The following is a 72,089-nucleotide window of genomic DNA, read 5'->3' as shown; positions in this document are numbered from 1 at the left end:
GATTTCGAGCCCCATGTTGGGCTCTGTGCTGACAGCTCAGATCCTGGAGCCTGCTTTGGATTCTGTGTCTGCCTCTCTCTCTCCGCCCCTCCCCTACTCATGCTCTGTCTTTCTCTGTCTCTCAAAGATGAATAAAAGTTAAAAAACTTTAAAAAAATGTACTCTTATCATGTGATCCAACCATCTCACTGCTAGGTATTTATGAGATCAAATGACATGGAAATGTTAAGACCATACAAAAACTTGTATACAAATGTTCATTCAGATTTATTTATCATAGCTCAAACTGGAAATATCACACAGTGTTTCATGGATAAACAAAATGCAATGAAAATTTTTTTATTCAGCAATAAAAAATAATGAACTCCTGATATGTGAAACAATATGGATGGTTCACAAATAATGTGTTTTCCTATAATACGAAAATCATTCCTTGTGGTTGGTATGCTGCTAATATTTCTCAGATTCAACTTCGTAAGTGAATCAAATCAGAATTCCTCAGTAGGAATCTGTTTTGTGAACCTCTACAGTTTGGAAATACTCTACTTTTAGCCAAGGTCTGTTTTTCTGATACCACTCTGTGCCTTTGAACTAGACTTCCCTTTTTTTTTTAATAAACATTTTTAAGTTTATTTATTTTGAGAGAGAGACAGAGAAAGCTAGCAGGGAAGGTGCAGAGAGAGAGAGGCAAAGAGAGAGAATCCCAAGCAAGCTCCACACTGTCAGTGTGGAGTCAAATGCATGGCTTGAACTCACAAATCATGAGATCATGACCTGAGCCGAAACCAAGAGTCAGACATTTAACTGAGTGAGCCACTCAGGTGGCCCATAGATTCCCCTTTCTGTTGCAAGTCACTCCCCAAATCTATTTTTCTGTCCACAGTAATTCTACATTTTCTTTCTTACTTATTTGTATCTTAGTTTCAGGATCTTTCTTCAAAAAAAGTCCATGTGTAAAATCAAGAAGTTAAGAGCTTTTCCATCTGCAGTAACTTTTTGTATATAAATATAACTGCACTGCTATAAGAAGGTTGCTTGATTGGAGTTGGATTATCTCTATTGCTTCTAGCTGCCTCCACATTATGTTTTATTTGGCAAGCATTCAACCTATTCTTCCTGTGTGCCAGTCATTGTTCTGGGTTGTAGAGATACATTGTGGAGTAAAACATGGTCCTATTTCTGAAGGTAGAATGGTTTACTTGGGTTGAGAAGGAAGAGTAACATCAATGCACAGGGAATGACAAAGAGGATTTACATAGGAGAGCAGGATGTGTTCAGAGTAGGGGTGGAAGGGTTCTTTTCCTACACTATTCTGCTTTCTAACCTTTGAATGGTGTGGGCAGTCAACAGAAGCCATTGGCCAAATACTCAGAAATGATTTCCTAAGTGGATTATAATGTACATGGAAATAAAAACATATATCTGAAGTATATCACCGAATATTGAAATGTATTTCAAAGATAGCACAGAAAGAAGAGAGTATCTTAGTCTTTGAAAAAATCCCTTATTATTTTTTTAAAGTTTATTTATTTATTTTGAGAGAGAGAGAGCCCGAGAAGGGGAGGGGGAGAGAGAGAGAGAGAGAGAGAGAGAGAGAATCCCAAGCAGGATCCTTGCTGTCAGAACAGAGCCAGATGCGAGGCTTGATCTCCCGGACCATGAGATCAAGACTCAAGCCAAAATCAGAGTTGAACAATTAATCAACTGAGGCACCCATTGGTTCCCCTATTATTTCCATTGGTTCCCTTGCAGTAAGGCATATGGCTAAGATCTGATAAGGGAATTCGTAGATTTCAGGTTCTTGTAGATTAGATAACATGAATGCTCTCCTGGTACAAACATGAAAAAACAAAAACAAAAAACCCAGATATAATTTAATGAAGATTCTTTCAATGTAGCTGACCTCTAAAATGGAAACTCCCAAGGTGTCAGAAATGAAGAATAGTATCTTAAGTGGACCAGGAAGAATATAACTAAATTGTCTGCATAGAATGTCAAATAAATAAGCATTTGAGACCAGAGCTACAATTAAGACATTTTCAAAGATTCAGTGAGTGTCACCCACGAGCATCACTGGAGAAGGGGTACATCAAGAATAGAAAAAGTGAACCCTAAAGTAAGCAGAGAAGTGCAAGAGAGAGTTAAAAAAACACACAGATGAAAACAATATATTCATAAAATAATCATTAAAAAAAGAATCCTAACAGAAAGGAGAAAAACTGGTATTAAGCTTTATTATAAAGCAACCAAGACTAAATCACTGCAGTGCTTATGAAATAAATACACTGACACCTAGAACAGAATCAGAACCTCAGGACGAGAGATATATACGTGTGTGAGTGTGCATCTCTGTCTGTGTCTCTTGCTATATCTGTCTCTGTATCAGATCTATGCCTGTATTTATATCATTGATGTCTGTATCTGTTATTGAGCATATGTACATGTATGTGTATGTGCTTGTACATGTGGGTGTGTGTTTATACACACGGGAGCACAGTATAGTCCCCTTCTGTGAAGCTGGAGTGACAAATCATGTAAGAAATAATGAACTTATTAATAAATGGTAGTCTTTTAAATGGAGGAAAGATTTAAAAGATTAGATTCCAGGGATGCCTGGGTGGCTCAGCTGAATAAGCTTCTGACTTTTGGTTTTGGCTCAGGTCATGATCTTGCCGTTCCTGATTTAGAGCCCTACATGGGCAGTGCAGAGCATGCTTGGGATTCTCTCTTTCTCTTCCCCTCTCTGCCCCTCCCCTGCTTGTGCACTCTCTTTTTCTCTCAAAATAAATAAATATACCAAAATACAAATATAAATAAATATATGAATGTAAAAGATTAGATTCCAACTTTACACTATTTTTAAACTATATTACAGATGGGTGAGTGTGAAAAATAAATCTAAAACTTTTAGAAGAAAATACAAGGGAATGCACTATAGACATGAAGGTTATATATTTTCTGAAGTGACAATGGGAAAGGACATGCTACACAATTGATCTGCTCCCCCCAACAGAAAGACACCATAAAATACTAGTTCAAACACCAAATTTAAACAAGCTATATCATCATTAAAAAATTAGCATCCATAATCTATGAAGACTGCCTTCAAGTCCCAAAAATATATGTAAGACTTAAAAATAAGTAGGTATAGAAAGAAAATTTACTGACAAGAGTAAATTGAGAAAAGATGGGTGGTGTGATTTAGTGGAAAGAACAAAGCCATAGATTCAGTCCTTCTTGCAATTAAATGTCATATTAACTGTGTCATTTCTCCGGGACCCAAAATGGGATGTCTGAGCTTGAATTATTACCTTATTGGATTGTGAGTAGAATTATCATCATAATGGTATTTTATTCATTCAACAAACACTTACATGGTGCTTATCATGTAGCAGGACAGAATTCATCTTCTTTCCTTGTATTGCAGAGATGAAGAAATTAAGGTATAAGGCAGCTAAGGAACTTGTCCAAAGTCTTACAGCTAGTAACTGTCAGGGGCTCCTGGATGGCTCAGTCAGTTAAGCGTCTGATTTTGGCGCAGGTCATGACCTCATGGTTAGTGGGCTCAAGCCCAATATTGGGCTGACAGCTTGGAGCCTGGAGCCTGCTTCAGATTCTGTGTCTCCCACTCTCTGTGCCTCTCCCTTGCTTGTGCTCTCTCTCCCTCTCTCAAAAAATAAATTAACATTAAAAAATTTTTTTTTAAAACAGTTAGGAACAGGATTAGGACTCAAACCCCAAAGGCTGACTAGGGCTTTAGAGACAGTATTCCTACATACCCTCTCTCAATTAAAAGAAAGTATGTATATGTATGTTTCTGTGTGTGTGTGTGTGTGTGTGCGCACATATGTACACACACACACATATATATGTACACACACATCTATGTGATAATGGCAAGATTAGTGTGGATTTGTGGAATAATTGGGTTTTTTTTTTTTTAAGTTAGAAGATTTGGGTATTGGCCCTTTGACAGTGCAGTGTATTTTTACCTTGTAAGATGACTTGAAGTCGTTTTGGGGTTTTGCTCTCGTCGCCCAAAATGATTCAATCAAAAATATACTTAAAAATTGTCTAGGAAATATTGTGATTAACTGGGAATCGTTACGAGTTCAGTCCTTAACAGCAGAGTTGTTTGTTTGTTTGTTTGTTTGTTTTAAAGAAAGGAAGTTGCCAATTTACCTCATTAATTAAATTGGAAAAATTTTTGTGCTTGGAACAACCAGAGAGCGTACTTTTGAAGCTTTTTCTTTTCAACTTACAAATGAGCTAGTGTGGATAAAAATGCTCATGTATACTAAGTGGTACATAGAAAGGACAGTTTGGGGGCACGTGGGTGGCTTAGTGACCAGATCTTGATTTCGGCTCAGGTCATGGTTCCGTGGTTTGTGGGATCGATCCCTACTTCCAGCTCCCTGCTCACAGCATGGAGCCTGCTTGGGATTCTCTCTCTCCCTCTTTCTTCGCCCCTCCCCCATTCATAAGCTTGCTCTCTCTCTCCCTCAAAAAAAATTAACTTAAAAAAAAAAAAGGAAATGCCAGTTTGTGGTGGAGAAGAGCCGATTGTCTAGCTCTGCCTCTCTCCATTCAAGAGTGGCTCCATTTCTTTGACCTGCCGCTTTAGACCACAAATGTTTTAGGACACCTAAAATTCCCTTCCTCTACCTTCCTCAACCTAGGAAAAAATTGCATTCTTCATTTACACTTTATTTTTTTTTAATGTTTTTTATTTATTTCTAGGAGAGAGAGAGAGAGACAGCGTGAGCAGGGGAGGGTCAGAGAGAGAGGGAGTCACAGACTGAAACAGGCTCCAGGCTCTGAGCTGGCAGTCAGCACAGAGCCCAACGCGGGACTCGAACCCACCAACCGCGAGATCATGACCTAAGCGAAAGTCGGATGCTTAACCGACTAAGCCACCCAGGCGCCCCTCATTTAGACTTTAAATAGAACATTTATACCAATCGTTAAAGCTCACCGATATTTAAATTTAATGGCATTAACTTTGATCTGGGGGGATCTTTTTTTAAAAGAATTCTCCTTACCAAAGGAATAATAGGCAATACTGAGCTTTTGGAATCTAGCCGTGGGGTGTACTCTTAACTCTGAAATAGCACAGAACAAGGGCTGGTACAGTGTGCGCATGCGTGCGTGCCTGTATCCGCAATGATGTTTTGGAAAATAGAGAGCTTGCCTGGGCCAGCCTCTTCCCCTGATGTAAACCTAATCTCTCTCCTTTTCTCCCAAGATGGCTGGACGCCAAGGATTTGGTGAACACGTTCCTGAGGTCACATGTCTCTTGCATTTCTCCATCCTGTCAGCTCCAAGATTAGGCTCTTGCTTGGGTTCAGGGCACTCTGGGAAGGAGCAGGGGTGAGTTGGAACCACTTCCCGGTCTCCCAGGAGGAATAGGATGGAAAACTGCTGACAGGAAGGCTGGCTGGAGACGTCGGGAGCTTCGATGTGAGAGGACAGACCCGATCTCTATTGACAGCTCTCTCTCTGAGCAGCTTTCATTCCTCCTGTGACCTTGCAGGGCCACAGCGAGTATACAAACTGTGCTTCCACCGGGTTAGCTTAACAGTTTGGGCATCGCTAATTGTCTACACTGGCAAGCAGTAAATGGACAATCATTTTATGTCGTTTCCCCCCTCCCTCTCCCACCTGCACGCAAGTGGAGATAAAGAACGTGATCTAGCACAATTGTTTAGAATATGTGTGCTGAGTCAGAAAGATCCGGGTTTCCATGCCATTCCATCTCTTCTTCTGTGATGTTAGAATAGTGTTTAAGCCAGCCTTGGTTTTCTAGTCTGTGCAGTACAGGTAATAGTTCTTGGGAGAAATAATTGGGACGGTGTATGTTAAGTGCCTGGGTGCCTAGTAAGCACACAATAATAATAGATGCCCTGAGTATATAATCATAAGAATTTCCTTTCCGTGGTAACATAAAGCATTCAGAAAGCCCCTGTTCCTCTAATTATATATTCTGACATTTTAAAATAGAGTGCATTAAACTTTGAACTCATTTGAACCACCATGTGATTGAAAAGGTAACTGGTCATCATCAGGGAATCAAAAGTTGCTAAATATACAGAGTTTGTAAAATTTAAATGTAGTAATTTTGTGAAATCACCAGAGAATCCCAAAGAAGTAGCAAGTGCTCGAGGACAGGATAGGTTTTTTTCCACACAAAGGCAATCAAATTCTTAATTTAAGTCAGTTTTAGCATTAGGATCTATACTAATTCATGTTCTCTGAACTTCCTGCCTTTTTTGTATTTATTGTACTTCCTGCCTTTTTTCCCCCCATCCCACAAAAGGTGAACTTCAAAAATGAAGAAATGTTCATGGGGAAGAAAACAATAGAGAAAAACGAGGCTCTGAATAAATGGCCAATTGGACAGACCAGTTACTTACATTCACAGATACAGAGTCCCGTGGTTAGAGAGAATCCATTATTCATGGGTTATTTATTGGAACAAACTTTTGGCAGTACAATTTTCCCTCCTAACTGCCCAGACTGTTGTGCCATCTTTCCTCCCTAAAAATCACAAGGCGAAAGGAAGGACTAGAAGGGACAGGTAAAGGTGAAGTCGCCGTTCAACTCACATTTTTGTTTTAAAAGTAAAAAGAGCAGAGATTTCTGTAGCTTGTTTGAAAAGCTGGAACTTTCAGCTCTCTGCCAATAACCACAGCTGAAACTGACAAGGTTTGACATCTCCTCTGCTTTTCCTGCTCCCATTTTCTATGAAAATACTGTAGACACTGGGTCAGGAAAGACAGTGGAGCCTTAAAATAATCAGTCTTTCAATTTGCCCCGTGTTAGTTTCCATAGGAAACAAAAGTGGGAACTGTAGCCGGCAGCAAGCAACTGTCTTGTTAGAACCCTCCCTTGTCGATTCAGCTGTGGCTGTTGGCTGAAATCTGAAAGTGGCATTTTTCAAAAGGCCCTTTGGCTTCTGAGTCTATGGAGTTTTCACTTTGGAAAGCAATAAAAACGAATGGAAAGAAGTGAAAATTACTTCCAACACCAAGTTTTCATATACCTTAGGATCCTATTTCTCATGCAAAGAACTTTTCATTTCTCTGCCTTGTAGTTTATGTATGAGAACTGGAACGCATCTTATAAAAGCGAAAAGATACATCAAAAGTGAAACGGTGCCTCTTTGGAAGGTTAAATCCTAGATCTTGGATGTGTGCTACCTTAACCGTAAACCTTATCGTGTGAAACTGCTTACATAAACATTCCATTTAGGGAGGTAGCTCAGTTTCCATTGGAACGCTATCCTCGGTTCCTTCATATTTTGCAAACACATTCCGAGTTACAGATGCTGGACAGACTGCCACAGAAGAAAAGTAGAGAGGATTTATTAGAAAACACAGCCAGCCACAGAATTCAAATTGTTTTTAGAAATATATTCACTTGGGAAAGAATAGGAGTCAAAAACTTTACAACTGAACAGGACCTCAAGTACTAATTTTTATACAAGTTGAAAATAAAGGAGGCTCAAAGCCATCATCATCTTGCGGAGCGATGATTTCATTGGGGAGAAAGCATTTCATAAACATTCATGGCTGTGAATTATGGTTTGGCGGGGTAGTAATTCTTAGATAAAAGTTTTGTGAAAAGTCTGTGAGGTTTGAAAAATATCACACAAAGGTAACTCTAAGTGATGTCATGCCTTCTCTGCTGTGGTCACCAAATTTATACATTCCCTCAAGAGGGGAAAAATCCGACTGTATTGTAAGAAGCAGAAAGAGTGGAAAGATATAAGGAGGGAAAGATTTACTGTACATATTGATACAATGTGAGTGGAGAGTAGTGTATGAGATACACCCTTAAACCAAGAAGTAATCCACTAAAGCCACCTGAATACGTTATGTAATACATCTGTGAAAGCTGTGTGCTTTTACTTTCTCTTTGATTTTTCACCTGCAACATCAACAACAATAAGAACCCCAGCAAAAGGGCAAGGCTCTGATTCTATTTCTAAGATCAACGTCAAAGCGCGCCGTAATTTTCACATTTAACCTTTTTCTTTACCTTTTGAATATTTATACCTAAGAAATAACGTCATTTAAACTTATTTCCCACTCCTATCACCTGGGGGCATTAGTGTTCACATATCTTGCCTTTTTTTTTTTTTAATCAAAGAAGAGAACATGTTTTTATAGATATTTATAGGTTTCTCTATTTGATGTAAGAAATTCCAGGCATTTTTTTTTTTTTAACAGCAAGGCCTGATGTGGAGGAAAACTAAATATCGGGATTGACTTGTGAGAAAGATCCTGCAAATTGGAAGTCAGAGATTTAGAAAGAACAAGATGATTCCGAAGGAAAATTTCTCTGCTTAAATACATCAGGAGTCCGAGGTTCCTTTCAAGTGGTGCTAAACAATTTGTGTGTAAGTAGGATTGTAATAATGGAAACAGTGTTCAGCTTGCCTTCTCTCCCTTCATAACTCATTAATGCCTGTGCTATGGGTTCTTTATGGGGCCTCCATTAATAGTTTAATCCCCCTACACCCAATTATATATATCCCCCTGAACCCATGTCTGCCTCCCTTTCTCTCCCTCCCTGTGAATTATGTCTAATAAAATAGAATATGCTAACAGAGAGGATTAAAAAGACAACAATCCTCTCCCTTCCCAACATTAAAAATTACAAATAGGAACTCTAATGAAACAAAAATAGCCAGAGTGGGCCGAGGCGGATAATGATGTAGAGAGGGGACGCCAGCCCCTCAGCTCATCTCTTATCATTAATAATGCCACACCCGACCAAAGAAAAGATACCGCCCACTGGAACAAAACTCCATAAACACCCAAGATTTTATTAAACAGCCCATTTTAGAACTTAAATCATTAAGCTGCCTCTCCATGGGCTTTTCAGGAGGGCTGTCTGTGAGAAATAACGGATTGTCTGTAAACTTTTATCTCGGCTATCGCCTCTAGAGTTGTGCTATTTAATTATTAAAATGTGGTATTAATGAAACATGCAATCCTGGAAAGGAGACTACTTTTATCATCACACATGAAAGGCAAAAATTTAATATACTGAGTACACTGTATACACATTACAAATATATTTGCATCCACCTTCCAAATAGCATGCACCCCCAGCTTCCCCCCTCCCCTCCTTTACAGCTGCTCAATCTGCAAGAATGTGCAGAAGTAATTTATCTGAAATGGCCACTATTGTTCTTGATTCTGATTTGATTCCAAAAAAGCCAAATAATAGGAACCATTTTGAACATCTATTTTGTGCACCTGTTGTGCGGCATTATGATACTTCGCGATTTTCATTTACGTCACATCTCTTGACATGCCTTTTTGATACACCACACTGCTTTGCTCAACAAAAATCTAGGATGCTGGAAACCAATGCCATCCTACTTTATTAACAAGATGGCAACGGTAATGCCACTGCCTGAGTGCTCTGGAAGGAAACAGGGGCATGTCAACCTCACTACTAGCCACTTAACTAATGTTAAGTAGGTTTAAAATGGCTGAACAGCCTGGAGGAACTCCACATACAAGATATTAATATCGCTAATGATGTTGCTACTTAGGCAAAACAATAGGACCTCGGTAGTTTCATTTTTCCCCTTGTTGCTTTGGTGTTTGAATGCGAGTAGAGTAGAGAATCTGAATAGTTTTTCAGCTCCACTCCATGTGTGGGCTGGTTTCTTTGTTAAAAAATTCAAAGAGGCATGGGATCCTACGTTTGCTGCTTTTCAAGTCCATCATCTTTATTAACATTTCAATATTAAGGAGCCAACCCCTTCAAATACTTCCTTAGTAGCTTCTTACCTTAGCTTCTCTGGGCAATAGCACTGCGAGTGTATAGAGACTTACAGTGGCCAAAAAGGGTTGGTTGTGATACTTTGCAGGTAAGGGGACCAGAAGCTTCACACAGCACTGACAGACATATGGATTTTGAAGTAATGAAATACTCAAGCTGCCTTGGCTGTTTTCTGTGTTAATCAGCATGCGAGATTTGTAATTGTGTAATTGTGCTCATGCTTACTTGCCCACGTATGTAAGTATGACCATCTTTACTTACATCAAATAACCATAATGCCAAGATTTTATTATATCCTGTTAGGGTGAAAGTGTCAGGAAGTTTGGTGTGCTTCTTATGCAGTATTCATAAATCACATAAAGGGGCTCCACTCAAAAACTGAAGAAGACGGAAACCATTGAAATCACAGAATCCTAGCATGAAGAGGGACCTCCAAGGTCAAATCCTGCCCTCTCCTAATGGAGGAGCCAATCCCCCTTTCAACCTCTTTGATAGGTGGTCTTCCAGGTTCTGTGTAACTTTCCCTTGAAGGGCAAATTCCATTTAACAAAGCAGTCCACTTTGTTTGTAAACAGCCCTCATTGTTGGGTAGTTGTCCTTGACCATTGTGTGTTGAGATGGGGGCCTTTCCAAGCAGAACCTTATAATGTGCAGAAGCGTTAATGCCAACCAGGGCCCCTTCCATGCGTGTGGGACCTGTGTGGTCGGTCACATGTGACCCCATGCTTGGTTTAATGCTCTGCTATCATCGTCTTCAAATCCTTAATCATTTCTCTTGAGGGGCCCCGACAGTTTCATGCTGCAGTGGGCCCCATCCTGCCAAGTGTAATTAGAGATGAGTGGCCATTAAGAGTTCTTACAGAGCATGCTTTTGTAGGCTTCCGATGTTCTTTCATTTTGTTACCCCCCACCCCATCATCTATCTATCTATACATCTTGTCAGCAGAGTTACATAATATTCTTTGGACTTCTCAAAAACAGTTTTTAATTCATGGATTCCCCCCCACACACACAATTTCCAAGTGTCCTCATGCCACTTAATTCAGTGGGGTTCAAGGATGGGTAGGAGTATAAACTTGACTAAAGAACAGTCTCTGAACGTCAGCATTATTATTAAGGAGCATTAACTCTCTCCTTTGCCTTCGAAATACTAACTCAAATCCTCCGTCAATCAAAGGAGAAGGACATGTTTTGGCTAAGTTAAGCAGGGTCTAAGCCAAATAGTAGCATCATCAGAACACTTGGTTTGAATGCTGATTCATACTTCTTACTGATGACTTTGGAAATGACACCTACCTTGGCTGCCTTCCTTTCCCGCTTTGGCCTGCCTGCCCCCCAGGGCTGAAGCAAAGTTTGACAAGTAGTACTAAGTGAGCCTGGGGCTTTGCTGAACTTGGGTGCAGGGTTTCCCTGTGGGCCAGCCTAGAGCTATGTCTCTCCCATCCCAGCCTGCAGCAGAGACCCTGGACGAACATCTTGGGACCTCCATCAGACCGTATGCTCACAGTGAATGCAGGCTTTGTTTTTCCTGTTGGTTTTGCCTCCAGTTCTTTAGGAACCCTGTATCATCTTGGCCACATGAAAGAAATCCTGTGAAAAGCTTTCAAGGAAGAACAAAACACCTAGAACCTTTCTAGGTAGTGGGAATTGAGCCCAAGTCCTTATTATAAGGTACTATGGTGAGTCATTTAAAGCATTAAGATTAAAGTTGGGGGGATGATCCAATAGCAAGAGAGAGAGAGAAAGCATAAGCACAATCCTTCCCCAGCCAGCACTGTTTGTCTTGAGTGGCAGTAGGGACCACACGTGAGTAGCTGAGACAAGTCAGAACGCCAACAGATTGAAATATATTATCTCTTGAAAACCAGAATTTAAAAACTCGGCTGGTCAATAAAGCAAAGCATATTGGGGTATCTTTAATCTCTATTCCCAAGGACACATAATTTTTATGAGATCTAAATATCCCACTCTCATTTTAAAGCCTACTTCAGCAAATATGATGGAAAATGCATCAAGTGATCATGATTTGTTAAAATCTACTATTATGGCCAAGTTTATTATTGTCTGTGAATTTTATTACAACTTTACTGTTTTTCTATGAGTTGGTTAAATAAAACTCAGTTATAAGTAAATTTAAAAATTTTGGTAATGAAAACTGAACATTTCTTAAAAGACAAAATGAAATAATGTGCATCAAAGTGCTTCAAAAAGATATTTCTGTATAAAGTATTACTATCCTAAAAGTAGACCACAATGTTTGGATCTTAGATAAAGAAAAATGATCCCCTTAGTTGAACATAAGAAGTGAGTATTTGGAGATTTTAATATTGCATATACTGTTTTGAAGGTACATTTGAGTGGCTATGAAATCTTTTCAGAAGAGTCGCATTTTTTTAAGTGAAACATTTTGGTGTTTATTTCAGATGAATAACACTGCTCAGATTCCATGTTTTGACTTTAAGATAGCCTAACTGGTGACCTGGGAATTTCTCAGAACATGAGCACACTCATTCATTAGGAGGCTAGAACCTCGACCACAAGCAATCACTTTCACGAAGGCCAATCACTTGCCTCCTCATCTACAAAATGTGGCTTGTCAATTCTCAAGGCGTTGGATCAAAAATGGAAGAGAATGTTGGTGAAAAAAATGGACATGGCATTTTTGGACTTGCCCTCCAGTTTGGTATCTTCCCTAGGCTCCTGGTATCAAAACTGTGTTGGCACCACAGAGGGAGGCCATAATCAACAGCATCCAGACTCTGGGTAGTTATGTCACATTTGCCAATTGTTCAAGAACTTTGAGCTCACAACAGAGGACCTAGGTTATTTCCAAATACCGTTCCCCTTAAAACAAAGGTTGTGCAAATCTGTTTCAAGCTGCAAGTTGAAGCAGTAGATTGCACATAAGTGTTTGAATTCTGAAAAATATATTTTGTTGTGTACAATTGCAAGTTTCTGAAGAAATTTTTCCCACAAGGGAAAAAAAAGATAACTTTAGGGGGAAAATGTTCATTTTATGTGTGAGACCAGTTGGTAGGAGTGAGATATTTTTATTGATTTAAATGACTGTGACTTTGTAATCAAATAAAACATTAAACTTAGAAAGAAAGAATTTACCATGAGGAAGAGACAGGAAATTAGCACAGCACATGTAATATGGAAGATACAATTTTAATCTTTGCTCTTAATGGTCTCCCTTCTTGCACAGCAATTATCAGAAGGGAAATTGAACCTTGCATTACACTTAACTTCTCTTGTTCCAAATTACCTTCTCTGAACACCAGGAGTTACCTTTGTAGCCATTGTCTACTAGAAAGGTAAGAGGAACCATGAAGGAAGATTAAGTCTGTTGACATTCTAGTTGGTTCTACAGAGCAGAGGAGGCTGGCTGTATTTAATATGGTGTTTCAGGGTACAGGCTATCTCTGCCCCCACCTTCTGATGGCATTCAGCCTCCTCTGTCACCTCCAGCAAGGAAAGGATGTTCAGTGCTGGATGACTTATTTGTGTCATTCATGTCTCTGACTTCCAATGTCCATTACATCCAGCAAGTTATATAAAGATATACTGTTTTTCATGCCTCACTTCTTTTTGAAGGCTTTTGTAAAAGTCTGGACATGTCTATTTAAGCCAGAACAGAGAGATATTCTGAGCAAAAAAAACTAATCTAATACCACATGGATATATTTTTGAAAAACATTATTATGACTGACAGAACTCCTATCAAAGAGTGTGAAGTAAGATTTCATTAAAATCAGAAGATATGACTGCATCGTCTCTAATATATTCATTTCCAGAAATGTTCCCATTAAGTCAAAGAGCCTCTTCTGAAGTGGACTTCCAGGTACCACAATGGGCTCCAAGGGAACAAGAGGGAATACCCACTGCTCTCTTGTAATTCTCATGTTCTCATGTAATTCCTTACTTTCACCTGGAATATGGTACAATGTTCATTAATTGTTACTCTTATCTGTTTTCTCTTACTCTGAGGTTCTCTTTCTCATTTCCCTTCCCTCAATCACTTTGTCTTTCTACAATGACAGACCCTATATGCCCACAAATGTCATGATGGCCATATTATTAGAATGTCACTGGCTTGCTGGATCCAGTTTTTACTTGATGGAGAAGCAGAGTACCCCACGACACAAGACCCTGGTTCTGGGAATCTCAGAAAGATGTGAACCTCCCAGGTGGGAAACATATATCTTTGGGAAGGTCTTTGTTGAAAATAGAACTGTCTTTTTTTGGATTTCTGTGGAAGCGTAGAAAGACTGTTCTAGATGAAAAGCAGAAGAAATATTTTTAAATGATTACCTTGGTCACTTGGAGTTGGTGGGTCTGTGTGGGACAGACTGGGGTCATTTTTCTTCCCTTCTCTTCCCAGGTCGTGTGGAAACCTGAGCCTGTAAAGGCAACCAAGGTGAACTCGCTCCTTCCACATGACAAGGTAGATCATTCACCACGGGGTGTTCTTGATAGTGCTCTGTCCACTCTAATTGTAAGTATCTAAGCAATGGGAGTCCCACCACCTCCCTTGGAAGATTACCCTACAGTCTAATAGGCTTCGACATTAAGAAGATTTTCAGTTGGTAATTGGTAATCAACCTAAATTTCCCTTTTCTTAATTTCATCCCATTACCCCAAACCCTATCCCCAAACCTCTTGTTCCACCTAGCTCCTCACCCTCATTAGTGTTTACACTCCCCAAATACTAATAGACAGCTGGCAACACACACACACACACACACACACATGCACGTGCATGCACACGCACACACAAAACAAGAACAACAAAGAACAACCCTGCTCTCAGCCATCACTTAGCTAGACCACAGATAGTTCCTTCTTCTTGAAAAATATGTCTGTTCCCTCATATACTGTTCTCCTTAAAGGCATTTTGTAATATTAAAAGATGCAAGTATTTTTTTTTAACAAGCAAAAAAGTCTCTAAGTGTAAACCACAGCAGTCTATAATGGACTAGAGAGGAATAAATGCCTTCTTAATGTGGGCGGGTGATAATGGTATAGCTCCATTCACCTTCTTTTGTCCTTTGCACAGACAGAATTAACCATTAAAACAATTGGTGGGAGGCTTTTCTCCCAAAGTTGTCTGTTTCTATACTACCTTTATATCATCTTTGCATGTTACAGACTAAGTGAGTGTTTTCCTGCTGTACAAAAACATTCATTGATCATATGTTATCTATCAATCATCATTATTTTAATAAAACCATTGACATTAATATGAATAATTTGTGTTATGATAGAGGGTCATAAAATACTACCAGATAGGACTTACGTGAAAACCAAGCCCTAACTCAGGTCTCATTCATAACACTAACTGTTCTTTTTTATTTTTAGACTACTTTACCAATTTGATTTACTGGTGAAGGGGAAAGACTATGTTTTAGCACCAATTTTCAAAATAATTTATGTTTTAGAAATCAAGATTTCTATTCATTTTCCTCCGATGTTTCAAAATGCCATCCCTGGTCTCTGTTTAGGAAATAATTAGATCTCTGTAGTCATGGCTGGATTCTGCCTCTATCCTTGAATGTTGTGATACTGCTTTATTATTTTCACTTCTACCTTGAATTTTCATCTAGTTTTCTGCTTATATTCATGATAACTGATACAAGTCCTACGTGAATAAACAACCCAACAGAACAGAAGGAATATAACTTAACTTTTGGAAAGTTATTCTATGGACTGTACCCTGGAACACTTAATTCTATAAGATAGCATCCTCATGCTACTGGCATTGCTGAAGACATTTATGTGCCTTTCTAGGAAGTTCTTGCTTGATATCGTGAACATTTGTATCTGTTACCAGATTCAGTATGTGGACACAAGTCCAAGACTGAGTGTTCAAGATCTCTATACTTCCTTCCTTTGGCTACGTGGTCCAATGGCTAAGATGTCTCACTGACGTCTAAGAATTTCTTGTTCATGTATTTGTTGGCAGCATGTAAGTTGAAAACCACAAAAAGATACTCCAGAAAAATTAAAGTAGAAGGGAGGAAATTCATTAAGATAACATGGTGACATTTCAAGGTACTGAATATACAGAGTTGACTACTCAGGTCCACAGAAGGAGAAGAAAGGTGGCCAGTTTCTGGGTCTTTGGAAATGTGGTATAAAAATTGATGGGTCTTCTGTCCTGCTGACGTTAATGTCACTCAGTTCCAACAACACCCAGCAAGAGGGCTTCTGTGTTTTAAATTTCAAATTGTGGAGAGAGAGAGTCTGGCTTTATTTGGGCCCCTGTTGAGATGAACCTATGAACTTGGGCAGGTGCTTGAACTCAAGATACTTGTAGTGCAGCTAGGGGCCCAACCTTATGCATCAAAGAACCATCCCAGAGATGGAAAAATTGTTGTGAAAAATCCATACATAAAAGAAGTCTAATCTTCCGGAGTTAAAGTTATATTGCATGGCAGGTACTGAAGATTAATTTGACACATTGCAATCAGTATTTGTTCAACATTACTTCCCCCTCTTTTTCTGAGATTGGCATATGAAGTTTCTAATATTTCCTTGGGTTAGTGGTAGTAGGCATTTATGTGAAAATCTAGGATCGTTTGACTGTAGCAGTTGCAAAATTGTAGTCACAATACAACTTGTATATAAGGCAAAAATATAATTTATTTTCTTTATTTTGGCTGCAGCTCATCTTGGCTTCTCCCCGAGCCCTCAATCAGTAGTGAGTGAGGGTAAGGGGGAGAAATTAATTAAATGTCCAATCAAGTTTGGAGCTGTCAGGCCTGATCATTTAAGCCGTCTTTCTTAATTGGTGTTCATTCTTCCATTTGGATAAAATGCCCATTCTCTTATGTATTTTCCCCCTTCCTGCTTTTTCCCCTAAGAGACATTCTGCTGTGTGGGGAAAGGTGGGAGCAATCGATGACTTCTACTGGCCCTGGGAATAAAGTAGGATTGCTCAGATTCACATGGTAGCTTTGTACTCTCTTCTGGCCCTCTCCTTGCGGATGCCACTGTGTGTCTGCTCTCTAGAGATCTACTTGCATTCCAGGAATCAGTCTGGAGCTGGTGAACTCGTGATCCTTTATTTTGGCTAGGACAGAATGATAGGGGAAGGGCGTGTAACTCTTCCTATCCATATGAACTCAGCTAAGTTCTCTGTGTCTATACAACTGCTTTCCTGACACATGCTCCATCCAGCTCAGGGACCAGTGGTCACTCCCAGTCCCTGCCACTGAGCTGTTTGCCCTGTGACAGCAGATCCACACCTTACATAACCAGGAATAGCCAGAAAAGCTCATAAGATCCCCCTCTGTCTAATCTTGTGACTCAGGTTATGGTCATTTCGATGTAGGCTTTGTAAGAAACCTTATGTCCATTCTACGCTGTTTTTTGAGGACCAACATCATACGGGAAACGTCTAGAGCTGTATCTTTAACACTCAGGTCTTGTTTGTTCTGGACATCCAAATTTTCTATACACTTTCATGAGATAAAAATATCGAGGCCTAAGATTATTTCCATGTGCATGAAAGTTATAGTTTCCAGAGATTTTTCTGACTGTACAACTTTTCATTTCATAGGCCTAATGGAAATCTTCTCTCCAATAGTAATTATAGATTTCAAGTTGTCCACGGACTAACTTACTTGACTCCCTCTCGTAATCTGTTGCATGATGGGGATTTTCTGAGGCTGCCTAAGTCTTAACAGAAAACCCAAACGTTCATAGTTCTTGACGGACTTTTTGGATCTGTAATGGCCTTTATTATTATCACACTCATCCAAATAGCAGAGTCTTTTTTTTTTCATATGAAGATTGATATAATACAAGCCTCTCATTTAAATGTAACTATTTTTATAAAAACAACCTAAACTGTTTTATCCCAAATCCAGTGTGATGTTTTGAGAAATAACTCCAAAGATATATTTTCAGCGGTATCTCCCCAGTGTCCAGTGTCTGGATTCCAACTCGCATTCTCTTTATTGTTTCTGGTTTTCGATTACTACACCCACAGAAATGTAAAATAAACTTTCCGTACTGGGAAAGTTACAGAGGATAAGTAAACTGAATCTCTTTTCTTATTCTCATTAGGACCTTTTCAGAGAATGCCATGATTTTCCTACCCCTGCCCCTTGTGATGTTTCTCTAGCTAGATCTTCTTAGAACTCCTGGATCATCACCATTTGGGGTTTTATTTAGACCTATTTGAGCAGGTCATGTCATTTATTTCTCTGGACAAACATGCATGTGTCTTCAGTGGAGTCACACACCTAGGAGGAAGGTGTAGAGAACCTGTGGCTTTCAAATCTCTTTCTTTCTTTCATGTGTGATGACCAATGGGTGGTGCAGAGGGAGACTTCAACCAGTGAAAGGGCCTCCTGTTCTCCTCCTGGGCTCACCCAGGGTCATTCACTCACTCATTCATCTTCTTCTCAAGAAAGATTCCTTGAGGATCTGCTGATTCCCCAAGAGTTACAAGGGATCAACAGAACACATAAATCTATCTTTGGCCACAGTGTACATTGAGCCTCAGTCAGGATTCTTTTTCTTACTTTTAGAGGGATCCAGATAATGAAATATGAAAGGTCAGATTATGGTCACCACAAACATTAGCAAATAAAATATGTATAAACGAAACTGCCATGCCAAGGACCTCCATTACAGTCATTATCTTCAATATTTTAATCACATTATTATGTTAAGTGCTTGCAGACACACTGAGCTATCATATTTATGGAGCACACGAACTAGAACATGGAGGACAACAACCATGGCAGACACCAAAGACAGAGAGGCATAGACTGATAAAAGGCAAACATTTGTTCTTCACTGAGGTCATTCCCAAACAACATGATATAATCATTTGTCTCCTGCAGATGAAATTGAAGATGAACTCATGAATTACTAAAAATATCATTTGGCTCAATGCAAACTTTTGGTATATATTACAGGTATATGATAAATCCAACCATAGTGTAGAATTATGTCAGCTAGATCTATTTACGCATTTTTATCTTCAAAATCAGCTTTGTGACTCTTCTCTTTTGAAAATGTTGGCTTATGTATTTTGAGTGAGAGAGAGTTCACGCACAAGTAATGGAGAGACAGAAAGAGAGGAAGAGAGAGAGAATCCCAAGCCGGCTCCACACTGTAGCACAGAGCCCAACATGGGGCTCAATCTCACAAATTTTGAGATCACCATCTGAGCCAAAATCAAGAGTCAGATGCTTAACTGACTGAGCCACCCAGCTGCCACGTGACTCTTCTTTTCTTTTCTTTTTAATGTTTATTTATTTTTGAGAGACAGAGAGAGTGTGTGCCGGGAGGGGGGTGCAGGGGAGGGGCAGAGAGAGAGGGAGACACAGAACTCCGGGCTCTGAGCTAGCTGTCAGCACAGAGCCCGACACAGAGCTCGAACTCTGAGATCATGACCTGAGCCAAAGTCAGAGCTCAACCGACTGAGCCACCCAGGGGCCCCCATGTGACTCTTCTTAATAGCATAATTGCTTCAGTCTCTCTCTTTCTTTCTGGATATATGTGTATACATATATATACACACATAAGTTAGATATATATGCCTATGTATTTTTATGGATACTTAGATCATTCATGAGTACCTTGTTTTCTAAAACCAGTGTTCATGTTGTAATGTTTTTTAAAAGGTATTTTATTGTTGCTAAATAATTCCATTTTTTAAAAGAAGCCTATGTAGCAACATAATACATTTACTTTTTAAAACATTACTTAGTTATCAAAAAGTCCCTATAATGCCAATAAGTGTTCCTCCTGTAGAACTTGTACAAATTAGACAAAAAACAAATTGGGGCTTTTTAATATCATCAACTAACAAGTTATAAAATAACCACCTGGCTCTGTTAGTGAGCTTTGAGCAAAAATACTTCCTATTGGATAATACTAGAAAGTATCCATCTATCAATCCAAAACCTTACCAGTGGTGCCCAATGCTACCATTTCCCTCTTCCTAGTGTAAGACTGTGCCGTCTTTATCAAATAACATCTAATGCTGTTTTCAGGCTACTATTGTTGCTGCATCTTTTTTCCACTAACTTTTACTTTATTCTTCAACCTGTTGTACATGGTAAGAAAGGAAGCTTCCAATAAATGACTAAAGCTTCTGATGAGTTTCCTCTCCCAAGGCTCTTAGCTAACAGGTGCACAATGGTGAACTCAAAGATTTTGTAGTAAAAAGAAAATTTATTGTAATGGCAGATTGCTCGCCTGTTGAATTTCAGAAATGGTGTCCTGAACGTCCCACAATCCACTGGGATGGCTGCGGTACAGATTTATGAAAGTTAACCTCTGACCTTCTGCCAAGTCATGTGACTTATTTTGTTTCTACTTCTAGGTGGGTGAGGGGATAGGATCCCTTTGCTAATTAGTATTTTTCTTTATTCCTTTCTATCTTGTGTTGAATTACTTAGGCTGAGCTCAGAGTCAGAGAGCAGTCACTCCCTGCCCTTCTCTTAAGCAATTTATTTTCACTTATTTTCCATCCATCTTTACCAGTTGGCTATAATCTGTTTTAGATTAACGGTATGTCCCTATGTGAAGCGAGGAGAAATGTCTGCCCCTTATGGTATCCTATGAAGTGGATCAGGGCAATGACAGCTCCAAGAAGAAACTAGGCTTGAAAACAGAGTCCCCACTACTCTCCGCCCCCTCCCCCCTCCCCTGACACTTCACCATGTATCCAGAGCGCTGCCTCTGAGAACATCACAGCAGGTGCCCCTGATTGCCAATACACTCTCCAAAAGGTGGGACAAGTGTAAGAAGAGCATTTGCCACAATCCAGTCTCTAGTGAGATGACTCCAGATGAAGGTCGTCACTTTCAAAAGCATCATATTTAGCAGCTCTTCAGGCAGACACCACCATGCATTTTATAAAGCGCACCAAGATGGCAAAAACAGTTCAATCCCATTGGAAGAGAGTCTTTATTTTATATTTCCCCCCTTATCTAAAACGGGCAATTGCTTTTCTGCCAAATAGGCTCAAAAGGGCCATGAAAACTAAAGTCCTTCAAAGCTGTTAAACGCATCCTCAAATTTACAATAAAATTCAGCATGACAAATCTTCCAGTAAAATCTCTGGAGCATCATAGCAGCACTTAAACAATTTTTCTTTAAGTTAGCATTTTAGTATTCAGCACCTTGAGATACAGGGAAAGCAAACGTGGGCAAGGAAAGCAAAACAAAACAAAAACCAAAATAGAAAAAAAAAAGCCACCACCAACAAAGACAGCGGGGGGAGAAAAATGCAAACAGCCACGCACGCTATTAAACATATGCCAAAGTAAACAATCGGTGTGGGCTTGCCCCGGCTCTGCCCTGCAGGTAGACGACAGGCAGCTCGGAGCAAATGGAAGGGGAAGAGAAAGAGGAATGGAAGGGGAAAGAGAAGGCTGAGTGGAGGAGCCGTGGAGCCCGAGCAGAGCAGGACGGCCTGATTGTGAGCCTCAAGACACACCATCAGCCATGCAAAACAGGACATACCTTTCTGGCTTGCTGGTTCTGTCGGCTGAGACAAAGCAGTCCTATTCACAGCGGGAGGCCAAATCAAAATGAAATTTTATTTAGTCTGCACTGTCCCCAGATTGGGTTTCAGAATGACTGCTTTAGGAGATAGCATGGATGTGGCTGATGCATGCTTTGCATATGAAACTGCAGTACGAAAAGAAATCTACATAATCAAAAAAATCTGTGCTCTGTGTATGTGACAAAAACCCTGAACTCCAGTGATTTTACTGCAGTGTATGTTTTCAGGCAGGCCCTTTTGGGGTGAAACACATTTCAAAAAAAAAAAGTCTTATACAATATTAGCAGCAAATAGTAAGAAATTTGTAATACTCTATGAAAAAAAATATAGATTCCTGCTTACCACTCTGCCACATCGAAATCATTGTGATTTTTCAGCACCTTTGTGAATGCATCAGAAATTTGTGTGAGAGAACAAACTGAATTTTCAAACACATGCAGATTGTTTTGAAGAGGTTTGTTCTGACAATTACTGTACCTCTGTACCCTGACAAAATAAATGAAAAGCTTAAGTCTGATGCAATACTGAAATAAATACTGAGAGCCTCTTTGACTTCTCTCTGGGAAGACATTTAATTCATTCGTATTTCAAGGCTATTTTTTTAAAAATTAGGAAAAAAAATCTTTCAAACTACTGCTTGGATGTCGAAAATATTTTTAAAAACAGGAGAAGGGGCTGTAAAATGTCCACCTCAAGGAATCTTTGAAAAAAAATATATATATGCATACAGATACACTGACTGTGTTCTTAATACAGGGTTATCACTGGCCTTGGCCAGGAAAGGGAAGTGCTATACAAGGTACAGTAAAACAAGGGGGCAGAATAGAGCCTGGTGATAAATATATATTATTTCTCAAAGAAATACTTATCCCAGCTTGATTTTGATAGATCAGTTCCTTGAGGTGGGACGCTGCCAATCATTTTCCTTAAAGAGGGAGAAAAATAGAATAAAAAAAAAAAGAGATTGAAAGGAATAAAACCTACCTGTATATAAAATGGTAGCAAAAAGACAAGGCAGGCTCTCCCCACTGCACAGTGCTCTGAAAAACATGGACAGTCATCATTCTGCCTTACGAAGTATTCCTAAGGACAAGAGGAATATGAAATCTGCCCATTTGAGCTCTGAAGAGGTAGTCTCCAAGCCCACAACCCAGAGCAGCATATAAACTTCTGTCAATAATGAGATACAAATAGCTCAAATAATATGCTTGCACACAGCCCCAGCAGCAATCCCCAACTACGGAACTATGGACCGATACCCCTTCGAGAAACAGTCCAGACTCGTTCCGTGATTCAGGTTTGGACGTAATTTCTTAGAAAAGCTTCTTCCTGCTCCAGCCTAGATGGGTGACCTGTCGATAATAATATTTACAAATGTGAAGGTCTCTTTAAATTGATCATTTTGCATTCAGTAAGATGGCATCGTGTTCGCTGAGCACAGCACCAGCATAATTAAAGCCTAAAATCCAAATAGAGCAAGGCATTTGTTTCCTTTACGCTCCAGGACCACCACATCCAGGTCTCCCTATAACAAGGACACTGCAGTGGCTTCTCTGTCGCTTTCAGGCAGGACCCTCTTTTGCTTGGGTTCTCTATTATATCCTAATTATTCCGATAGTTATTAGGCAGGAGTTTTGCCTGTGTATTATTTTCGGTGACAAGACACCCCTCTTCTGAGGAACGAAAGATGTTAATTCTTAACAAATCCTATATCCCCCAAATTCAGTGCACCTGGCATTCACTTTCTACCTAATAAGCATCCGTGAATATGCAAATGTTCAGTGTCTCAGTAACCTCATTAATTTATTCCTCAGGCAATCATAGAATGTGAACCAGTCCTGTGCCACCAGTGCGAGAGACGGTGCCGATCAGGGCGATGTGAATCAAGTGAAAGCTCAGGCTGCATATGAAACACAGTTTCATCTTTTCTTCCATCCTTTGGCACTCTAATTCAAACAAAGACTCTTACCTTCCTCTACTTAGCTGACAGCAAAAAGCAAAAGTAGGGGGGAAAATGCCGAGGGATAATCATTAAGATCTCCCCCTTCACTACCAGATACAAACCAGAGGTGATTCATGGTTTGAACAAAATCTCCCCAGCAAAACAGTTCCCAAACCGCCCAAGTTCTCCGGTTTTGTTATTTATTGGGGGGGCGTGGGGGAGTGGATAGAGGGCGACCTGCTTTCCTTACTGCAATGCACTTGAATCATCTTTCTCTTTGCCCACATTAAAAGCCCTGAATAATGTTTATAAAATGTTAGGGAATCCCGGTAGGTTTCCTATTTAACAAGCCATGTATGACAAATCACAGTGTAATGTACTACGTTCTTAATCTTTAATTAGAATGTGAATATCTGCTAGAGAATGCAGTTAACTTTGACACGTTAAATCTTCTGGTTAAAGTGCCTTACAGGAAGAGCAAAGATGAAACACTGGGAGAATCTCTTGCTTCTCTCCATTCACCCAGACAGTTGGGGAAGGATGATAACATCTTGTAATACCTGCTCTGTAGTAATTAATCGCTGTGGTATTTAGGACCATTCAAGTAGACAAATATGACAGAGACAGGGACAATTAGGAACCTTGTTCAAGCTACATTAACTTTTCCAGCTATTACAACACAGCAGCTCAAGTTTGCTTGTAAAAGCTGCAGAGGGATTGCTATGCATTAGCCGTGCGATTATTAATGAAAGAAAAGGAGAATTGTGTTTATTGTAGTTTGAAAATTGCAAATAAATTTCAATTATCTGCTATGTCATTTTGTTAAACATGCATTCTGGAAATGCCTTTGTACTCTAAATCATGAGCTACTTATAGCAAACTAATACCAGAAACCCTCAGGGAGCTAGGAAGTCAGTATTTTTGTTGAAATGCTTTTCTTTCTTACTTTCCTTCTTTTTCTTTTTTCTTTCTTTCTTTCTTTCTTTCTTTCTTTCTTTCTTTCTTTCTTTTTTTTTGGTAAGTGAAACTGGAGATGGGCAAAACTCAACACTACCTGAATGGGTTTCAGGTAGCAAGCTCTGTGGTATCCTGACATTCATTCGGCCCCACCATTTACCAATAGACCTTGAGTCAGATGTCCTAGGCAGACATCAGGGCAATCAGAACCACAGTGTTAAAAGAAACAAGAGAAGCTCTCCTTCCTTGGGGAGCATCCTCAAAACAATTATAAGAAATCAATTATGATAAATAAACGTCTGCCATCTTGCCATCTCTGTCCCTTCCAATAACAAAGCCAGTTTTTTTTTGGGGGGGAAACACCTACAGAGGGGGTTTCTCAGCTGTGGAGGTGATGAAGAGTCAACGTGTCTAGAGAATGGTTCGTGTCTATTCTCTTTCACGAGGACAGCTGCCATTCACTTTGAATGGCAAACTTGATCTTGAGAGGGAAAAGAAAAGAAAGAAAGGAAGGAAGGAAGAAAGAAAGAAAAAACAACAAACCACACTTGGGAAGCAGGAATAAACACACCCATTTCTCTGCTGCCTTTTGTGAAACTATTTCTCAAAGCATTCAGACATGTGTAGCTAGTACCAAACCTCCCCTCGGCGTCTCCCACCCAAACCATGCCACAGGCGCACTTTCAAGGGGCTGACGAGATGGATGTCTGGTGGCCCAGAAAATGTCTCAAGTCCAAACTTCCCATGTGCCCCACTCTGTTCCTACTACCCAGGATCAGCCCAGTGACACACTTTCCCCCAGCTTCCTCTCCGATTTTACTGGCCATCAGGAACTGAACATGAAAGGATAATTCTGGTGTGTCCAGGAGCTGGGGACCTGGTCCAATTGTCTTCTGTAAATCAAAGAAAGACCAGCTTAGCATGGCACAAATCTGCATCCCCACCCCAGAATCTGTTGTCACACACACACAAAAAAGCCGCTCAGTGCTCAGGAACAATCTCCCCTCTCAGCCGAGCTGCGATGATGTCAGCTTTCTGATTACAAACTGCTTATTTATGCTTCAACAGCTGCCAAGAGGAGCAAATAAGTGGCTAAAAGAGTGTCTAGACCAGGCTTTCAGTCCGCTATTGTCTGGGGGTTGTTACCTGGTTGACAGCGATGGGTCCAGCTGCCTGGTGTGAAAGGGAGCAGGGATGGGGAGGCAGTGATTGACAGAGGGGCCCTCCGGGTCAGCCCGGATGGCCCCACGTCTTTATATTCCGGGCTCCAAAGGGAAAGCCAGGGCCCTGCCTTGAGGTTGGAGGTGAAAGGAAATGTTGGAGGGTAATGAAAAAAATCTTTGGGCCAAATTTGCGATCATGAACACTTCCCCGGGGGGATCGAAGCCAGTCCAAGTGGCCTCTGAGTAGCCAGCAGTGGGCAAAGGGAGCGGGCCATTTCTGATGAAGCTCCAGGCCCCTGGGGGGTGGGGGAGGATGCAGAGGCACACAGACATTCACTTTCTTCTTCTTCTTCTTCTTCTCCTCCTTCTTTTTTTTTTTTTTTTTTTTTTTTTTTTTTTTATCTTCCTGTGTTCGTTTTGTGCTCTGGGACGGGACACTTCATCCCCAGCGAATGCATCTGTGGCCACCTTTTAAATTCACCGTCCCTATGGTTTGGGGAGGGTTTCAGAAACCTCCCCCCAACCTTTTTTTTAGGACTTTCAATTGAAGACTGACAGAGCAAGAAACACTCCAACATTTGGGAAAAAACGAGGGGCTTTGCAAGCTGACGTAAATGTCTAATTAGAATTTTCCACTACCCCTTGCAACCTTTGAAACTTGCTTTCCCATTTGTTTCCAGCCACGCTCTCCATTTTAACACTTTTCAGGGTAGATTTGAATGTACCAAATCGCTCCCTTCATCCCTGTGTCTCACGATTCAGTGCAGTTGATTGGCACCAAACATTTGTGGCTTTCATTCTGCTCCTCCCCTTGCCCCCATTTTATAGTTTGGGGTTCTGGCGAAGAAAAGAATACTGCTCCATATTGATCACCAAGAGGCACTCATTTGAATATAATAATAATAGTAATGAAATACCTTCTTCCAGGATGCCCAGCCCCCTACTTATTGCTACTCAGATACTTTGTGCCTTCTCAGGGACCGCACAGCATTATTATATAGACACCATTGTTCCTATAAGGACAATTAAGAAGCACAGCTCCCAGGGGGTGGCAGCTAGAGCTTATACTTCCACATTTTCATTCTTGTTTACTTTTTCCCAGGAGCAAAAAAAAAAAAAAAAAAAAAAAAAATCCTTCCAAATGTTGGCCGTGATCAATGACGCGAAGAGTACAAATCTGATGGTTCTGTAGCCTTAAAAATTGTTACATTAGAGAAAGAGAAAGATGAAGAGTAAGCTTTTCATTATGTGGGAAAAAAAAAAAAAAAAAAACCACCCATTTAACATCCTGGTAATCCCCAGAAGTGCCAGACTTGAATGAAATGCAAGAGAGCACCTGAGGAGTCAAAGCTTAATTTGTGTATACAGTTGGCTTTCTCCATAATATCTGATTCAGACTCTGTAACGAAAATGAAATCACGTTAAATTAACTGTAAAAAATAAGTTGATTTAATTAAGCACAGAAAGACTTAATAGATATAATAAAATGTTAAAAAGTCAAATGATGTGCAGTTATATTTCAGTTAACACTGCTCAACAAATGTACTAAATTTATTCCTTTCAATAATGATGTGTTTTGAACATTTAATTAGATAAATAATGTCTAATCACTTCAGCAAATCTGAACTGGAAGAATCCTTGTCATCAAAGGTGACTCATGCTCGTTACATCTACCTTTTAAGGGAAGTCAAAGCAGCAAACTTCAGCTCTTTTCAAGGATATGTGCAGAAATGAAGGTAAAGTCTGTCTTTCAAGCCTCATTAAAATTCAGGGTTTGCTAAACAAACTATTATTTACAGTAAGATGAGTGTTATTCGAAATAGACTTCTACTTGTTTGCCTTTTTTTAAGCATCAGAAACTATAAGCAGCTGATAAGAAAAGGTATTCAGTGTTAGATGTCCTATAATTCATCATAATACTGTTTCCTTTAATAACTACTTTGCTTAAGTGATTGGCATGATTACAAGAAAATTACTTCAAATTATTCATCTCTTATCTTTCCTCTAAGATGTCCTAAGTTGGATGATAGTTAGCATAATGGGGCCCTATTAATTGCTAATGTGGAAAGTCCTTCACAATTTGGATAGAGTTTGTAGCCCAAATAAAGAAAATAGTGCCAAATGCAACCTTACATCATCTGCTCCTTAAGATGGTGCCACCCACTGTCTATTAAATGGAATGTCAAGGACATTTATTTCTTCATTTAGAATTTGCTAAGATGAACCCAGCCTGCATATGAAGAGCAGTCTCACAATTAACATCTATAGAGGCACACACACACATATGCACACACACAGGCACAGGCACACACACACACACACAAGAGCACGTTTGTGCATTGCACAAAAGTATCGATGCACTCTGAAATGTGGAAAATGATTAACATAAAATTACCATTTCAAGCTTATGGTGTTAATTCATCCATATATTTCTGGGAAAAAATTCTTGGTACAGAATCTTTCCATTTATGATATTGCTTCAAACGATTTATTTTTCGGAAATTTACCTATAAATCTATTTGGTTCATTCCAAGCCATAGAGTAGTATGAAATTTTGTTAAACCCTGAGACTATTCTGAATTGATAGATAGATCATTGTTAAAAGCATTGTTAAAAACTTCCCTTACTTTGAGGAAGAGTGGCTGCATAAATAGAATCCAAAGTAAACATAAAATCAGAATTTTCATTCATATTCATGCCAGTCACCCTGTTTTAAGTTCTGTGTTTTTCCTTTACAATGCTTTCTGGGATATTTGTCTTTTAAGACCGCTTATTTTCTATTTTAAATACTCTTTTTTTTCTCTCTGATTATATGAGCTTTATAAACTAATGCTGAGAATCCAGGAGTAAGGAAGGTCAAGCCTAAAGACATTGACAAATGGAAATTTAAAGGTTATTTTGTATGTAAATAACAACACTGGCTATTTGGGGGTAATTTTATCTGCTTGTCATAAGTTTGCAACTTAAAGAATCCTTGGAACTTTTCACCTCTCTAATGTGTACTTAAACATTCTAAGTTGCTCTTCTTTGCATTTGTAGTACCTTGAACAAGCATACTCACATGAAGACAGTGTTCAACATAAAAATCAGGAAATCGCGATCAATATCCATGGTGACCTCGAAAGAAAAACTAATATCGCTGGTTATATTTTTTGGACGTCAGGTGCTTTACTAAAGTCCCACTTCTCTAGGTTTGATTTCTCCTGCAACTGTAGTTAGAGTACTCTCTACCCATCTGCAAACTCTGCTCACACCTGCTGGGCCAGGAAATTCCATGCTGGTCACCCAGCCCCTTTCCCTACCACAGTGTACAGGAAGCTACCATGGGGCAATAGCATTTGGCCTGAGGTCAGACTTGTTTTGTGTTGAAAGCCTTCCTCTCTCACCCTGCCTTCCTCCTCACTCACCTTGGCTATGCGTGTGGTTTGAGAGACCTTTGTTACTTCTCACCATGGATGTCATTTTACCTGCTTTGGCCTGCTAACAATCACTCAGATTTTAACCTCTGGTTCCACATCTAGAGGCCTCTCCCAGGTGTCTTGTCTTGCGCAGTATTCCTCAGATTTTGGCCTGGAGGTGGAAAATCTTGGGATGTAAAATGTACTTCAGTGGACCCATCGGGATCAAATATACTGAGGGCAACATGTTTGCAAAATTGTAGTGTGGGACACAAACCCCACTCCCATCGTGATTGGTTTGTTCAGATCTCCTGTCTCCTAGGTAGCGTGTTTCCAAGTCTCCTGGGGGAGCCCAGAAAATGTTAAAAATATTCATAATTAAGCTTAAAACACAGATAAGAGGAATAGTCATATTTAATTATATCCTCATTGTATATTGGTGATGCAGACCATGAAACCTATACACAAGGAAAAACACTTTTATCTCCCAATATGCACAACGCATCCTACAATGTAATTTTAATGCGAAAAGGTTTTTTTGTTTTGTTTTCATTCTAGTCATTTGCCTGCTTATTTGTCCATCTGTGTGCCTATACTATAGGATTTTGCACAGTAAAAACTTGGAATTTTATGCTTACTTGCAAGCAATTTAAGACTTCTATTTAAAATTCAGGAAAGTAGTCTTGTTTGGGTTGCCTTTTCATGTGTAAGTTGCATAGTCTGGAACTTGGCCCTTCTCTGGAATAAATTAAGTTCCAAAGTCCAAGTGGGCTTGTGCTCAGTCATGAATGGCCCTGAGAAAATCACTAAGTCACTCTCTACCTCAGTTTCTTCCTTTGCAAATGATTGGGTCTGACCCATCTTTCCCAGCAAAACTATTTTTAAAACTCACACTTAGGAAAGAGTATTGTGCCTTGGAAAAAAGACAGTATGTATTGCTAAAGCTCGCTATTTTAGAACATAAGAATATGAAAAAAAATATATAGAAGGAAAGAAAAAACTGAATTTTATCTATTCTTTGAATGGCCTGATTTAAACTCCTTAGAGTTTCTGTTCATAGTATCCATGAATTGAAGAAGAAGAAGAAGAAGAAGAAGAAGAAGAAGAAGAAGAAGAAGAAGAAAGAGAAGAAGAAGAAGAAGAAGAAGAAGAAGAAGAAGAAGAAGAAGAAGAAGAGAGAGGGAAAGAACAAAAGAACGAAAGGAAGGAAGGAAGGATGGAAGGAAGGAAGAAAAATGAAAGAATAAGAAAGGAAAGAAATGGAGAAAGAAAGAAATAAAATAATGTGAACTGAAAGTGATTTAGGAGCGAACGACTGTGTTGACAGTCAAAGCCCCAAAATTCTGCTCTGATAACATACTGACACTTGGTGTTGCCCTTGGGAAGTCACTCCACTCAGGGCAACTCATTCCTCCACCTGTAAATTCTGCTCGGGGAGGGAAATACATGGCACCTGAGCTTGAATTAAAAGCAAAGCAGAAGGTCACAAAGAGGTCCAAACTGTAGACTTTTTTTTTTTTCAAGAATGCAGCTGGTTCAAATATTATTATTCTTATTTCTCAAATGGGCAAACTTAAGCAAGGCCACAGGGAAAATATTTGTGCTGCCCAAATCCACAATATGAAAGTAGAATCAACACAGGATAGCTATGATCCTTACAGAATCTACTGAGAGTACTTTGAAATACAAGTTCATGGGATGAAGAAGACTTTGGAAAGCAATGCTAACTAAGACAGTATTTCACATTGGACCCTCTCCAGCCACCTTACCTGGGAAACTTTGGATCACCACTACAACCCATAATTATCAGTCCACTTATATCTGTCTTTGGGTATAGGTATCCAGTGAGATACTGAGCCCTCCTTAAAGAAAGAATTCATAGTACATTCCTCTTGGTAGAGAGGATGCACACTATTTTCATTTGCCAGTGGCACATCTAGTGTGGTAACAGATGCATAAAAGATGCCCCTCTCCCCAATTTTTTTCAATTATAAAAACCCAGAGGGGTTATGAAATTGGTATAAAGTTTTATCTCAGTGTTCCTTCTTGAACTGTGGAAACAAGTTTCCTCAAATCCTCCCTAGGAAATAAAGAACACCTCCCCATAGATTAAAGGGAGTCCATTTGTTTCATTTCTAAGACTAGAAAAATCTTATGCAGATTAAATATTACAATGATTTAGAATTTTTAAGTCTGTACAGTTTATTATTAAACTTATGCCCTCCATTAATTTATTAATTAACACATCTAGATAACCATCTTATAGGTGGTAAGTAAGTAATAGGATGTCCACATACATTTATTCATCAGGATATAGCACAGGCATTTAACATACAGCTATTAAGTTAAATTCAGAATGAGCCTGATGGTTAAGCTTCCACCTAACGTCACTAGCGAGCTGATGTTATAGATTTGTATCTATAGTACACTCACTCATATACCTGATTTTAACAGTATTATCCCAAATTAGCAAAAATAATAGGTCTTATTTAAACAAAATTTTGTCTGTGTGTTTGGCCACATAGATACAGATATGAGAATTTTAAGGGAGCTGGTTGCATGAGGTCCATAAATCAAGATGGCCAGTTTTCATTTATTCATTCAACAAATATATTTTGAATACATATAATTAATGGCTTCTTGTATATTTCTGGGACTAAAAGTGGCACTTCTGATTTTACCCTATTTTCATGTTCTTGCATATGTGAGGTAGACTGTGACATCAAAAATAATCTTTATGATGTAATATAATAAGTTAAAATGGAGGTTCATATGGTGCTATGAAAATTGAGAGGAGGGTCTTAAGTTTTTAAATTTTTTTAAAGTTTATTTATTTGTTTTTGAGACACAGAGAGAGATCAAGTGTGCAGGGAAGGGGCAGAGAGAGGGAGAGAGAGAGAATCTCAAGCAGGCACCAGCGTGGAACAGGATGTGAGACTAAAACTCTGAATTTAGGAACCTTGAGATCATGACCTGAACCGAATTCAGATGCTTAACCAAATGAGCCACCCAGGTCCTCTGGATCCTGAGTTTTGAAGTCAGAAAGGACAGTCTCTCCTGGTGAGCAAGGTTGAAAAAGGACGTTCCAGGCTGAAGTCAAGTTCAGAGAGGTTGGCCACCAAAGGGAGGAACAGCCAGATGTCTTAGGCTTGGGAAAGCCATGCCCAGAGTGTAGGATTTCTGTTTTCCAGGGATGATCCTGGTTAGGAAATGGCATCCAAAAGGTTAGGCCCAGTGAAAGGTCTGGACACCAAAACCGAGAAAAAAAGCACTTGGGGATCAAGGCAACAAGGAACTAAAATCAGGGTAAGAGGTCTAGTTCATGGCTGTGGAGGCATGAACAGGAAGAATACAGCTTGATAATGTGCCAGAGAACTTCATGCACTGTCATATACGCTCAGAACCTTTCCTCACCAAAGTCCTGCCTGAACACATTTGGTGAGATTTGTCTACATAGGGCAACCCCCTTTTCTAGAATGATGCTCTGACCCAGAATAACAATGCTGGCTGATGCTTGCTTCAACACAGATTTAATCTTACAAAGTGATGTTTGCTGGTGTCTCCTCCCCCCACCCCACTGGAGGCAGCATTACCGCAGACTTGGGTTGTGCCACACCTATAGAGCAGGCATTCTAACCTCCCAAATCAGACCTATGTTTTTTAAACCTCTCTGCTAAAATTTGGACACCCACCCATGAATATCCCTACAGATGGGTCTACATCTGTTTGGCCCTATTAAATCTGCCTCCTCTCCTCTTCCTAAATGTTCATAAAGGAAATAGGGAAGAAAGATTCCCTGAAGATCAAGATATTTGGAGATTCTGTAAGAATCATAAAGGCTGATGTGGGAGTCAGGTAGAGGAGACTGTTTGTGGCCAGATAAATGGTAACAGTGATCATTGGCTTTCATCCAGAGACAATTGTGAAGAAACTCTAGCCCCTAAGATACCGTTCTAGGTAAAAATCTGAAAAACAGATAAAAGTTTGAAAAGGCCAAGTGGAGCACATCACTCTGTGTTGAAATTGATCAGAGTCTTTTATGACCCAAGAATAAGCAAGCGTGGTTGGCAGGCTTCGTCTGCATAAGAGAGATGCTTGCTTTCTTCCTACACTGTCTATTGTCTCAAGAGTGTCTAAAGATTGGAGAACGGGACAGAAAAGACATTTTTTTTTTGACAGCATAATGATTTTAAGGTAACAATATAGCACAAAAGAGAAGAGGTAGAGCAGATAATAACATGGGATTTCTTTGAGGATCTATGCCTTCGTTTCTTTTGGGTAATTTGGTAGCATTGCCGCTATTGTTTTTCTCATACAAGTCAGAGAGGCGGGCACCATTCCCATATCCATGTGTATCAAATGCAGAGTAAGTCGCTTGTGCTATTGATAATTATCCTTGGGTGTTAATGTAACCAAGTCATAGTGTTAGAAAGCCATGCTTCAGGTGAAGAATATTTATAAAGTGAGTTTAGTTATTTTGCCAATTCCTTCAAATTATAAGACATTTCAAAATACTATTTTTTTTATGAACGATACTTGCTGTGAGCTTTAAAAAAGCTATTAAAAGGTAGAGGGTCAAAAGGTACAAACTTCTGGTTATAAGATAAATAAGTTCTATCATGTAAAACATGATAATTACAGGCAACAATACTGTTTTTATACTTGAAAGTTGCTAAGAGAGTGGATCTTAAAAGGTATTATCACCAGGAAAAAATTGTAACTATGTGAGATGATGGATGTTAACTAAACTTCTTGTGGTATTCGTTTCAAATATATACATATATCAAATCATTATGGTGTACATCTTCAATTTTACAATGTTATATGCCAATTATACTTCAATAAAACTCAAAAAATGATAGCTCTTAATACAAAAACAAATAGAGAAAAGGAAACTAATGGATCATGGTAGTACATTATGTATTTCAAAATGCTTTGGAATAAAGTATTTTTCTTCCTGTTCAAATTCAATTCTTTCATGTAAAAATGGCCACCACCATGGGTGGGTGGCTGTTTGTGTGTATGTTGGGGAGGAAGAGAACACAAAAAATTCTTGTTTCTTTGTTATCTTGCTCCATGAATCTGTATTACATTAATGAAAATAATTCAATATAGCATGTGACCAGGGAGAAATCAAGGTCATAGTGAATCTTACATTAAGTAGAAAAGGTATACCTACAGACACAGGTAAACTGAATTCTGAAAGACAGAACAGAATCTGACTTTTTTTTCAATTATCTTTCTCAGTTTTTGTTTCTTGGCATTTCCAACTTGTTAACTTTGCTATGAACTTGAAGAAAAAGAATAAACTTAATTTTAACCTTGTTAGAGTATGGTGTCCTTACAGGTCTGTAATAGATAGATTAATTAGTCAGTGAATTGACCAGTGAGAAAGGCCTTCTGAGGAGCCCTGAAATGCTCCCCTTTGGTTGAACAGACCTTGTTGGGTGACAGAAATGGAGGTAGGGTACCTCTAGGAGGAGAAACTTCTGGAAATCTCCCAGCTTATATTCTTTCTTATTAGACCCTGTAATTTATGATGGAGGTGGATGTTTGGGGATGGATCAGGATGGTTTTCAGAATTTACAACAGAGTCTGAAATACAATGTTCCTCTAGACATCATGGTGGGTTTTTTGTTTTGTTTTGTTTTTGCTGGTTTGTTTGGTTGCTTTTTCAGACATGGTTGTTAATTAACAGAATCACATCCTGGATCTGAAGGAAGATTTTTGATAAATCTCATCCCATTCCTTTCTTCCTTGTTTTCTGTGTAGTTCTTTGCCATATTTAAGAATTAACAAAAAACGTGTTATGCTTTACCTCCTGTCCTTTCCAGACTACTCTTGCATTGTGAGGTATATCTGACCTGTGCATGAGCACATTTGAAAGACCCTACACTTCCTGTTACATTAAAATCTATTTCACAGTCTTCTGAACCGTTGGCCAACTACCTTTCCCCAAACCCCAGTACTGACTGGGTTTCAATGTAGGATTGTATGTGCAGGGTGCCCAGCAAAGTCTTCCAGCTGAGGAGACCAGAGGGGATTAAAATCCAGCCCTACTGTACTCTCCACGCTGTTGGCTCTGACCCTAGAAGAAAGGTAGCCTCTTCCCATCTCACGCAGATATTCCATATAGGTCTATGGAGGCTCCCACCTGAAGGAACATGGTGCTCTACACCCATGCTTTTCAAATAGCATGGTCTGAGACCATTTGGAGGTATGAAATTTTCTATTTATAGAATAGAGACTATCAGAATGCCTCACAGATAGTAAAGCTGTGTTGTTTTGTGAAGCTTTTTAATCAACTTTGATTACATAGGTGTGTCCTGTATGCCTTTCTTTAGGTCATGGCCATAAACATGTGAAAGCCGTCTTCCCTATCATCATAGTGAGCAATAGATCAATAATAAATGTTGACAATAATGTATCAGCATGGTACATTCGAGAATATTTAAAAGTATGCACACATTATTGTATTTGAGGTCTGAATCTTGAGAAGTTAACCGGGATTATTACCTTTCCTGGACAGATGAGAAAACAGAGACTTGGGTGGTATGGCCTTTTGCTGATAAGTTCCTTTACTGGATCTAGGATCCAAGTAGATGAGAAAGACAGATGGAGTTGTACATTGTAAAATTCAACACTGTATTTGTGAGCAGCCATGGATTGCTTTAGAAGTTTAACTGGATATGAGCTTAATCTTCCTTGGGTGAGGCACAGATCAGATGGTTTTCTAAGGTGGTGGGGGGTGCTACAAGGCAGCAGAATGCTCTAGATGACAATGTTCAGAGGTACATCCAGAGCCAAAGAAGGTGGTCAGATCCATGTCACTCATACCCCTGAGATAGGAGCCTGGTGTCTTGTGGATCGAGTGGGCCAGGAGACAGTTTGGAAAAGGAAATTTCTACACAAAGAAAAAAGCATGAGGCCAGAAAGAGGAAAAGTGGAAATAAAATACAGCGGAACTTCTTTTCATTATGTTGCTGTTTTCTTACCTTATTTCCAGGAAAAGACTTGGAAGGTATAGCTACTGATACCACATGTGGTTCTTTTCTAGTTTTCTGTGGACTGTGGACCAAAATCTTGAATTTCAGGGTATTCTAAGTCAACAGAATACCCTGTATTCTGTTCCCAGACAGTTTCCTAAATAGTTGGACCTGAAGAGTAAAGTCAGAGCCCCACTTGCAGGGAGCCCAGATCCCGCCTGAATACACCCTGGGGAGACTAATCCCTGAAACACAGAAGAGAAATTGTAGATTAAACCAGTTCTTTCCCGAATTCAATGGCATCCCAACCAGATTATGTAAGACTAGAAAAGATCCTTTGAGACAATATTGCATCTTCTCCTCATTTTAAGGAGGAAGAAACTGAGGCTCAAGACATCACATATGTGAATAGAAATCAGAGCTCTCTCCTTGGGCTTGGCTTCCTCTCCTAATATACCTTCCTGTGCTCCTTGATCTAAGGTAGAATTCTCCAGCCTCTCTCAATATTGAACACCATCTGAAAGGTAGCCTGTGGCCCACCCCTTGAGGCCTCAGATTAGAGCTTGGCCCTGGGATTAGCACTGCCACCAGCCCAGCAGGGGGGTCCCAGCGTCCTTCAAGTTGTCGGGTTGCCCAACCCACGTCAATTCAAGCTCTGTACACCTGCTGGCCTCTCACGTGCCTACAGCCAAGGGCAGTAGCACTATGGCTGACCCTCCAGTAGGAAGGGGTGCCTTGGAGGGGTACCCACCAGCACAGACACACAAACCACAATCAACACTGTGGAATTGAAGAATACCGGGGAGACCATATTTCATCTTTTTGAAAGTGGTAAATGAAATAATAAGATTAAAAAACCTTACCATTCTGAGATGGAATTGTATTTCAATCCAGCTAAAAATAATTTCATTAACGTTTAAAAAAGGGTTTCAGATGATCACTTGCCAAGATCACAATCATTTTTTCCCAGCAACACTTTAAAAGTCTTTTTTTTTTTTAATGGTTTGAACATAGTTCTCTATTCTGTTATCAGAGGATTGATCTCTTTTTCAGATTGGGGGAATGTTTCAGTGACACGATTCAAACATGAGTTCCTCCTGTTGAAAATATTTATTCTTCCTCTTTTCCACATTCCTAAAGAATAACTAATTTAGTGATGATTAAGAGAGGAAGGAATCATTGAAGAGAGTGAAGGGAAGAGCACAGAACACTGGCCATCAAATGCACATTTTACAAAGTACTGGGGATCCTCCTGTGGAAGGAGAGGGGGATTTGTGTCCCTGCTCTTGAACACATATAAGTGTACTTTCTAATATGATTTTACTCAAACTAAGGTCACTTTTTATTTAACGTTCCAGCATCCAATGAACATTGGCCTCAAGAGAGCTAAAAGTCGTTTTTTAAAAATTAATCAATGGTTGGTGAGAGAGATACTGCTTTTATTTTTTTAAAAACATCAGTGTTCTGTTAGGTTTCATACAATGATACCTCGTTCCCCCGGCCCCCCTCCCCCCGGTTAGAAATGAAAGCCTGGGGCCCACCCGTCATGGCGGTGAGCAGGCAGGGGATGCGGAATGCGTGCCTGGAGCCTTCACCAAGGATGATAAGCCTGCATGAATTTTACGAGTCTCAGTATCAAGGTTGCCCTCGCCCAAGGGATTTAAGAATAAGGGGGGAAAAAAAGAGAAGGCAGATGTATGAATAACTGGCATTGTAAATCTTCACCGTGGCAACCTACAGCTAGAAAAAGTCTGTGATGGGTTCATGACTTAAGAAGAAAGCGACATAGCAGAATGTGAATGGATTTTCTTCAGCTACTTAATACACTGCTTAGAGCAGCTTAAGGGGGTGCATGCGAGTGTGTGTGCGTGGGGTGTGTGTGTGTATGTGTGTGTGTGAGTGAGGCGGAGAGAAAGCGTGTGTAAGGGGAGGAGCTCTCGGGAAATTCGTTAGAAGGAATTACTAGTGTTATACAGCTTGCCAGCTTTGGGGGCAAAAAGAATACCATTTAGCCTCGGAATATAAATGACTGGATTTTGCTTGGGGGGAAGCAAAAGGCCGTGGGGGAGGGGCATAGGATTATGAAGCGAGTAACAATGAGCAAATTGGACCCTCCGCAACACAGCACAAGGTCACGGCGAAAGTCACGGTGTTGGTTGGTGGAGGTGGTTGATAGGAGAAAATGGCTCATGATAAATCGCTTCCCATTTTGCAAAATCTGGCAGTTAATGAAAATAAGATGCATTCGAGTAGTCTATAGGAACACCTGATTTTCCCTTCTCTCGCCTTCTCTCTCCCTGCACACAGACACGCGCACGCACACGCAGGGCCTGCTGATGTATGAAAGCAGAGCCCTGCCTCTAATTGTGCAATTATAAAACGGAAATGATGCAGGTTTGGCAACACGGGGAAAGAAGGCAGCTCAATAACATTGTTTAATAACAAGCAAATAAAGCTCAGAGGGGAAAGAGGTGACTATTTCTGCTTTAGACTCATTAAGGAGCCTGAAACATATTGTAAAAGAGTGATATTTAATTATGGGCTGGACTGATAACAGAGAGCAGGGCCTCACTGGGAGAAAGAGACCCTGTGCTCCTAGGAGCTCACAGCTCCAAACATCAATTACCATGATTATCTACCCGGTGCTTACAAAATGCACCGGCTCCATGTTCCATCAGCGACCCGTAAACAGGCATTGCTTAGGCAAATTTATGGGCACCAACAGCCAGGGCCAGGTGGGAAAGCAAGCCTCCCATTGGTGGCTTCCCGGCAAAGGAAGGAAAGAAGCAAAGGAAAGAAAAATCTGTCTTCTGCATCACTGAAAGAACAATTTATTACAGAGCATTTGCAGAAGACAGCATTTGTTGTCCTGCTGCCTTTCTTTTTTTGCTTTTTTCCTCCCCATGCCTCTGTTGCTTGTCTGAATGAGAAATGGGAGTGTATTAACCAAGTCCTGGTTATTACAGGGGACCGTGGGCCACGGTCCCCTCAAACTTTTTGGTGCTCTAGAGGGCCTGGGTCCAAACCAAGAGGAATCAGGTGTGACATGCTTCTCACTGTCTTTACCCTTAGCATCAGGGAATGGAAAGGACAACGTGTTTGCTGGCTTGCTCATGATGAGAATTTGGGAGAATTAAAAGCGACAAAGGAGGGTAGTGTCCTAGCTTGTACACATTGAGGGGTGTCTTTTTATTGTGTAGGTCTGTTTTCAGTATGGGCTGTGGAGTTCCAAGATTAAAGAATGCTTGGAGATTGTCACAGTATCTAGCCTAGTCTTCAAAAAACAGTGGAATACTAAGATGGTGTCTGTCTAGCCATTACCAATTCAACTTAAAAAAATCCAGTCTTTTCATGTGCAAATCACTCCAACCACTGGAGGAAATGTTGACAAAATTGCTCAGATATTTTTCATGCTCTGTGTTTATACTTGTATCTCAAAACAGGAAGTGTCTTCCTACTTCAACCTTGACAGCAAACTTCTGAGGCAGGCAGGCGTGTGCTCAGACACATGCCATCTGAACTTGGTCGAAGCTCTTCTGGAACCACTTTCTTGGATGAGACCATCCATGAACAATTTATGGTGACTGGCGGACCCCAGGCTACTGGACAGGGAAGTCAGGATCCCGAGCCGAGGTCAACAGGGCAGCCCTCTCCTGGCCCCACTCTACTCCCACCATCTGCCTCTGGAGCTAGAGTTTCTCGGCCTCACAAATTGATAAGGGGGGAGGAATACTACTGGCTGCCAATGTTCTTGTCAGCCCCATCCTGAAGAACAAAGGAAATTTGGGCTACTTTTTAATTCTACCCTCTCAGCTCATCAACACTTGGTTTGCATTAAAATGTAAGAACATTACACTCCACACTCTGCTAATAATCAGAAAGTACCGCTTTGAAGTTTCCCTATTTCTCAGCTACTACCCATGACAGATGTTTGCCAGAGAAAAACTCAGGGGGCATTTTCTTGCAAGCATTTTGGCTGAGAACGGTAACCATTGTGCCGCTTAATATTTCAGCAATCTCTGGAGTAATCAGGAAATAGCGGTGACTTATTTATCTCACTTCTTGCTCCTTGCTAGCTCCCCACCAGTACCGCCATGACCTCTGAAGACACACATTAATTTCACCTCAGTATTCCTATAGCATCAATTAATAAAAACTGACTACATTTTCAACAAATGCTCATGTCCTGATAAATGAGGGTCCTGACTTAATTGCTCTGTAAATTAAGAGTTCACAATAGATAGTGTAGGTAGTGACAACAGAGAGAAGTTTTAATATTTAAAACCTCATTAAATTTGTGTACTTTTTGAATAATGAAAGTCACAGGGCCACTTTAAGGAGCTAATTTAAGTTTCATTCTTAAACATATATCACAGATGAGGACAAGCCATCTGCCAAACAACAACAAAAAAAGTTGGGCAATTTTCTGAATTACTAAGTTGGGTTATTTTTTGTTCCGATTGGTAATATGCTCTGGCTTCTTTCTCCTCCTCCCCTTCCTCTTCTCTCTCTCTCTATTATTTTTTTTTTAATGTTCCAGCGATGATGATCTAATTAAAATGCTGTGGATCAAAGGTGTTATCTGTTTACCCAAAGAGAAAGATACAAAGGCAACAGGCACGTGGTTGGTTTTACTTTTTTTTTTTTTTTTAATCTACACTGGACTTTTTTCCATTTGCATTTGATTGGTATCCGTTGAAGTATGTTCTAATTTTTAGATCTAAATATTTTTTCAGGGAGAAAGTTCTGTTGTTTTTGTTTATGACTTACAGCTGTGTAAAGATCTAAACGCTTAAGTATGTGTCATGATGACAAGGCTTGAAAGGGTCTGTGAAAAGCATAAATCCTGATGATTACAAAAGGGAAGCTCTCTCGAAAGAGTTCATGTCTAAACTGAATAACCACTAAGTACATGGAGTGGAGATTTTTTCCCCTTTAAATCAGAAGTTTGACTTTAAAAGTGATGATTTGCTCTAAGAATGATATATGATTTCCCAGCCTGGTGTTAACAGTTGGAAAGGAGTCTAATCCTAAGTCGACGAGGCTTCTGTGTCCTCTTTGCAGATTTCACATTTCTTGCGCTTCATGTCCACGTGGTCAATGTTAGCATTGTCATCGATATTTAGTCAATGATTAAGCTGACGCTGATGGTCTGCTCAGTGTTTGGAGTTTACTGGACTTTCTGTAGAAGGAAAACCCAAGAAACCTTGTCTGGCATCTGTTTCTGGAAACTTCTGAGCTATTTCTGAAAGAATTATTTTCATGCGAACTTGATAATTCTGAAAATAAAAATGAAAAAGGCTGGGAGCGGGAGGAGGTTTTGATGAAAATAGAACATTGATCGGTCTTCCAACAACACTTACCAAGGAAAAGAGTTGTGTCCAGAAAAGGAGACAGTATTCATAACGCATTGTTTTCTCACAGGGTCCAGGAAACGAAACCAATTCTCTAGGATAGGGGATGAGAAGAGGGACACATACATTATTCCTTTAACAGGTCCTATTCCAGTCATTGTCTCTGAAAAGAAATAGATGAGCATGGTCGTGATCCCAAGTCTGTATTCATATGCCCTTCAAATAGAAGAAATTGTAAAAATGCAGTGGAAAGTAAGTAGGTAAGAAAAACACACACAAGACAAAAAAATGTAAGAGATAAACCATTTTTATGCCATCAGCTCATTATATCAACCTTGCTTAATGTCCCTCTGTCTCAGACTAGGGGATATCATTCTGGAGTTTTCAACTCTAAGAAAACTATTATATTAAAATGCTCTCACAATGAATCCCATGGGATTGGGGAAAGCGAGGTTGCAAATGGGATTTTGCACTGTGTGAATTGCCAATCCCAAAAGATCGTGAAATCCTGTGGCTAGGCACAGGTTTCGCAATATGTGCATTTGTGAAAAGGGAATGTCATCACTACATAATATTTTTACCTTTGGCCAGAATTTTATAAAATTTCAGAGCGTATCATACTCAAAAATACTCCTATAAGGGCGACAAAATTAGAATGAAATCTCTCTGGGTGCCATACCATCACACATTCATTAATTGGTTCTAATATTGTTTGTGTTTTATTTGTCCTGGAAAAATAAATAAAAACTTGAAGTTGCTAGTCCTTTAAAGCCACTCATCTCTTGAAAGCAACGGTGGAGTGAATACTACTGCCAGCATCAGAAAGGGAAAGATAAGAAAAAGGAAGAAAATTTAAAAGGATGGATGCCAGAAAAAAATGCAGGGAAGAAAATAATGGGAGATCAAAGTCTCCTTTCCCCTCTTAGCTTCCGTTTTGGATATGAGCAGATGAGAAGGGAAGAGAAATTGATACGGAGAGAGAAACACATGGTGGAGAATAACTCAAGACCACAATACACAGAGCCACTTGTCCCAGTGGAAATGTCATTTCACATATTAAAGGACAGAGGAAGTGCAGAATTGCCCATATTAAATGGTTACTTTGTTACAAAGCATTCACTAAAAAGAAAATTGGTTAAATCTGACCACATGATAGTTTGCTTTTTCGGAAACCTACGTTCAGAAACCCACGTTCGGAAACCCATGGAAATCTCTGTTTTACAAGTTAACATAATGGGCCTGTGGAAATGCGTCTCCATCCACCAGGGGGCAGAAAGGAACCCTTTGATTGGCCAGAGATCTTTGGACTTCAACTTTGATTTTGAATAGTTGTAATTTGCATAACCTTTTCACTGTCAGAGATCACTCACTAGAGATGGATCCGTGTAGACTTCTCTAAGAACCCCCAATGATTCTGGGTTATGCTCTGAACTTCACTTTCCCTATAAACTTACTTGACACTAAGGTGGTGTGATGAAAGTGCTGGGCGTTACGTTGGGTGGTCTTCATATCTCGGTGGATTTGTCTTTTGAGGTATGAGGTGTGCTTTCTCTCGGTGTCTGTAAGACCCACTGGTGTGTTAACTGCCCAAGCCTTAACGAGAACACAGTGATGGACTGTTAATCATTTTAATGCCTACCATTTTATACAGTATTTTTCACCGACACTGTCTTCTCAAAAAAGTCCAACTCTTTGTCCCTCTGAACTCCTCAGAGGGTGTTGTTGCTGTATTTATTGGTGTCTCCCTCATGTTTTGGTTGGATTTGGGCAGCGTCTTAGAATGCACTGGTACAGCGCATGCCCAACGCCCTGGTGGGATACAAGGTCGCCTTGGGCTCTGCTCTTACACTGTCCAGGATGGGCCACTCAGTGCTCATGGCCTTTCTCAGTGACAAAATCCAAGGAGGAGGAGCTATTTCAGGAGAAAAACTAACTGTTGGAAATAATTAAAATAACTACGACTGATAGATGCTCAGGGGAGCCATAAAATGCCGTTTTCTAGGCTGGTGCCAAATGTCTAGCTGAACTGAAATATAATCCTTTAGCATCTGAACAAGTTTAAAAAAACCTAAATCACCAGAAAACAAAAACCTGACTCAGGAATGGTCATTGCAGTTGGTTGTACTCCACGTTTCTAAACAGTTTACATCTGTTGACCAGCTCTAAATCCTACTTAACATAAAATCTGATGAGAGAACACAGTCTTGAATGAGTAGATGTGAAATGGATTGTTTAATTAGCACATCTTTACAGTTCCATGTTGAGGATTTGGCATTTACAGAAAGCTGGAGAAGTATTCAGTAGCACAAACACTACAAGTACATAGAGTTTTAAAAATAAATCGTAATAATAAATGTTAAGCCTATTGAACTCCATGAGAAAGCTAAACCACATGGAGGTAGCCAGTAGAAAAAATACAACCCTTGGAATTTAGTCGAAAAAATCTGCCAATACAGCTATGTCTCTTCCTGATTCACATATGGCATCACCGTGATCTTTGCAGAAGAAATAAAATCATAAAACAAATCCAGGTGATGTCAGAGCAGCCTCTATTTCCTTCAATAACAAGATATAAAACTATATTCTTTATAATGTTGGTGATATTTGCTGGCAGCGATGGCCTCCTCTTGTCTCAAGCTCTGGTGCTCTGGAAATGAACCCCATGTGCATTCATTCACATTCCCTTTGTGGTCCATTATCTGTCCCTTGGAGGCCCTGGTGACAGAGCTGGCTTTCTGGGATATGCATGACATTGATTAGGGACATACTACATGTACTTGAACACCATGGTAAAATCCCCTGGTAAACACCAAGGTGAAATCCCTAATAAATAAATCCTCTGGGAACATATACATAAGCAAGGTGGATGATAGCTTAATCTTTTCTAAAATGTACTTTATAAAATGTTTACTTCAGAGCTTTTCTATTTATCATTTTTTAACATATTTATTTTTGAGAGAGAGAGCGAGAGCACAAGTAGGGCAAGTGGGGGAGGGACAGAGACAGACAGACAGACAGACAGACAGATTCCAAAGCAAGCTCCAGGCTCTGAGCTGTCAGCACAGAGCCCAACACAGTGCTCGACCTCATGAGCTGTGAGATCGTGACCGGAGCTGAAGTCGGACACTCAACCCACTGAGCCACACAGACGCCTCTCTATTTATCATTTTTAATCTCAATTCTATTGCTTCAATATTCTCAATATTTCAATCGCTCTTCTTACTCTTAAAACTATCCAGCTTTAAGATTTTGATAATTAGTAATTTAGGTTTTCTTTTAAAAATAACAAAGCAGAGGTTCCAAGAGCCCCTGCTTTGTATGCAAAAATGATACCATTGATTGGGCACTGGTAGGCCATTTGGTTTGAGTCCTTCTTCTAGATGGATTGCTACTGAATATTTTGTGTGCCTATTACTTGGTCCTGCCTGACCTCCCCTCTACTATCTTTTCCAACAATGATCTGTATTAAGTTCAGCTTTGGAAGAGACTGAAACTTATAAGCCTAGTTTGATAAGAGTGTTAATGACTTGGGCCCCCACAGCCCAGTCGTCTATTCAAGGATCAAGCTATCCACAGGTGCCATATGCATTTGATACTCTCCAAAAAATACCATAATTCCATTTCGATCTCCATTAGACACTGCAGAATCATAAGGCATTGTATTTTTAAAAGTTATCTGTGTGGCCAAAAATTTATCTGTGGCATTTTTAAAGGTAGTTTTTCTGTATGGGAGAACACAATAGGCATGTCAAACCAATTATACGTACAGGCGTCTAATTGCTTGCACATTGAAGCCACTAGGAACTGTTACCGCAAGAGACAGAAATAAATCTGGCTTTCAGTGTCCCGTCACTACCACGAACTCATAGCTCTGCTGGGGACTGACCTCTTCAGTTTTACAGTGCCAGAGGTGTTTGTAGATATTTTTGGGGTGCTGCTGGATTTTTGGTGTTGAAATTTTAAGTGGCTTAATAGTCCCTGAAAGAGACAAAATTAAGGTACCTCAGAAAAGAAAATGGTTCTTTGATCTAAAATACAAGGCAGCTTGAACTCCAGGAATGTAGTTCAACCTTAATAATAGAACCGAAGGTGATGTTCTTCTGATGAATGTCAGAAATTTACAAATCACACTCCAATATGGATTTTAATGACACCTCTTGGACTCTGTGATGTGAGAGTGCAGGCACCATTTTAAGCTCTGTGTAAGTTAAGGATGAAGCACCTCAAACTCTACTTTGAGAAGAAACCCTGGTCATCAAGAGCTCTGAGTACATACACAACAGAACTCTAACGCAGACACTAATACTAATATTAATACTAATAATTCCTTAGAAACAACCAGGTGTTATGAAAAGTTCTTTGCAGATGCTCAGCAGGATAGGGTATTTTTCTAAATCTAGAAGTCAGGTTTTTAATGGAATATTGAAACTTTTTTTTTGGAATATCACATGTCACTGCATTTTGCTTTTTCTGAGGTTGTGGTGCATCCAGCAGCCTCACTCAATTTCCCCCTCCCTCCTGACTACACTCCCTTGACCAAAGGGCTGTGCTTGAAATACCCAACAAGAGAGGCTCAGAAGTGATTATTAACGTGTTAAAATATTATTTATCTCATCTCTGCTTCTTCCCTGTTCATCTCTTGAGTTTCCTGTTTCTTCTTTCAATATGAAGTTTCTGAAGGAAACCCATTCGCAGGTTATCGTCTGTAATTAACTTAAATTCAGTGATTTGAACCCTCTCCTTTAATTTCTTTTGGTGGCATGATCAGTGAGTCCATTAGTAATTAATACATTTAATAAGTGCCTGTGCACATATTTGCTATCACACACAGCATTCTAAACAACATACCATGTAACTCTGGCCGTTTCCAAATCTTGATTATTTAAACAAAAGCAGATTTCACCTCTGCGAAGCTTTACAAAGATTTCCAGCAACCCAAAGAAAACAAAAACAAAAACAAAAACAAATGGTTCTTTGGTTTCAATCTATCACGGGCATCTTTCCGGCCTTAACTGTCTCCCTCTGTTTATTTTCCATTAAAAAAGGAGGTGGTGATACAATCCAACGTGAATATTTCTAAAACTTCAGAACCTTGCTTGATCTAGTGTTCGTCAGTTTATACTATTTTAATCCATTCAAATCTGGGTGTTATTTATGCTACAAATTGCTCTGTAGCATAGTTTAATTCTGAAGCTGGGGTTGTAAACACTACCTGCATTTCTCAGGCTCGCCTTCCTGTCGGGGAATTTCCTCTTAAGATGCCCCGATAAAATGTTGATTGCTTCTAAAACAAAGTTGCAATATTCATCACTTTGTGAGCACCATGAAAAATTACAGAGCATTGTTGTTTAAATTAAATGTTAAAGTAGGTTAGTCCAGACATTTATAATGGCGCACATAATTAGCCCAAACACCGATGAAATATCAACAGATTAACTGTTTTGGAAGAAAAAAAAGGGTAATATTGGAAATACTCCAGTATTAGCACTCAGGCCTTTACACAAATGATGTCACAGAGTCTGGGAGGCTTTGTCATGTTCAGTAAATTAGCATGGCCTAACCACAGCAGAAAATTTCCTTGAGCTGCAATAAAGTCTAAATGCTTTCAGACTCCCATGATCCTTTGTAGTCATCATTTTAAGCACTGCCTTAGTGAGCTGAACCTGTAAAGTTTTCTTTTGAGCGGCTGTGAGTTGATTAGATCTCTTTCAGCCTCATAGTGGTAATAGGCTCCTCTCTGCGAAACTGCTTACCCTCTGCTCCCCTGGCAGCTGGAGAGACTGGAATTAATCAGGTCTGCTAGGGACTTCCTCCGCGTCTCCGCAGGCCAGCGACTCTGGAATCATTTACCACAGAATCTGACTGTCAACTCTTTGTCATTTAGGCTTTTGATTATGCTTTCTTTCTTTCCCTAGTTTTCTCTTTCTTTTTTTTTCCCCCAGAAAAAAAAAAAGGAAATATATGACAGACTGATGCAGGATTTCACTAGTTACTGATACAGGTATCTGTTACCACCTTTGATCTGTCCTTTAAAAAATATGGGCGCATGCCCTGATAGTGAGGACAGAAAAAAGCTATGAAAATTAACTTTTTTATTATTATTAAGATACATACCCAGCCAAAAGAAAGGCAGATACTCCTAGGGACATTGTCTTTTGATCTGAAGAAAGATATATTTGGAGATCTCACTTTGAAGGACCTTTATGATTTCCTTCAACAGCATTCTAGAAAACGCTCTGCCTGTGTCTCCAGCTCAAATTTGTCTGTGGTTCAACATGTGCAGAATCACTACTTAAAGCACAACGTGTATTAACATTCATGCCAAAACACTTCCAAGTACCCATTGAAATTACAAAGAAACAGATTCAAGTCCACATAAAAATCTATGAGTCTAATTTCACTATTTGATTTTCTTAGATGCAAATATCTTGATAATTGAGTTGCATGATTTTATGCTTAAAATTAAAAAAAAAAAAAAGGCCTGCTATGTCATAACAAAAATAAACCGCCTGAACCAAAGTACAATTTTACATTAAGAATTTTTATCTTAGGGCGACTTTTTCTTCCATTTAGCAACCAAGAATATTTTCTCTTCTTTCAGCATTTTAATTGTTTGACAGGGTACTCTTTCCGAGGGAAACATATACCCAACAGATAGGGGAAAGACATTTAAATATCTTCTCTAGGGTATAACCATAATAATTATATGTAAATGCTGGGACTTAATGTTTCTAAAATTGTGATACATAATATTCTAGGATAAATGTAATCCCCCTAAAAGTATTTTTGCAAACAATATTTTCTTTCACTTAATTGGTATGAAGGCTGTAATGAGTCAAACAGAGAAATACTGTATATCGTAAACGCCAAGATGTAATGAATACATTGGTATCACATAGCCCACACCAACCAAAATATTACTGAAACAGACAACAGAGTAGATGTGTTTACCTTCTGACATGAATGTCCTGCTTTCTGTATGGATTTTCAGAGCCCTGCAACAAGTTTCAACTAAGGAATGGTGAATTATGTAGGGCTGGTGGACTCTCTATAGAATGTAGCTTTCTCATTTGTTCTTTTGACACTGTTTATGTCTGGTTGAGCCACATACAGACATAAATACAGCACAGCGTTGAGGGCGCACTTTATGTGTGTCTTTGGTGGGTGGACGGTGTGCATCTAACCCTTCTCCCAGGAGAGGAGGGAATGCATGCTCACTGGCCAAATCCTAGAATAAACAAAGCTAAAGGCACAGAGCTGATCTACGCTGCACTGACATTTTCGGCTCATGTATTTTTGGAGAATTACATTATCTTTTTAAAGAAAGAGACTCGGATCTTACTTAAGACCATTCCAACCTACTTGGTTGGTAGAGCTTTTGCTTCTTGACCTATCCTCTTTCTCCCCAGCTTCCTTTCCACCACCCCTCTTTCTGGTCATGGGCTCTGGCTCTGGCTGCCACCTCCTTGCTTTCTTCTCTTTGGGTGGGCAGGATTCCCTGGGTGCTCTGGAGGATCTTCACCTGCGTTGCTCCTTAGCCACCCCTCAGAAGGGAAAACCATGCTGCCGCCATGTTTTCTGCTGCTTCGTGGTCCCCACAAGGCACCGGGTATGGATATGTGCCTGCTCTTCTCAGGTGTCCTGGACATCAGATCCCTGAATGGAGGTTGCTAGACTAATTTGGCATCGCCTCTTCCAACAGTGCAGCGTGCACTTGGCAAAATTCAAAGGGAGAGCGAGATGGAGGGAGAGCGAGAGAGATTGAGGGAAAGTGAGAGAGGGAGAGAGAGTGCACTGCTCACTAATTGAGCTATTTAACAGACTGCAGAGCGGTCTGGAAAGCAGCCAATCATTACTCAGTGTCTTAATAGTATAGAGACTCTTGAATCATTCCAAGTAAGAAGTTTCACATATTTGCTTGTTTGTTTGTTTTCTTTTCGTTTGTCTTTTGGGGTGGTGGGGAAGAGGGGCGGTTGGGAGTGAGCACAGAAGGGGGGGTAAGGAAGGGGAAACTGTGCAGCATATGTAAATCCAGACACCAAAGTATGAAAAGCCAGCATGTGCTCTCAGACTGGGCGAGAGAATAATTCACAACGGGGGGGAAAAAGTTGGGAATTTTACAGGACTCTAATTGTCTTTACAAAGTTTCTTCCTTCCCTCTGGGTGGGTCGCCTTCCACCATACTGGAGCATTCACATTCTTTTTCTGTGTGAGCACTGACCTGTCTGGCACTTTCCTTGCAGGGAAGCTTCTAGGTGGAGCTGTGCACTCAGGCCATGACAATTCACTCTGGGAACCGCCCTTGGTTTGAGAGGATTTGTTGATTGGCAAGATGGCTGGAGCCTGAAGACTCTGCCAACCCATACCCCTCTTTTCTTTCTGCACTTGGCTCTCCGTCTCCCTTTTCCTGGAAGCTTCTGGGACGGCTCCCTCTCAATTTTCTCCTTTCAGTCCTTTGTATTCACATTTTGCATCCATGTGTTCACATGGCATGTATTTCTATTCATTGATTTCTTTTTGAGTCATTGGTGTCTACTTGAGCTTCTTGACCGAATGTAAGCCTGCTCAATGGGGGGAACTGGGTTCTCCGATTCTTCTCATTTTTCCCCGGCAATACTTTCTCTAATACTTTGTGTGCTTGAAAGCATTTATTACGGTTTGTTTACCGAACTGCTGTGGAGAGCGGTCGCTGTCAGATCAAGCTTCCATTTTGTTGAAATCTTGGCCAAGCTGTTAAGATTCTCTGTGCCTCATTTTATCAATATTAAGAATAACCACAATGATGCATTTTCAGATGTTCTATGAAAATTAATGGATAATTAATGGCGACAGTGCAAGATAGTGATTAAGAGGGCTGGCTCTGGAGCCAGGCTGCCTGGTTTGAATCCTGGATCTGTACTAACTGTTCAATAATTATAATGCTCTAAATTTACCATTCAGTGTAACGCTTAACAGTTATTGAATGTTTACTCTGTGCCAGCCACCGTGACAGGCACTTTAGGAGCATCTTTTTCACTACATTACCGTTGCCCCCCTACAAAACAGATATGGCTATTATTCCCATTTTGCACACAAGGAAGGTCAAGTGCTTCGCATTGTGCTTGACACATAGCAGGCACTGGATAATGGCGAAACGGAAGCCATGTGACAGATTCAAGGTTTGCCAAAAGCCAAAATTAAAAGAGGGGACCAACTCACGTCTCTTTTCTCTAGTCTTTGCTGGCTTATTCCCGGGTCTTGTCTGGAGACAGAAACGCGAGCCTGGTACAATGTATATTCAGCCACGAGCACAGTTTATAGTGACGGCAGAAATAAACAGAGTGGAGCCTGCCTCGTGTTCTCGCCAACTCCGCCTTCCCTGCACACCACATTCCTGGCTGAACGTCCCAGCCAAGGGCCCGTAAAAGGGTTTTACCACTGAGATCGGCTTATCCTCAAACTGTCACAACTATTGCCAAGTGTTGCTGTCAAATAGTGGCACATCTTTTCCCTTTTAGAATGCTGAGATTCTCTATGGCTTAAAAAAAAAATAGTACATTTGTATGTGGATGTGCTGTTTGTGTTTCTCTGTGTTGTGTGTGTTCTCAGACACTGGAGGTGACTTATGTTTTGGTCCAATTTATGAATGATTATATCAGTCACAGAACATGTCTGAACATTGAAGACACACTACAGATGCGTCTAGAATTTTGTGAGTAGTCGGTACCTTACAAATGCTACACAAAGTATTTTCCATAGTTTAATATTTTGTTGCATGACCCTCTTGTATATATTACATTTTTATTTTAAACTTAAGGAGTATTTTTATAAATATTATTAAAATGCAAATGTCATCTTTTCTATTTCTAGATCACTTGGTTCTGTTTTCAAAAAATTTAAAGTATCCAATATAAGATCTTTTAAGATCTAAAGTCATTTATAGATCTCATACTCATTTTGAGATGTAAACTCATTTTAAAAACAAACAAATCTCCTCCCCATTTCGATTAATTTTAGAAAATCACCACGATCCAAGGTAGTTAGGATCCCCCACTGTAGTTAAGTCAGGCATTGATTACTTTTGATGTTTTCAAACTGGAACATTTTCTGGAATAATTCTATCTTCCACTTAGGGAATGCTTATTACTTTATTAAATCCTAAAAAAAGTAGGAGGAAGAGATATAACCTCCCATTTTCTAGATGAGGACAGTGAAACTAGGAGAGAAATAGGTCCTTTTGGTTTCTGTCTGGGTACGTGGTAGAGCCCATTTCTTCCATGAACTCTGTGACTACCGGCTGAGCTCTGCAATTGTATTCACTAAATCTCTCACCTGAGGTTTCACAGCGAAAGCTGAACAGCTTGGACTTTGTATACAAACTAGCAGGGGGTCACATTAAAGCTTCCAGGCAAAATGTGGGACCCTGTTTAATTTTCAATTTCAGATAAATGACAAGTAGTTTTTCAGTAGTATGTTTCGTAGCACGCACACAGCATGGAACGTGTACTAAAAAAGTATCCATCGCTCATCTAAAATTCAAATTTCACTTGGGTGTCTTGTATTTCTAGTTGCTAAACTAGCAACCCTAGCCAGGATGTTGTCAGGAAGGGAGTACTTAGCAAAGAAGAGGGGCACTTATCTCTGTCTCTTTCTTTCCTGGTTACCCTTTGGGACCTGGACTTTTCTTCCCTGCCTGCTCTTACTTGCCAATGTGATCAAGCCTCGAGATGCTCTACATGTTAAATGCAGCATCTCCACAGCTGGAGGCCACAGAGGGCCTGGCCATCGCCGTCACTGCTGCTGCCCATCCCCCCCAGAATGGGCTCAGGCGGGTGTAGGGCCCAGGTTTTTGTGCGAATGATACTCGTGCCACTGCCGTTGTGCTATCAGAGACCGTGGAGATTTAGTGAAGCTGCTCAATTAGGTGCTTACCTTGCAGCCCTGGGGTCCTGCCAGGAGTCCCTGAGGATGGAGCAGGAGAAGCCCTTGAGCACTGAGCACCTTGCTCTACTCTAATGGCCTGTCCTTCCTAGCACACCCAGAGGACAGCTTCCCACAGGCTTCCCCAGCTTTTGGCTGGGTGACTTCCACCTGCGAGCCCCATAGGCGTGCTTGCACACATCTGCAGCTGGTGGCTCATGACGTATGCTCCATCCAAATGCTGCCAGATTGCCTTCGGGTCATTTTGGGGTGCTCTTCCCTATATTACTGAGAAAGGACATTGCTTGGTTGAGGAGATCACTTATGATTCACCGGGATTTTTTTTTTCAAGGAAAAATTAACAAGCAGGATATGAATCTCTCAGGTGCCGGTCCTAATGGGCAAGTACAGGACACTGCTCACTACAGGGCCTGGTTGTAAATCTAACTCTTTCAGTTGTCATCTGTGTGACAGCAGGCAAGTCAAATTACTGAATGCTTGAAGTGTACCCCAAGGGATCTTGGATATTCATTTGTGAGACTTTGGGATAAAGGGCATTCTTGACTTGATCCAAATTGTCAGCAATTCCATCAGCAGTGATCAAATTCCTGAGAAGCCATAACATCCTTTATTTTGCAATCATGAGACATCCTACAGTCCCAGCCCCACAAAGCCTGAGCTGGGTTTAAGTGAAACCCTACGGTGCATCCGAGTGTTCTAGTAGCCAAGGCTGACCATCTCCTGGTGATGTCCAGGACCACGTCCCCAGATAAGTACCAGTGTGGTGTATAGGCAAGAACATAGTTATAACAGCAGATCTAGAGTCAATCCAAATTGCAGAGCTTTGGGCAGTCCCGTGCCTTTGGGCAACTTTCGAAATTCAGTTTCCTCACCTGTAGGTAATGGTTCCCTGGCAAACATCTTGTGCCAACCTGCCCAAACATGGCGGGGAATTAAAAGTGTTCTCGTAATATCACTAATATGGTTATTATTATTAGCATTAGCATTATGCCAACACAGGTATACGGCTGCTCCTGTACATATTAGCAGATCTTTTGTACAGTTTGTTATATTCGTCAGAGCTGCGGTGGCCACAGGCAGCCACTTAGCCTCGTGCCACCAGCACTTGAAATGGTATGTGCTGTATATGTACAATTCACACTAGATTTTGTAGGCAGAGTAGGGCAATAATAACCTGAAGCATCTTGACAGGCTTTGAAAACGTTGGCTGAAAGGTATATAGTCTTAAATATAGTAAAATACAGCATTAAATATAGTAAATATAGTATTAAAGTTAATTTCACCTATGTGTTTTTACTCATTTTGAGCATGGCAGCTGGAAAATTAAAAATTACAGATGCGGTTCACATTTATGTTCGTGTTACATTTCCACTGGACAGTGCTCCTCTAGGGATTTCAGGGCTTAGGCTTCAAGTGAGTTTTTTTCATTTCATTGCATTTTTCCTCTTTCTCTCTGTGTTCTAGAGTAACTTTGCCCCATACAATGTATGGTTTTTAATTTATTATTACTATTATTATTATTATTTGCCCTGCTAAACATCAGAAGATTAGGCTGCCCAGGGCGAGGTATGTAGGAGAAACCAAAACAAATGATGAGAACAGGATCTGACCCATTAAGAGGTATTCAATGTTATTTTGAAATATTCTTAAAGCTCTTAACCAGGGCAAGGAAACATACATCTGGACTTATTTTTGATTGTGACACAGCGAGAAAGTTTCACTGTAAAAGACAAATGGAAAAGTATATCAAATGGGAAGATAGTGCCTGGACATTTGCTGAAATATATGAAGAGTTTTAGTATTGACTCAGCTATTGAAGTTTTGTAGAAAGATAATCTAATATACAGTTGTGTGATTCCTAACTAAAATAGTCAAGATTTGCACGTAGAAGCCAAGATCCAATACTTTCCTCAGCTTTATAGAAAAGTGGAAAAAACCCCGAAAATACCTGATACATGTTATACAGTATAAATATGTGCTAAGATTACCCTTTATTTACTAGCAATGTGAAATTATGAGGAAGGATTTATTTTTATAAAACAAGAACACCACCATTATTTTCCCGCTTCACCTCTTTGCTCTATGCAATGCTGTTGAACTTGCCCTTTTAAAGATTAATCAAAGTCTGCATTTACAATTGGTTTAAAACCGTCACTATAATTTTGAGCTCGTGTAATGTGATAGGAATTAATTTGATTAAAACAAAATTAAAATGTGTGCAGTCCACAAGAGCAGAATACATTTGCGGGCTTCTTAGTGCCATGGCTGGTGTTGAAAGCCTTGCTGGGGAACAGTTTCGAATTCAAGAGGAGATCTTGCCAATTAGTACATGTCAACGCTAAGTGGCTGTGGTTGGGTATTTTCCTGGAACATTTGATATGCTCATAATAACTGAGTTTTATTAAGAAGCATGAAAAAAAAGGAAAGAGGGAAAATAATCTAGAGAAGCCCTGCTAATTTTACCCTCCAACACTCCAGCCCCAAGGAGTGGGTCCAGTTCTGCCCTACCTCTCCTCCCTTTACATTTCCTTGGAGCAAGAGGGAGACTCATCTTTTCTGAGTTTGGGACACAGCCGCGGAATAAACGTGTCAGAGTTATTCTTACATCCATGATTGGTTCTGCCACTTCTTAATAAATAGAGGATGGTGTCTGGCTCTATACGTTACATTATTTATCACACGTTGTCAAGTTTGGGATCCTAGAGTACATTCCAGCTCAAAATTTAAAGTCTACCCATCATCTTGTTGATGTACTTTTGAAAATCATTAGCACCAGTTAGCAAATAGTTCTAGTTCTCATTTTGGGCACATGGTAGAATTGCATTGCCTTACCTCCTTAAATTAGGTATTACCCAAGGTTCTCCAGAGAAGCAGACCTAAACAACAGTATGTGTGTACTGTACACACATGTATACACACATTGTAAGGAATTTATTATAAAGAATTGACTCATATGATTATGGAGGTTGACAAGAACCAAGATCTGTAGGCTGAGTTGGAAAGCTCCAGACCCAGGAGACACTGGTGGTATAGTTTGAATCCCAAAGCTGGCAGCTTGAGGCCTAGGATGAGCTGATGTTTCAGTTTGAGTCTGAAGGCAGGAAAGCTGATGTTTCAGTTGAAAAGCAATTGGGAATCCTCTCTTACTCAGGAGCAAGCCAAGTGCTCAGCTGATTGGATACAGCCCACCCACATTAGGGAGAGCAATCTGTTATACTCAGTCTACTGATTTAAATATTAATCTCATCCAAAAACACCTGCACATATACATTCCCAATGATGTTCCCAATAATGTTCCAAATAATGTTTGACCATCCTCAGTTACAGGATACACAGATATCTGGTCAAATATCTGGTTATCCTGTAACCTGGACATACAAACTTAACCATCATGGGCATAGGCATGCTTTAGCCAACAATTACCTCACTTTGGGAGGAAAGTTTTCAGAGTTAGTGTGCAGTTTATTACATTTATATTTTCATAACTAGGTAATTGCGCAAAAAAAGTATCTTCACAGAGTTCCCATGAGCCTAGGTCCTCAAGTTTCTATGACAAGAAAAGCCTTCCTGCTATCTTTGCATTAGACACGTAATGTGCATGAGAAACAAAGCTTTTTTTGTGTGTTAGTCCACAAAGATTTGGGAGTTGTTTGTCACTGCAGCAAAATATAGCTTATCCTGACTAATGTAACATTATCATATAAAACATGAGAAGCCAAGTCTGAAGCTGAATCAGAACTAGAAGAGGCAAATGTTTGTGCCAGATGCTAAGAGCTGCCCAGACTATATCTAGCATTGCTCCTAGAAGAGCAAGAAGACGTGTAGCATGGCAGTCAAAGCCACATATGAGGTTAAGTTACAGTCTTTACGGGACACCTGCTTTGAGTCTCTATGTATCTTGGCTCATATTTTCTGCCCTTGTCACATTTTCTTTCACTCAGAGTTACTTCTACAATGGACCCCAACTGAAACAGTCTAATTGTTTTCTGTTGATCTGTGATGCCTTTAAAGAGCTGTATTTGGGATGCTAGTTATTTCACAGAGTTCTGATAGGAAGTAATAGGCATGTTCAGGTGCCTGGATAGAGCAGGGTGGATTCTGATAGGGTGGATGTGCTGTGATCTCATAGGCTTCAGAGGCGGTCGGTGATACATCGTGGCAAGCAGGCAGGTGGACGTAATGGCTTGTAACACAGAGTCAGAGCACAGGATGTTTTTCTGTACATATCTGATTATGCATGGAGCTGTCCTATATCATAATCCCTCCTCTTTAGAAAGCAGAGAAAACAATTACATGAATATATTTTCAAAGCACCCTTGAAAGAAGGACGTTGGAACCCGCTCACCTGTGTTCAGCATCCTCAGATTGGTCTACCAAGGAATCTGCTGGGGCCCAGGTCTAGGTGCTGGCATACTCAAGGTCCGCGTTCATTTTGAACTTATCTGCTAGCTGAGCCAAATGCGTGGTAGAAGTCATCCAGTCCTTCCCTTTGCCATATCCCCGAGGGAAATCATGTAGGAAAACGTTCAAAGAATCTTTTTACATGGATGTCACTCTCTCACTATAAAATCATGCTCACATGGTTGTTAATTGTTCTGAATATAGGCAGTTTAAATGGAAGGTGGTTTTGAGCAAAAGCTACCTACTCCAAAATAATTAGTGGTCCAACGAGCACTGGCCATGTGGAACTAAATTGGAGAGAAGCTCAGGTCTCAAGCTGCTACTTAAGTGCCTATGGGCTAAAAGTTGCAAAATTGAATGGGCGAGTAAGTATGGTCATTAAAATTTAAGTAGATGAAAATTGGATAATTGCATGCTGCTTTTTATCCTGACACACATTGTATTACAAGTTACTGTGTAGAATCGTCTTCTTGGGAAATAAATAGATGAGATGATTAAACAAGTAACTATTTCTAAATCCTATCAGAGAGAGGAGAACAATTGAGCCACATTCTTTCACTGCTCATGTAATGCCCAACTCAGGGTCCAGCACGTGACAGGCACTCAATAAATATTTGTTGAGTCTATTAATGTATGAATGTAAACAAAAATTTTATCTTTCCATTAAAATTGAAGTGAGTACAATGGAGGAAATTATTTTAAAATGTAGCCCAGAATCAAACACAAATCATCTCAATTTAGCTCTTAATGAGCATGAAGAGTACATTGTTGCTATTAGTTTTCAAAATTTGTTTAACGATCATGAGATAGTTGGGAGTATTTGTAGTAGGTTCCCTAGGTTGCATTAATGGAAAAACAATAATATTATTCACCATTGTATTAATGCATTGGGCACTCCTTCTCTGAAGGGCTTGGAATATCATTTTGGGGGTTCAGTTTGGGATGCTAAGGAAAATGTTTGGACTATAAAATCCAAATCAGGATTTCCTTTTCAGCTTCCAGCTAAAGAAAGTAATTCCATATTTAATATATACGCCTCTCAAATCTTAGGGCCTGGGAATGTTGGAGATTGTTTAGGTAGTAAATGTAGTTTAATGCTCTATAAGCATTAAGTCTGACTGACAGATTGGCTAGTGAAATGACTCAAGGTAGTAGGTCTATTCTGTTGTTATTGTCTACACAATCTGCAGAAGGTGAGAAAACAAAAACTTCCTGTGGCTGGTTGGGTAAAAGATGAGTAGTAATGGTATTTAAAAACTTGAAATTCCAATTTAAAAAATAATTTCTTGAAGAGGGAGGAAATTTTGTCAAGGAATTTTTTTAAAAAGAGGATCTCTAGAAATGAAGAGGTACATAAAGAGTTGCCCGACATCTCTGATCATCAGAGACATGCAAATCAAAACCACAGCAAGATATCACCTCCCACCATTCAGAATGGCTAGTATCAATAAGACAGGAAGTAACATGTTGGTGAGGATGTGGAGAAAAGGGAACCCTTGTACACTGTTGGTGGGAATGCAAACTGGTGCAGCTACTGTGGAAGATAGTATGGCAAGTCCTCAAAAAGTTAAAAATAGAACTACCCTATGATCCAGTAATTCCACTGATGGGTATTTACTTAAAGAAAATAAAAACACTCTTTCGAAAAGATATGTGAACCCCTGTGTTTATTGCAACTTTATTTACAGTAGCCAAGATATGGAAGCAATCCAAAAGCCCATCATTAGATGAATAGTGTATATATATATCAATAAATGAGTAATTATATATATATAGTATATATATAAGTATATGTATATGTACATGGTATATATATGGCATATATATACACCATATGTAGTATATGTATATGTGTGTATATATATATACAACGTATATATATACATCTATATAGTATACGTATTTGTGTATATATATATATATACACATAGAATAATATATATATACAGACATATATATACCATGGTATGTATATGTATGTATATAGTATGTGTATATGTGTCATGTATATATATACATATATATATACATATATATATACGTATATATATATACAATGAAACAAGATATTATTCAGCCATAGGAAAGAATGAGATCTTGCTATTTTCAACAATATGAATGGTACTAGAAGGCGTTTGCTAAGTGAAAGAAGTCAGACAGAGAAAGACAAATACCATATGAATCGCTCCTATGTGAAATTTAAAAAACTAAACAAACCAAGAAAAAAAAGCAACAAACTAGTGGTTGCCAAGGGGAGAAGGGTGGGGAGATGGGGGAAAAGATAAAGGACATGAAGAGTACACTCATGGTGATGAGCACTGAGTAATGCATAGAATTATTGAATCACTATATTGTACACCTGAAACTAATATAACACTCTATGTTAATTATACTTCAATTGGAAGAAAGTAGGAAGGAAGGAAGGAAGGAAGGAAGGAAGGAAGGAAGGAAGGAAGGAAGGAAAGGAGAAAAAGAAAGAAGGAAGGAAGGAAAGGAGAAAGAGAAGGAAGGAAGGAAGGAAGGAAGGAAGGAAGGAAGGAAGGAAGGAAAGAAAGAAAGAAAGAAAGAAAGAAAGAAAGAAAGAAAGAAAGAAAGAAAGAAAGAAAGAAAGAAAGAAAGAAAGAAAGAAAGAAAACCATTAGTGTGGCCAAAGAATTCAGCTAAAATGTTAGAGAAGTCCCAGTGGCCACTTTCCATGATTCTGCCCTTTCTAGAACAACTTTTCCCTTCTTCACCCCTATGGAGCCCGATGCTATGGTAAGCTTTTCCAGGCTTCCGTTTTGCCTTCCTGATGAGGAACCACTAGCAGACCTTTCCCCGGAACACCATCCTACTGCCCCTCCAGGATTCATGCATTTGTGGGGTGGCTTGATAATTTTGCTGGGAGTAGAGCTTAATCCCCTGGCCAATCTTGCTTTTGTCCTCTGCCCTTATGTGTCCCATGAAGAAGCTTGTCATTATCTATAGTCCTAACTTTGAGGGGTGGACTGAAAGGGCATATTCTCTGATACATTCCAAGTCACAAACACCCTACTGGCCTTGGGATTAACTTTGTTTTCAGGCTTCTGCATTTCCTGTTCGGCTTCTTGTCCCAGGCCAACATGCTGGGGGTGGATCTGCTTATCTCCCTCTGCTATTTGTGGCTTCTATCACACAACTGATTTGATGAATGAGTCAAGGCTCTAAAGCAGAAAGCACTGTCTGGTACAAAGGCAGCACCCACAGAGGTCAGCTCTCATTATTACAAATGACATCATACGCCAGAGAGTATTTTTTCCCTACTTTCTCCAAAAATACAAAAAGTATCTACAAGCTGGACCATTTTGCTATCAGCTTGGAATATAGCACACTTAATGTATTTCAAATCATTTATGTTGTCACATCCTTGTTGCCCACAGCACCTCACGAAGGCAACCTTCCTCCCATCCAAATTCAGCTTCAAATGTCAGGCATTGCTAAGGTCATTGTTAGGCACTCATAATGACCCTGGGTTACCAGAGAAAGCATTTAACTAATTTGTGATTTCATACCTAGCTACTAGTTATTGACCACTTACTATATGTTAGCACCCAAAGTTTTTAGATGGCATCTGACTCTATTTTTTGATGGGGGTGGGAAAAGCCCCCAGGACTGGGGTCCCAGGTGACAGGTGACACCAGCAAACCATCCTTTCTTTTGGTTGACTTATCTGTGGTCTCCTCACTCATCTTTATTTCCCACTATTTTGATTTTCAATTTAAGGTCAAAGCACCCTTCCATTCTGTCTTCTTCAGCAAAATGACATGGACAGCTTTGAGCACTCTTAGATTTGGTGGTTATTTCATTGTTTTCACTCATCCACCTGACATTTCCACCTGTCTCTCCTTGACCATTTGCACTGCTCCCTAGGGACAGCTCTCCAAGTTGCCGACCCCAAAGCTTTGGTACCAACCAGCCCAGTACATCTTTCCTGGGAGAACTCCCAACTGTCCTTAAGGTTTCAGCTTGGTATCTCCTCATGGAGACATACTCTAAACCCCAAAACTAAACTAGGACCCTAGATGACACCCTCTAAGATCATTCTTTACTTTTCCTTTAAGGGGTTGATTAGGAGTTGAGGCTCTGTGAGCACCAATATTAAAGACTACTTCCCTACTCCTCTGTAAGAGTCGGTGCGGGTGGGGTAGGGGTGGGGCTACAACTGCTTTGTCTGAGGCTCAAGGGACTGTCATCAGCAGCTGTGTGAGAAGTCTCTGTGGGAGTGGAGAATGGGGCAGCCATTGTCGGAGCAACTCCAAAAAGAGCAAGAGAGCCAGAATTGGAAAGGGTGGGAAGGGAGGGGAGCAGAGTGGAGCCACAAGGACAGCAGAGTCATAGTGATGGTAGTGGCCGAATTCCACTGAGCTTCAACTCTATGCCTCGGACTGCGACTTCCAGATTATTTCTACACATCCTTGTGTTATGGTTTACAATCCCCATTTTACAGATGTGGACACTGAGGCCAAAGTGAGAGAATGAGGATTGAAAACCAGGATATTTACTTGACAGCCTGGACTCAATCGCTGCTGTAACTGCCTCTGGACCTGGGCACAAGGGTATGATAAGTCGTTGGCATTCAGATGGGAGTTAGAGCCTGGGGGGGTGGGGGGAGGAGGGTAAAATCTCCTTCGAGAATGTAAACTGATAAGAAGAAAGGGCCAAGATTGATTCCTGAGGAATTTAATGTTTAGAGACAGAAGTGAAGCCATAGAGGAGCAGAGAACAAGAGGGAAGCTATGAGAAATGGACATAAAGAACCCAAGAGAAGAGAAGACCTCTGATGAAGAGTTCCCACACCTGTCTCCTCAGAGAAAGAAGCTGAATACCAAGAAGTGTCAGTCAGCTCTAGGGGCATGAAGGTTACAGGCGACCCTACGCATCCGGCATTTTCAAAATTCATCATATTGAGATACTTGCAAACATTTACCTTGAGACTTTTATTCTCTAGATTTAGAACTTCCGAGCACATCAAATTCTAAAATGGTAATTACTTAACATACACTGGTATTCTCTGTTTTCATTTTATCATGCATCCCACTTATAAGATGAAATATACTTATGCACTTAAATAAGATTTTCCTCTGACTAAATTGCCAATCTCCTGAGAAAAATCTGATAAACTAAATTTTAATTAATCTCCGTTACACTCTTCTCATCTTTCCTCAAATGAATTAACTTTTTCCCATAGCAACTTAATACCTAGTTCACTTAAACACTAAGTTTTACTTTAGGCCCTTACTTGTTTCTTACATTTGCTCTGCATTAATTTTTTTCCCCAAAAGGTCACATTTTTACCATCGGTGTTTTTTTTTTTTTCTGAAGATATGGGCGATGTTTTACTTTACTCTGTGTTTTATATTTAATTAAGTCATTGAGGAAATATTTATTAAGCACCTTCTGTGTGCTGGGTCTGGGAGCACAAAGATTAAGAAGACACAGTACTTGGGGCGCCTGGGGGTCTCAGTCAGTTAAGCATCCGACTTCAGCTCAGGTCATGATCTCACGGTGTGTGGGTTCGAGCCCCGCATCCGGCTCTGTGCTGACAGCTCAGAGCCTGGAGCGCTTCAGATTCTGTGTCTCCCTCTCTCTCTGCCCCTCCCCTATTCATGCTCTGTTTCTCTCTGTCTCAAAAATAAATAAACATCAAAAAAATTAAAAAAAAAAAGAAGACACAGTACTTGCCACCGAGGCTAACAACCAAGTAAAGAGGACAGATACCTGAGTGATTAGTTGTAATACTATGGCTAAAACAGGGACACTGGGTCTTAGAGCAGTTTCTGACCCCATTGGAGAAATGGATGAATGTAATGTCTTTGCTTTTCTCTCTCCTTCCCTATCCTTCCTTCCTTCCTTCCTTCCTTCCTTCCTTCCTTCCTTCCTTCCTTCTTTCTTTCTTTCTTTCTTTCTTTCTTTCTTTCTTTCTTTCTTTCTTTCTTTCTTTCTTTCTCCTGTCTTGACCCAGTTTTGGGATACTGGCCAGAGGCTGGTCCTTCTTCTTGAGTAGTTAAGTAAATCCATAACTCAACCACTTCTCTTGTTGGCCTCTCACCCTCCAGGTCCACTACATACCCATCCATGTCTCCCTAGGGCCAGACTCTAGACACCTAGGGATAGCCCCCTTACCCAGGAGCCCCAGAAAGTATTCAAGTTAGCCAATGAACAGGGAGCCATGGACCCCAAGTAATCCCACCATGCTTCCATGACATATACACACCTGTCCCCTATAGCTCCAGTTTTTTGTTCCCTCACCTCTGGGAGCAAGCTCCTGTGTGGCTCTGCCTTTTCAGGTTTGGAGCTATAAGTAACAAAGACTTCTACCTCTCATCTGTTCGAGTGTCACTTAAACCTTATAAGACTGAATCTTATATCTTGTTTAGGCATCAGACAGGTGAAGAGGCAAGGACTAGTAGAGAAGACAGTCCAAGCCAGGAGAATATGAACAAAGATGTGATGAGAAGTTGGGGTGGGGCTGCACTCAGGAGGCAGGTATGAGCATCATCAGGACATTGGAATTCATGAAGACTATTTATGCAAGAGGGGTACAAGCTGAGGTAGGAAGCCTGGGAACAATGACAACCAGAAAGGCAGGAAGACAAGTGGAATCCAGGGAGGTGACAGCAGGAGGACATCATGAGAGGTGTGAGATGGCTGTGTGGTTGAATAGGATGGAATGTATGAGTTTCTAAAGCAGACAGTGATTTGCAGTATCAAATGCAGGGAAGTAGCCCAGAAAGGTCAATGCTATGAAGTGTCTGTGGAATTTGGTTGTTAGGAGGCAGTTGGTGGTCTTAGGAAGAACAGGTTCAGAGTGTGGTTACTGCACAAGTCAGATTTAGGGGCTGTAAAGCATGGGTGAGAGGCGAAAGACCCAAGTCAGTGAGGGAGGATGAGTTTAGGGAGAGCTTGCAGTAAAGATGAGAGGAGAGAGTGACAGAACTATTTGTTACACATGGATGGTAGATCTCACAGTGCATATCTCCTTCCCCTACTTCTCTCTTTCTTTCTTTTTCTTCTATTCCTTCCTTCCTTCCTCCTTTCCCCATCTCTCCTTTCTTTTCTTCTTTCCCTCCCTCCCTTCTTTTCTTCCTTCCTTCCATTCCTTCTTCCTTCCTTCCTTCCTTTCTTCCTCCCTGTCTCTCTCTCTTGAAAGGTTTTAGAGGATTTGCCAAAAGGAGGGCTGAAGGTAGAGGAATTGACTTGGAGCCAGAACTGCTGAGGCCTCTCTACCTCATGAAATGTGTGTGTGTGTGTGTGTGTGTGTGTGTGTGTGTGTACAATGAAATCTTATTATTTTCAGATTCCATACTCATAAATACTCCTACTTGCTACAATCTATTTGTAACCCCCAAATCAACTCATGGTGCCTTTACATTCATTTGAGGACATGTGTGGAGTGGTGAAAAATTAGAATCACCCAAGGCACATGATGTCCACCGAGGTGGAACAAAGTAACATGATGCCTTCCTGTTTCAACCCTCATACTGTCAGCAAGAGTCCTTTCCACAGTCTTACCTAGTGACACTTTTACTGCATGTATGTGCTTTTTGTTTGTCACTCTGCTGTTTAAAATGACCTCTGGGTATAGTGCTGAAGTTCTGGGCAAATTTCTACACACAAAATTTGGGATATGTATTACAGAGAAAACATGAACCTTGGATGGATTTCATTCAGGTGTGAGTTCTAGTGTTGTTGGCTATGAATTCAAAGATAATGAAACTACTAGATATACATGTGTGTATATACATAAAGGTGACTTTAAACAAAACATATGTAAAACAAGGTTATATATTGACCTGTTGACGAAAATATTGTGCCCAGAAGCTCACAGGAGCCTAACTCTGTGCTTCCCTTAGGAACAATGATTCAGTATTTGCTAGTTCAATGTTTGCAGCAACTTTATAGAATACAACTATAGCCAATAATGAGAACTGACTGCATACACACACACACACACACACACACACACACACGTGAGTATGTATGAGCTGTATATTTTGAATTCTTTAATGATGTACTCAGTGGCTGATTTAACCCACATATCACTCCTTTGTTGTAGGTCCTTCTATTTTCCCCGCTATATAAATGAGGATTTGGAGACTGAGAGGTTATGAATTATCTAATGTCAAAATTCTGTAAGTAGCAGGGCTGGGATGTGAAGGTTGGCAGTATGGCTCTGGGGTCTGTGCGCTGAAGAGCAGAAAGAAGTACATCTAAGAAGGGTATTGAGCAAAAGGGAAGAGAGAACACGGTTCATGATTGAGGGGTGGACAGCTAGCAATGCCTTTGGTGAGGACAAGTGGTGACCTGGAATATGGGATAGTGATGGGAGGCAAATGTCACAAGGTCAGATTTTGTAGACATCACAGAAGGATGGGTTTTTATATGAAATATGACCCTAAGGTGGAATTTCTGCATAAATTAAAAGTGCAGGTTGTTGAGAGTGAATTGTTCACTATACTTGTGTTGAGTTTTCACAGATTTCCATGACCTCTCCTCCGTGAAACATTGTTTCCCAATTTTCTCCTATTGCTGCATTTCACTAAGTCATCAGATTCAGTTTCAATCTGGACCCTTAGGGGAAATGAGCTGCTCGTAATGAGATCTGGACCATCCATTTATTCATTTATCCATTCGCTCACTTGTTCATTAGACATTCATTGAGTAACTGCTGTGTGCAAGGCTTTCTTCTCCATGCTAAGGAAAACAGAATGAGAAGACATAAAGGCTCTCAGAACCTTGGCAGAGAGACAGGAAAATAAGAATAGCACAGCTTTGGAAAGCACTGACGTATTGTAAGAACAATATATCAGAGGAACGCACATGGGGAACTTGATGGAGGGTCAAACATCAGGAAGCCAGTCAAGTGAGCACAAGCTTCTGAGTTTAAGAGATTTATGGTTGACCAATGCTACTGACTTGCTGTGTCTATTCTGGAAATTCTATTCTGCTGTGATAACATCTTACATGTGGGGGTAGTAGGCTAAAGCATGCCCTGTGAGCATCTGCAAGGCAGAGCTTCTCAAAATATTTTAGGTCACCAACTAGAAGCTGAAGAAGATGTAAGCCTTTTCATAGGAAGAATAAGCATATTGTAATCACAAACATTTGGATATAAGATGAAGAAATCACTGACCTTCTTAAATGCATTAATGAATTTTGCTTTAAATGATAAAGTTATCCAGCACCTTCTGTCTCTTGTGGGATCAATATAGACTTCATCAAGCCCAAGGACTAATGCTCTTCATCAAGCCCAAGACTTGATACTTCAGGGAACAATGATGTAGATGGGAGTTTAGGCCAAGACAGCCATCAATTATCCCCACCTATCTCAGGTCACTGAGTGACTAGTCTTGGAATTATTGGTGACTAGTCTTGGAATTATTGGTGTTCTAATTGAAAAAGCATGGAATTTTTGGGAAGGAGAGCTTGGGGAACCACATGACTTCTAAGAAGGTACAAACAGCCTCTGTTGACAGGATAACATGGACTAGCTTGTTTTTATCTGAAGGACTCAGTATATGATTGCTAATGTAGTGGCTGCTACTGTGGTTAGCTTGGAAGAGGGACCCTTTTTCCTAGGAGGGCTGAAACAGAGTATGATTTTGAGAGTCATTAACTCAATTTTATGTTAATCTATTGACAAGATACAGTCAAAATTCTTTAAGGAAACCATATCTACAGGCAAAATATTCCATACTTTTTTGAAAATGACTTTATGTTGCAGATGGTAGGGAAGAATAAATTAACTAAAATATCTTTAATGTTCTTTCTATCACTGTGACTAGGAAAATTCATTTCAAGCCTTGAATTAAAGAGTTGGTGTGAACATCGCCTATCACATGTAACCCATAAGTGTTTCAAACCTCTGTGTCAAGGAATTTTCATGATTGTAAAAGGCATTTCCTAAATATTGAACATTCACTAACCCCACTTACCTCAATAAGTGTCACTCTAAATCTTCTGCCATTTTTCTAGAAGACTATAGCTGTTATCTAGAATTTATAACCAACACTAATTATATTTACCAAGTAGATCTGAAAATCAATTTGAGATTAGGAAACTGGGAAGATTATAGAATTATAATATGATATCAAGTTATCAACTGCACTGAGTCCAGTAACAAAAGAAACATTGGATCCAAATATGTTTATCACAATACAATTCGATGTGACTTTTATTTAAATTTGATATTTTCCCCCAACCTATTCATTCTGGGGAGTAGCAGCTTCAGACTCAAGTATATACTTGAATCTAAGACCATCTCTTTACTTCAGAAAGGAAAGTCATCTTCAGGAATAAGCTTTGTCTTTGCAAGTAGAATAATTGACTGAACAGGCATAATGTGATTCACTTTTAAAGTATGTTCCTGGATATGACACTGCAGTAGTAATAGTAACGATCTTTCTTATTTTATGCTCCACTAGGGCATATGTGGCCAATTGTATCGCCAGTGTAAGTCTGGATTACTTTCTATTACTTTCCATTGATAATTTTTAATAACTGAAGACATTTGGAACTAGAAGGCAGTCAGTGGTGCTTGCAACAAAGCAAGGGCAATTAACATGGGTGAGGGTTTTAAACTCTGCTTTGGTCTGTGCACATCGGGAGAGGCAGAGTCAGCCATTAAAAATATTAAACCATTTGGGTCTGGGGTTAAGGTCTGTGAACTGTTTAATGTCATAATTGCCTGCTGCCTCAATCATCAAACTGAATGAACTTCTAAGTTGAAATGTCATAAACGTTCAGCACAAAGATTTATATAACCCAGGTATCCGACCTACCGCCATGCCATGCATGTGGCAGGAAGTGTTTGTTATGTCTTACTCAATCTTTGGGGAAAAAAATAAATAAATCCGGAAATGTGAGTGTTCTGGCAATGGTCAAAACAGTAAGGACCAAATCTGTTATCTGTATGGTGTGTTCAGAATCCGCAAGAAACCTATACATTCCCTATAAAAAATAATGTAGATCCAAATTCCTTTCATGGATAGGTGTGTGTTTATTAGAACACATGAAAATGATTAGTGCCATGTTTTCCCACTGTGTGTTTTGCTAAAATGTGAGCAAAACATTTCTAGTTAACATAAATTTTATTTTTGCAAGAAGTACATTATTTCGTGATTCTCACTTTATGTTGCTCCTCCCTTTTATAGAAGCCCTGAAGTTTCATCATGAGTATATGATAAAATGTATGCTACATGTAAAACAATATTTTGTACTGTGATGTCATTTGGAGTTTCTCCTTTCTATACAATGTAGAATTATTTTAAAGTCATTGATTCATGTAACTCATAATAATGGCATGCTTGCCTATCATAAAAATTTGAAATCAACCAACATCATAGATACTGTGACAAAAGTTCTCCTGTGAAGTCCTAACAAATTTAATGTGATATCAACCTATTAATTGCACTTAGCAAATTATCAAAACCGTGTACATTAAACTCTTAACAAATCAATAATAAAAAATAAAAATAAATTAAAATACACAAAGGGCCAAATGAGCCCTTCACAAAAGAAACTATATGAGTGGTCGATGAGTATGCACAAATAATATTAAATATCATTAGTTTCTGGGGAAATGAAAATTAAAATGACAATGGAATATCATTACAAACCTATTCATTAGGCTAAAATTGTAAAAAGCTAAGAATGCTAAGAGTTGGCAAGAATGTAGAGCACCTAAAACTCTTAGGTGTTGATGGTGGGAATGTGTATGGAGATATAAACAGAGCCCCGTATTAGGACAAAAAGGAGGAAGTGTAAGAGGGTGTTTCTGCCCATGAGATTGCTAGTTTGGCGTGGGAGTTCATTGGGTAGACAAATGATCAGTGCACTATGTAAAGTGTAGGGATTTGCAGCAGATGCAACAGAAGCTCATGAGATAGCGCCTCAGCCAAACAGGGTGAGGGATGGAAGAGATCCACGATTTTAGGTGGCTTATCAGAAGAGCCTGAGTAGTCTAGACGGGGTGAGTCAGGGAAAGAAGGAAAGGAGGAAGAAAACTATTATAGACAGAACACCAAACACAAAAGTGTAGACATATGAAAGGGGATGATCCAGGTCTTGATAGCTGGAAGTTTCCACCAAACGTGTGTATGTCTTTTCTATAGATGTTTATTTTCCTTCCTGAAAGTTTGGAAGTCTATGATAAAAGAGCTGAATACCCCCTCTACAGTGCTGCTGAGGAAGGCTCAGGCAGATGATGACAGCATTATTTTGCCAAAAGATTGTCACATTTAAAACAATATTTCATCACAGAAAAACTGGCTTCTAGAAGAGACCATTAGGCCAATGGTCTGCACACCGCCTGCTCCTTCTTAGCAATTGCTGTGTAACATACTCCAGTCAGCCCTTAATAAAGAGACTCTCAAACCCAGTGAGGTTGGAAAACAAAAACACTCTGAAGCCTTTCTCTGACAGGATTAAAGTTGGTCTCTAAAGAGCTTGTGGCAAGGTAGCTTACCTTAAAAGTGCAAAGGAGAAGAGCTACTCCATGTACATGACAAAGGCGGCATAAGATACTTTTGGCTCCATTAGTCTGGATCTGTCAGGTAAACAGCTCATGCCTAGGTGCTTTATTACAGGAGTTTAATACAAAAGCAAATAACACAGGTGCTGGAAGATCTGAAAATAGGGGTAAATGAACCAATCCAGAGGTTAACAACTGCAGGGAGTGGTTACCACCCCAAAGATTTGGAGAAGTCAAGGCAAGAGGTATGTGCCAGGTCCCAGGAGTGGGTCCTTGGAGGCAACAGACTTCTGGGAGAGGTAAAGCCATTGCTGGAGAAACCTGTGAAAACAGAGACAGGGTAGAAGTACCATGTATTCACTTTCCCTCTACCTTCTTCCTAGTATCCTCCTAGTGCTCCATTGGCTGAAACTAACAGGAAGACAGGGAACAAGGAATTCTGGGAAATGCAGTTTTTAGTAGCTCATCATGCTACAGAGCAGAAGGAGGGGATAATTACCCGAAAGCAGAGAGACAACTTACCCAGTATTAAGTAGTCTTTGCAGTTAACCTTGACTCATCTTTCATAAGGTCAACAAAGAGTAGACAATTTGCCTACTTCCAATGAGAAGCCTGCTAAAATGTTTGATTCCAATGAGAAGACAATAAAAACATTTCATTGTGAGATCAGAAGGTTTCAGAAGTTTCCCTTGGCTATCCTATAACATGATTCAAATTTATAAATACAGTTCAAACAATTCACACTTAGTTCATTTAACCAGAAATATGGTTCTACTTTCTTACTCACAGTAGGTATACAATAAAGTTTGCTGAAAGAATAATTTAAACATGATCAGGACACAGAGTTCCATTTAGTCACTTTCTAAAATTTGAAAGCAAATTTAGAGCTTAGTTCTTAAAATTCCTTTACCTACAAACAGAAATGACCTTAGTACTGAAGGACAGATTTAATCTTTGAAGAAGAGGTGCTTAGCAAGGATTTTATGGAAGCAGGAATCCAGATACATCTACAAAGAGGTAACATTGGCTCTGAGATATGCTATGATAATTAATGCACAATTGTAAAATTTTGAGAAAATAAGTGATTCAAATAATGATAAGGAAGAAAAGGAGCAAAGAAAGTAACCATTGGGACCCTCCTACTACCACCTTATTCAATGCATTATTCTGCAGTCTGTTCTCTCTTGTGTATCATGAGAACAGTGACTCTTTCACTCAGAGGCTCATAGATTACTAGGTTCAGGACAATGTGCTAACCTCTCTCCCACCTGATTTTATTTCATTTGTGTTTATCCTCTCCCCAAATTTGAAATTGCCTACATATTATCTTTTTTATCTAGCATTCAACTAAATGTATGGGATTGTTATTTTGAGTGTGACATTTTGCTGAGACTATGAGCCAAAAAACAAACAGACCATCACCACCGCCATCATGACCAACATCATCATCATCATCATCACAACAACAATAAAACCCCCAATAAACTCAAAGAATGATTTTTAATCTCAAGAAACTGATAGATTTGATATCTTCTTATACTTTTTCTAATAATTTCTTCATTTGATAAGCACACTAGATCAGCAAGTAACAGCAGTTCTTAAACAGTTGCTGTGCATGAGACACTGTGTCAAAGCATTTACCATGCTGTGCTTTATTACTATTACTATTATTATTATCTTGTCAATGTTATTAAGTATGCTACATTATCATCATTTGGCAGATGATGCAGTAAAAACAGAGAGAGATTATGCTGGCCTGTAGGTAGTGAAATCAGGATCAAAACTCCAGGAACAGAAGATGAAAAATAGGGTGTAGCATTCTCATGGCCAGTCAGAATGGGCATTCTGATCATATTGCACTGGTTTACTATGTGCCAGGCACTGTGCTAAGAACTGGAATATCACCATAGCCAGAAATGGCTCTGGAAGTTCAAGAGTTGTAGTTAATTCATGAGACTGTGTACAAAATGAATTGTATGATGCTACAGATGCCGGGAGATGGGAGATGGGAAAAGTTACCTAGGAAAAATAAAAAGTATGGTTAGGTTAGTTCTACATGGGTAGTGGGAAACATTTGAGACAAGTGATCTTATAGCTGAGTTGTTGGGCTCCTTGAGTAGGTAGTAGAGAATGGTGTGGGAGAGAAGAACATGAAGAGAGAGTTAGTAAAGAGGGGTCTGGGCGGCTCAATTGGTTGAGCATTCAACTTCAGCCCAGGTCATTATCTCACAGCTCATGGGTTCAAGCCCCAGACTGGGCTCTGTGCCGACAGCTCAGAGCCTGGAGTCTGCTTTATGTTCTATGTTTCCCTCTCTCTCTGCCCTTCTCCCACTCCCACTCTGTCTATTCTCTCTCTCAAAAAGAAATAAACATTAAAAATTTTTAAAAAAGAAAGTGTTATTAAAGATGAGGTGGGAATCAGAATGGTACTTTAAGAACATAGATCATTCAACACACCTAAATGTTGGGTGCCAAAGAAAAGAGAGCAGAAATAAACACCAAGGAGATGATAGGACCCATAATCATGTCACTATGAAGTGTGGAATTTGACCTGACAGTAATGAGGCAGCATCAAAGCACTCTAAGCAGCTCTTGTTTTTAGAAAGGCCACCGAGATCAGTAAGAAGATTGTAGGGGCGCATACCAACAGTAGACTAGGTGATACAGTGAGGGTGTAAAACGGGTCAGTGGCGGGGCGCCTGGGTGGCTTAGTCGGTTAAGCGTCCGACTTTCGCTTAGGTCATGATCTCGGGGTTCGTGGGTTCGAGCCCCGCGTCGGGCCCTGTGCTGACTGCCAGCTCAGAGCCTGGAGCCTGTTTCAGAGTCTGTGACTCCCTCTCTCTCTGACCCTCCCCTGCTCATGCTGTCTCTCTCTCTCTCTCTCCTAGAAATAAATAAAACATTAAACAAAACAAAACAAAACAACAACAAAAAAAAACGGGTCAGTGGCAACGGGAATGCCTAGAGAAGATGCTTGGAAAGTAGAAACTGCAGCATTGTGAACCTAATGTACCTGGGAGCTAAGGAGAAAAAGAGGAAATAAGGGGAAAAAAACAAAACAAAAAACCCCACCTGACTTGACTAATAAAAAGGATTTTAGTACAATTCTTTTTCTTTAAATTGTTGTTAATGTTTATTTAT

This window comes from Hyaena hyaena, unplaced genomic scaffold (assembly GCF_003009895.1).
Source record: "Hyaena hyaena isolate Hyena2069 unplaced genomic scaffold, ASM300989v1 scaffold_68, whole genome shotgun sequence".
Lineage (NCBI taxonomy): Eukaryota > Metazoa > Chordata > Mammalia > Carnivora > Hyaenidae > Hyaena > Hyaena hyaena.
The sequence above is the reverse complement of the archived record's forward strand: the minus strand, read 5'-3'. Positions refer to the sequence as shown.